Source organism: Dicentrarchus labrax, unplaced genomic scaffold, assembly GCF_905237075.1.
Source record: "Dicentrarchus labrax unplaced genomic scaffold, dlabrax2021, whole genome shotgun sequence".
Lineage (NCBI taxonomy): Eukaryota > Metazoa > Chordata > Actinopteri > Moronidae > Dicentrarchus > Dicentrarchus labrax.
This window is the reverse complement of record NW_026136711.1, coordinates 10,734,699-10,789,674: the sequence shown is the minus strand read 5'-3', so window position 1 is coordinate 10,789,674 and position 54,976 is coordinate 10,734,699. Positions and strand designations below refer to the sequence as shown.

The following is a 54,976-nucleotide window of genomic DNA, read 5'->3' as shown; positions in this document are numbered from 1 at the left end:
ATCCACCGCTTGCCTATTCGCCATAAGAAGTGAATAGAGACAGCATGCGAGACAACTGATCCTGCTGCAAAACTACAGAACTGCTCATCTTCCTTCCCTAAACCTAAATGTCGTATTAACCACAAAAGTCAAGACATCTGGGACTTGTCATTGTGTCAACTTACAAGTGAGACATTATTGTGTCACACCAGGAAGTCCTGACATCCAAAAGCATTTTAAAAGGACCTAATTCCTCAAACTGTAGCAGTAGGGAAGTGGGGACCCTTGATTCACTGACTAACATGAAAATAAAAAGGTAAGAAACCTCCTTTATCTTTTGCTTTGAGCATTCATGCCTCTTCAGTTAAATATAAAGGTCACAGATGTTTCCTGTATTCTCATATGCCTTTTCCCATGTTCAACTGCTGTTTATTAGCAACTGGATAAGTGTGTTATGCTTCCACATCCAAACAACTGCCAACACATCAGCTGTGTGTCTGAGCAACACATGCATGCTAATAATTTGTAGAGAACTGGCTTGCTGTGACTTTCACAGATCAGGGTCATTTCATTTTACAGAACAGAAGTCAGTGAGACTGATTTTGCTGTAGCCACGTTTATGTATTTAAATGATGTATTTACTCATTCTTGCACAGTGTATTATTGACATAGGCGTTGTTGTTTGGTCAGAGAAACTTCTATGGATGTAACAAATCAGTGTTCTGCCTGTTTAGGGGAAGCATGAGCAGGAAACAGTCAACAGTATAGTCTGCTGAGTCATGTGTAAGTGCAGCTATGAGTCTGCTAACTGGTTATACCCTAATTTCTTACCTCAGATAGTTTTGAAAATGTCTGACATCTCTAGGCTTCCAGAGATAAATGACATTCATCTATTGAACGTTAGGTCAATGTCCTAGCAATAAATATGTGTATTCTCACTTATTTCGGCTGATTTAAGGTTCAAGACGGGTTTGCATATTTTGTGAGATCACTAAAAGTGTGCAGCCCTAACAGTTGCCATTGCCCTCTCCCAAAGTTGAAAATATATACGTGTGTGTGTGTGTGTGTGTGTGTGTGTGTGTGTGTGTGTGTGTGTGTCTGTGTTTCTGTCACTTTTCTCAAGATTTTAGAACCTCTTTCGTTTCAGTTGTGCACTGCATTGTGTGGGAACAGTGCTTATGAATATAAAATTAAAAACTCCAACAAGTTTAGTGTGCGTGTCAGGAATATTAGAAGTATTCACTAAACACTAAAACACTGTTTGGAGTAGCTCACAAATGACTACAAATGACTTTGAATTTTTCACAATCCCTTAACAGCACTTAGAAAAACACACACTAAATGGTACCAAAAGGGATGTATCTGAAATTTGAGGTTTCAAATTTGACTTTGCCTCGTCATGGATCATGGCCATGACCAATGCTGCGAGGTCAGCTGGACACGCTATATAACATTTAATGTTCTCTTTAAAATCAAGGTTTTCTTAAAAATAAGGTTTAACATTTTTTAAATACTGTAAATGAATTGTTAAAATTACAATGAACTGTGACACCTGATGGAAAGCTGGAGCCCAATAAACTCTCACATTTTTATCTATTTTGTGCCAAAAGATATTTTCTATTAAATGTTACAGAGATTACAGAGTACAGAGATTATGACAAATGTTACACACAATGCATTACACAAATGTGTTAACATCTGTATACAATGAAAATGCACATGGTTGGTCAACAACGTGATATCATGGGATGGTGTACAAATAGCAGAAACCTTTTAAGGACATTTCACGGATATATCCAAGCATTTTAAACTTTTCACATGCCATTTAACATGCATTTTAGTTTTGGAAAGAATGAAGTCAGGTGGCCTTTGTGAGGTGATCTTCGTAGACATGGTAACAATAGTCAGGTGATGATGTGACGGGGTTGCAGTTTGGTTAGGTTTAGGCAACAAACCGCTTGTCCTCATGTTTGGGTTAAAATAAGTACTTTACTTAAAGGTCCAATATGTAACAATTACGGGGATCTATTAGCAGAAATGCAATAAAATATGTATAGGTATCTTTTCATTAGTATACGAGCACCTGAAAGTAAAAATTGTTGTGTTATTGTTTCCTTAGAATGAGCCATTTATGTAAAAAAAATCATTATATCATTACATCAGTCTGCCATATTGAACCGACATGTTTTTACAGTAGCCCATAACGGATAAACCAAAAGATAGATAGGGCCGTTCATGATTTTCGTGCGTTTCATGGCCACCATAGATTCTGCTTTGCGCTTGGAAGGGGAAGGTGAAGCGAGGGAGTTGCAATCTACGACTAGACCACAAGATGGCAGCAACTAGATGTTAACGCAAAATGACGCAACAGTAATAGTAACCATTTGGTGGCACTAGTTATGAACAATACCTGAAAAAATCTTCAAAATATTCCTGTGAATAGTTAAATTATTCTTGGGTACATAAAAAAAGATCATTAGTCCTAAAGTACTGCCATTGGTGATGTTAAAGCGATAGCTGCAGACATGCCAGCCTAATTAGTGCGATTATCACACAGCTGCACAGGCTGAAAGGATTTGAAGTGGTTTTATCAAAAGGATCATTTTCCCGGGGAATGCCTCATCCTGACAGCATGTGCACTGCCAGATGCATTTCGGTTTGGGATGTGCATGCGCTGTCCGCTCAGATAGGCTGCAGATTTGAAAGGGTGAACTCAGAGTGGACAGGAGGAGCGTAGTGGAAGCACAGCACTGAGTCCTTGCTCAGTGTATTATTGCACATGAGTAAAGCTGTGAAGTGATTAGATGCATTGTCTCTGACCTCACAACGGACCAGTTATTGGAAGTCTGGTGGCACATAATCACACCAGCTTGTCCCCAATTCATACTCTTAGCTGGCAGAGAATGGAGGATAAACCAAATTTAGGCCTAATAATCTTACCAAACAGGTTTGGCCACCGATGAGGGGCCAATTAACAGAATTAACGATTGATGAAATTCCCTTAGTTCAGCTAGGGATTTGCCTTTTCTTCCTAATAAAATAGGGGTAATATGGATTTAAGAAAACCATATTGTGACTTGAAGAGTCTCTGGTCAATATCTCTGTATGCAACAATGGATCACATGACTATGTGTGAAAGGGGTCGCACGTAGTGATAAATCCACAAAGAATTATCACCCGACTTTACAATTCCCCTCAACGCAATGGAGAGTTTCATCTCATTGCTCCACTGCTTTAATGTTTTGGTTCAGTCTCACCAATCGCTTTCAGACGCAGGAGGCGTTTTCAGTGGAAAAAGTGCAAAAACCGTGTGCAACTGTACAATACCGACTGAGCAGGAGCTAGCAAACACAGTGGATCTTAGAACAAAGACACATTTTCCACAGCAATACTTTTTAATATTATTAACATATTCAATCAGAGCAGTTAAAATCACTAACATATAATAGACAGCAGAACCCCTCTTTCATATTGCATAACCTCCCTGAAACATAAATGCATATTTCACCTTCATTCAAAGAACAATAACATATTCTCAGTAAAAGAATCTCTGGCTTCCCACTCACTCAATCATCATATTGTACTCCACTACAATACCTCATATTGCTCACTCACTCAGGATGGCTCAGAAAAATACCACTGGCCATGCGTATACACACCAGCATGTTATTTAGCCTGGTCCGCTTAAGTACTCCCTCCTCTCTTTGCCCTTGGGTGGGCTGGGGTCCTCAGTGCTCCCCCGGATCTGCCTGGCCTCTACAAGCGCCTCCAAAGTTCCCACCCTCTACCGGCCGTGACGTCACAGGTCCGGCTCCGAGAGCAGCCGATCTCTGCCCATCGCCAGGGTCAAGAACGCAGGGAGGACCAAGAGAGGAGGACCAGGGACCTTCTGCGCCACGGTACTCAACACACCTCTATTGTCCATGTCACGCCTCCCCGTGGTGGGCCTACTGTGAGCCACCCGCCCATGGAAGTTCTCAAGGTAAGCCCATCAACCCACTGGTCTACCTGTATGAGCGGCAGCCGGCATGTGAAGGGTGACAATGTTTTGTAGGCGAAGTGGTGGTGGATACTTGCTTCCAGATCCTTAATTCCATCTATTCCAAACTGGATTATATGTTTTTCCATTTCTTTAAATCACAAATTCAACATGATTATGGGCTCTGGCATCAGAAATTCTTATGTCTGTGTCAGCTCCTGAGACACTGTGTTAAGTCCGAAGGGGGGATTATCTCTGGACAGAATTCCTGTTTCCAGACATTTGGCATTCAACACATTTAATCCTATTTGCTCCACTACACTGACATGTTTTCATTCATTTCATTCCTGGTATGACAAATGTGAGAATATAAAGATGGGATAGAAAGAACACTTAACATATCCTGGAAATAACTGGGTTTAAAAATTCTCACATATCAATTTTACATAATTAACATCGATGTGTTTTGACCCCATTGAATCATTGCGGTTTGAGGGTGTTTACAGTAAGATGAGAACCAGGTATCAGTTTTCACCCCCTCAGGAATTTCAAAGTATTTGTCAAGTGTAGTGAGGAAATTCCCAACTGTCAGACTCTTGATACATAATTGTCTGTGTTGGGTTTATTGATTTTCTATGCATGTGATATCATAAAGTCCAATATGTTCTGCATTATAAGTTTGACGTTTCTGTCACTGGATGATAGAGACATTATTTTAAGGTCATGAATGATGTCAGTGATCAACTTGTGCAAAGTGGGTTTGACGTACGAGTGTGTTTATTGATAGCAGAAAAACATAATCCTTTAGCACTATACCACTTCAAGTCGTCTCAGCATGAAAATCAAATCCTGCCACAGAGTTACTTAGCATGTGTTGCTATTTTCACATGGTTTTGTGTCTATGCGCAAAACAGAAAATTACTTTATTGTTGTGCTTTTTTCTTGCTCGTAATACTTGCAGTGCTGTGAGATAATTTCGCTGACGTTTTGATGGGAATAGAAATATGTTCTCTCTCCTGCAAGTTGTTCTCAAAGATAATAAAGCAGGAAAACAATTACGGAAACAATTTAGATTAATTTTTTCTCATACTGTATCATTTTCATAGTCCAGACAACTATCTGAGTTTCCTGGGCAAACACTCTTTGACAGATTGAACCTAACCTGTCTGTGGATTATCAAAGACCCCCACAAAGCTGTGCAGACAAGGCAAAATTAGCTTAGAAGTACCAGGCAGAGCTGCTGGACCATGAAAGTGAAAACATAAAGCTCAGATGAGGTTGCCCAAAAGGGGAGGGGAACCCTTAATTAGCCAGGTTACCTCTGACCCCTGTGAGAATGAAGTGAAAAACCAGTTCAGGGATCAAGACAAAGGCAGGCAGAGTTTTATCACATACTCAACTCTTAAGTCAGCAGCAAATGTTCATAAGGTTGAATCTTGAGCTCACTTAAGACAAACTACTGTAACATACTTAACAATGACTGTATTTTCAAAAACCTTAACCAGGACCCTTGGGTGTACCACTCATTTGTGCATACACAAATGTATGTGTTTATGCATGCCCATGGACCATGCAGGCATTTTCATCAGAATGGCGGACAATTATTTCAGCGCCTAGCACGCCTACTGAGCCATGGATGCCATGAACGCAGCATTGTTGCTGGGTACTTTACTAAGCGGTGAGCTTTCTGGAGCTCTTAAGAAAAGACAGACATTCTCTTCAGCATGACAGCTAACAGTTAGCATACTGACAAGTTTTAGCCTATGACGCTTGCCTATGACTCATAGAATAGCAACAACCTTGACAACGACACATTGATTCATGTGCAGATGCTTTCTCGCTACATCATATCCACATTCTGTGTGAAAGTACTAATGATAACAGTTACAGAAAAAATGTATATCAGTTATATGTCACATTAAACACCCCCCTCTCCCAAAAAAAAGTGTGAAGGCCTTAACTGTGGTGAAAACTTTGACAATTCTTTTACACAACAGAATAATGTATTTCTGTATATTTTAAAATAGCTGTAGATATCTTTTTAACAAATTGAAAATGTGAAAGGGGGTCTCATAGTGACAAACCTACAGACAATTAACACCTGAATTTGCAGCTCCGCTTGGCTATATAGAGCTTTATAGTGTGTTTCATCTCATTGTTTAGCTGTCTGACTTGCAACTTGTTCAAACTACTGTTCAAACCAAAGCACTAGAGTTTACTGAGTGTAGGGACCAAAAATACAGCTGAGAGAAAATGTTGGATTTAGTTATGTGCAAGGGGGGGGGTTTTTTTTTTTTATTAATAATATTAAATAATAAAAATAATTATTAATTATTTTTTTTTTTTTTTTTAAAGGGGGGACCATTTTTTTTTTTTTGTTGTATTAAAATTTTTTTTTTATATATTTTTTAAAAAAAAAAAAAAATTTTTAAAAAATTTTTTTTTTTTTTTTTAAAATAAAACTTAAACACATCCTTTACACCTTTTCTTAATTCTATTTAAATAGTTAAATAGAGAAACGGTCTTGTTGTTAAAATCACTCAAATATAAAGATACAGTGTATTTCACAAATGTAATAAAACAAAGTGGGCTTTCTACATGCTGATGAGCTGTCACAATCAGGTTAGGTAGCCTATACTTTAAATACTAATATTTATTCGGAAAATAAATTTTTTGCTTGAAAAACAAAACCTCAATCACACATAAACAGGCAAAATCTGTGTAATAAAAATATTGATTTAACATTAGAAAATGTTATAAACATAAATTTGATATCAGTAAAAATGTTGTGCTTTTACATGATTGCGTAGCCTATATTTAAATATTAATATTTATTGGAATTAAATGTTGCTTCCCGACCCACGTTCTAATTTCCAGGCGCTATCCTGTGTTCTCTTGTGCTGTTACCTTGGATCACATCTTAAAATCTGCTCAGATTCAGATATTTCAATATAAATGTTGCTCTTCCCAAACACTACAAGCTGCACTATTTGCTAGGGATGCTTGATATTGGCTTTTCTGCTGATATCCGATATTCCGATATTGTCCAACTCTCAATTTCCAATACCAATATCACCTGATACCGATATATGCAGGCCTTTTACACCAAAACTGTTAGGTAACAACATAACATATCTCCTATTGTGGAATTAAAACATTATGCCTGATTTTATTGTGATGCCCCACTGGATGCATACATAAATGCAACATGGCTTTCCAAATGTAAACACTGTGCAAAATAAGAGAACGACTTCAACTTTCATTGTATTAATACTGGAAAGAGCGTCTAATCGCAAGCTAAGCGTTAGCTTTGGTTAATGTGTTTAATTGTATTATGCCTTAATGTAAATTCTAAGCCAATTGTTAGTTTGGTTAAGGAACAGCTCATAGCAGGGTCAAATATTTAAGGTGCATTGCACTTATTTTGTGTTAATATTAAAATCATTCAGCTTTAAATTGTTTGCTTGTTAGCCACGGTTAGCAACCAACCAGTCTAGTAGTTGTTGTTGTTGTTATACGTCATCTAGCGCGCGCCGGTAAACGTCCCATGCTGCGTTCATGCAGGCTCGGAAATGCTGAAGCCTACAGAACAAACATCCGTTCTAAAAACCCGATACCGATAATTCTCAACATTACATTTTTAAGTGAATACCGGCCGATATTATCGGACATCCCTACTATTAGTCATCAGTATTTTCATATTAAAGGCATACTATGCAGTTTTCCGGTTTAGACTCCAAAAGATGTCTACTGACCAGGTAACGTCTAAGTGAATGCCTGCTAGTGTCTTCCATTGAGGCAACTTCTTATGTCGCTGATGTATGTGACGTCGTGCTGTAAAGCAATTTGTGAGTCTTGCGAGATTTGGCGGGACGCCACCTTTCAGACTTGCATTGCCGGTTCTGCCAGCGGCGTCCCTCTCCTGCTTTGCTATCGGGATGATTCGCTATACTATGAGTTTGTTTACCATCGAAATAACTTAGAAGCTGTTATATTAAGGTAAAAATCTTGCATAGTGTGCCTTTAACAATGGTGAAAATGATTGAAATTTGAAAAGGGTCACTTTCAGTGATCATCTGACTGCAGTCCCCCTCAACAACTTTACTGTACTGGTTCACTCTAACCACTATAAACAATGCCGAAAGACACAGTTACACCCTGTTCACACTGCCTACCTAGGAAGTGCGTGGCGGCTGCCTCACTGAACTGCTGAGGCCTGCACGCCTGAGGTAACCTCTCTGAGAGAGTTTCTGCTGCTGACTTTCTTTCTATACTGAGTTTGCCTTTGATAAATACAGTATAATAAAGTCCTTGTTAACATAGGAATGGATTCTGTCCACATAAACATGGCTCAGGGAAAAAATAGGCAAGACCTTGACTCTGTAGTGAAGTGTCGCTGCAGCCTCAGTTGAGTTGCATGACTCACGCAGGCAGTGTGGCTGCTCTGAATTGTTAACATGGCCGCTGAAATAAAGAACAAGACATTCTGCTACGCACACACGCTGCAGACGCAGGCAGTGTGAACTGGGTCTTATGTTCTAACTATAACCAAGACACCAGAGATGTGGGATGAATGTTAGCTAAACTTTACTGAAGAACTGACCACCAACCAATCACTGTCAACATGGTGCATCTGGCCGAGTAATCTCATTATCATGATATCCCCTTCTTTGAAAAAAACACAAAAAAAAATGTAAACAATAGCACATCCTTTTCCTTACTTTTTAGGGGACTTTTTAAGCCACAAAAAATGTTTTGTAACCTTTTCACAAACATCTCTATGTCTTCGACTTCAGGCTTTAGTGACTAGCTGGTGAACTTAGAACTAACTTGAACATTTAGCATCCATAGAGCCAGATATTTGACTTGAAATATTATGAAATTTATTCATTGTTTACAGCTTATTGTGATGCTGCCCGTTCTCATCCTCCATACATTCTGATGGACATAACTTTTCTAGGATGTCTAGATCTATGATTACTGTCATCTGACTCCACCCAAATGTACAAACGTATTTGACTGTAAGCCAATCACAGTGACACACATCGTCTAAAGTGGACTGTAGAGCCAAACCTGCTTTTTCAGCAAGCATAAACAACAAGAACAACAAAACATTGTCTCCATATATAAAATAACAATACTACTGGTAATTGTAGTGTGTATGACTATTTTGAATATATAAACATTTAAAATTAAGAATATTTAAAAGAAAAAAGATACAATAAAAAATAAAGGGCGCAAATGGGAAGAGGGGATTAGTCAGGGGGCAAAGTTTTTAAGTAGTTAAAGTAATCTATGAAAGAATTCCATTTATGAAGAAATTGACAGCTGCCTTTCACTGAGAATCTTATCTTGTCTAACTTAAGAAGGGACATTACATCCCTAAGCCACAGAGAAAAAGATAGAGCCTCAGGAGATTTCCATACACGTAAAATATGGCGGCTTGCCTAAAGAGAGGTAAAGGCTTATATGTCTGAACAGAGACCACAAATATCACTATAGAGGGGCACATTTCAGATAAGATAGATAGATAGATAGATCTCTACAGCAGCTACAGCTACAGCACAACAGATAAGAAATACACATTAAATAAAAATAAAATAAAATAGAAAAATACAACATATAATAAAATTAGAAAAAATAGTTATATGTATATTATATACAGCTGTTTTATATACAGATGTGATTGATATGGTTCATAGGAGGTAGTAGCATGGTGTAAAAATAAATAATAAACAGTAGTATAGACTAGTGGAAATATAGGCTATAGACACAGGGTTATGAATATACCGTATAGATCTAATATTAATAATGTCTGTGTAAAAAATTATATATATATATATATATAAATATATTTATTATACATCCACTGATCTGTAAAATCTACCCCCAGCTCCTTCTCCCAAGCAACTCTAGTTTTGGCAACAGAATGACCATCAAAAGACATGAGTTGCTCATATAAGTTGGATATGAAGGATTTCTGATTTTGGGATCCCATGGCTGGTTAGTGGGGAGGGAAGGGTTGCATAGAAAGAAGACGGGAGGCACAGTGATGAACTGATTTCAGTGACATTCTTTACTGTTTTTATCGGCACCTTTGTAACACAGCACATGTACAGTAGTTAAGTAAAGCTGACAGACACCTTTGACTATCACAGCTATACAACAGATGACAGATAATGAATGCGTAGCTGCATATGTAACATCCTGTGGGAATGAGGGAGCTAGTGTCTTTCTGTATTATTTGTGTTTCTTATTATGTGCATACAGTATTTATTAGAGAAAGATTAGAGAAAAATTAAGAGGCAAGTCTTCTGACTCTCAAAACTGTGATCAAAGACAGTCAGTATTATTTGATGGCCCAGAAGAGTCCTGACTTTTAAAAATCATCAGATTCAACTCCACGTGCAGACCTCCGTGGTTTACACTGACCTTTTCCTCAAACTCCAGGCACATTGAGCTGAATAATGCTACATCTTTGTGCGGATTCTGAGGTCTCAAACTTAGCTGAAGCTGAGCTAAGAGAGCCTTTTGTTTATTAAACTCATCAGAGTATACCTAGTCCTCTGTTCTCAATTTCTAGTAGCCAATAGATTCTTTAAGATAAGGTTTTCAAAAAGTAGGACATGTCTGCACAAGTTTCAAAATCCACCACAAGAAGTTTGTTTGTTAGTTTTCTTGATCTAAAATGCATGTAATTTAATTGTTGATACTGCACTTCATCTGTAAAATACAATAGTGCTGGACTGTGTGACCTTTGCTGCTCGTTGGGAACATTATCTTGGTTAAACTGTTGCACTCTGATGTAGCAAGCTTAACTGATGTGTAGCCCTCGCCTGGCATGATAATGAGGCTCTGTGTGTTTATGTAGCTGCTAAATTAAGCTCCATTGTTGGTCACTTAAGCAAGTGCATGTTCCTAATCCCACACAGGCTGGACAATGTATCTCATTCTTGGAAGAGGATGTTACATTCTTGCTAATGTTACCCTGTAGCCACAGGGTAAGGAGCAGAAAAGACATTTCTTTGTCCCAAGCTCCTCCTCTTGATGAAGTTGCTTGTCTCTGCTGTAGCTGACATTTGCTATAGAGAATTGCTACTAAAGGCATTAGGCAAGAGAGCAAAATCTACTTCCTCGAGGCGATGGCAGAACTCAAGTAGTCGTTCAACTCAAAGTCCCTCTTATTATCACAGCCTCAATGTCACGTGTTGACAACAGCTCATGGATCAGCCTCCTAATTCCTCCTCTCTTCACTCTGCCCTATCCCCTGATCAAATGGAAGCGCCGGTTAATGCTGGAATCAAATTCACCCCCAGTTCACTGCTACATTGTTTGCCTCCATCCCAACACATTCTGTAACATCAACATTGTTGATAACGGAGACGACACAAAAAAAAGAGGATAGATCTCTCTGCTTGGGCTGGTGAGACTGATAAGGCCAGCAAGGTCAACGAAAGTCCCCCCCCCCTGAACCCCGCCTCCCATCTTAGGGATATCTATATGGAAGTATACTGACGACAAAATTATTTGAGCACTACTCAGTCTGCAAGTCAACCTTTGAGAGTGCACAGGCACGGATTTGTACTAGCAGAATTAGATGATGCAGGACAGTATGGTGAGCGTGACAGATGTTTTGAACATGCAAGAGGAATTGTGGGCCAACAATAGGGATTCTCACTCCTAATGATCATAGTTGCTTTTGTTCACTTTTGGAAGTCTGAATCCCCTGAGCACAAAGTCAAACTGAGAGCAGAGTGTTCAATGTGACCAGGAAGTGAAGGGTAATCTCTTTAGACCCTTCCTTCTACTTTCTACAAAATAAAAGCTGGGACAGTGGCATGTTTTTACCCACCAGACACGGGTCGCTGGTTGTAACTTGAGTTTTCTTATTTCTTCTTTTTCTATTGTATTAATAATTTTAAGTGAAAATTATTGGAACCATTATATAAAAAAACATTTATAATGCCCACAGAAATCCTACCACCCTGATATGGGGTGGTTGGTTCAACTGTGATCTGATCGGACTCCATGTAGGATTTTTGGCTGTGGCGCCATTGAGAATGATAGGATTTTCTGAATTTTTAAGGCACAAATCCGACAAACCGTATGAATAAATGAGGCAGTGCTCAGAAGCCAAAACAGCAGGAGAAAACTGTGAGTGTAGACTGAAATGAGCGTGTGCATGATCAGGATTGCGCGCTCAAATGATTCTGCTCTTACAAATCTGTGCCTATAGGTGATCTCAAATGTTGATTTGCAGATTGAGAAACCAGATTTGTTTTGTGCTCTCTCAAGTCTTTTGTCATCAATATACTTCCATATATCTATAACAACTAAGATCAGAGATTAAGGAACCCTATGTGACGTTAATGGATGCCACTAAGCTGCACTGCATGTTGAATCATTTAAATCACACCAAGGAAATCTGCCTGGTATCTGCAGGCAAGAGAGGAGATGCAAGGATAGACAGGGTCCCTGACCCACTTCTGCCACCTCTTCTTTCTCCTATTGGGCTTGGACCTACTTCCTTTTATGACTTCTTCTGGATTTCATGTTGCCATTTCTGTTTTGAAAAGTAGTAGATAGGACAAAATGTACTGAACTAAATCTGCAGATTTATCAAACTGTATCTGTCTTCACAACAATCTTTAAACTGGCAAAGAACACTTTTAACACACTCAGTGTAGCTTTACTAAACATTAGGTATTTGGCAGGCAGCTCATTTTTAATAAATTATTTATAATTAAACACAAGGTTGATTTTATGTTTTTACTTGAAGGTTGGCTTGACAATGATAGCAGTGTGGCAGTTCTCAATGAGTCAACCCCTCCCAACTTCAGTTTTATGAGTGAAGCCACACTGCATAAAAGGACATGCAGTTGCTATTTTGTTTACTAATTATTTCCAGTGCAAGCAGATGTCTACTACAGGCCTCATAAAGACAGTCAGTTCTGAAATTACAAATGTTACAATGACGTGGCCATTGTATTAAGGTAAAAAATAGTCTCTGGTAAAAAAAAAAAAAAAAAAGAAATAAAACAACTGAAAAACACCATAGAAAAATGCCACATTTATAGAAATGAATAGAAGAGAAATTTTGAAATACTGGATGCAGGTGGGGAAAAACAAATCTCAGGTCCATTATACTATAAAGACTTTGTATTTTTAATTTAGAACTGAGAAATGCAAGTCTTCCTTCTCTGCCAAAAACAATAAAAATGTGCATTGTCTTATTAACTAGTGTTTACAGGCTGACAAACCCTTCCGTGTCACTAGCCCCTGAACCTATATCTACAAAATCATGCGATGAATTTACCTTTCCCAAAAATTCAGACTACTAGACTCTGTCAGTACTGGTTGCCTTGATACTCTCCCTGCGGGCTTATTGTGTTTTGTGTGCAATCAGATCTTCTGCAAATAGTCAACACTTTTCCACTCTCAGGCTTTTTCCCTCAGGCCCATACAACTGCCTTCATCAAGCCCCTCTTAAAACTGAAAAACACAATTTGAAAAATGAACAGTTACAGGCCTGTATAATACTTCCCATTTTTAAGTAAAATCACAGAAAAGGATGTCTGTTTTTCAACCGCTTAGCACCCTCTTTGCCCTAAACAATTGTTTTGATGTTTTATAGTCAAGATTTTGGCCACATCACTGGAAAACTGGCACAGTTCTAAACTGGTTTGAATCCTATTTGAAGGACAGAGACTACTTTGTGTCGATCGGTGATTGAATATTTGAGCATACCAAAATGACATGCTGAATCCCCCAAGGCTGCATTTTTGGGCCTCTTTTGCTCAGCAGATACATGTTCGCAGAAGTTTTAGTTTCTGTTTACCACTGTTTAAAAAAAAAGAAGAAGTGCAGTGTCAGTTCAGGAAGTGTAATCTTAGTGCAGGTGCACGGCAGAAATATGCCTTCTGGTAGTTCCAAAGTTTGGAACATTAATTTTGTGTTGTTTCTGGTCCCTGTGGACAAAAGCAGTAGTGTTTCTATCGCCTAATTTCACTGATTTCAAGGAGAATCTGTCTGAATCTGACCCATTGGCAGGCATTAAGATTAACTATACAGACAATAACCAATCTTCTGCTGTGCTAGTATGTTTCATTGCACCAACTACATCCCCAGCCTCAGCTGTAATGGACTGTAAAAAAAGCTGTATTTTTATGTTTAATTTAACAGTGTCATTAAAACAGTTGTGAACTTAACTGTGTCTTTCCATTCTGTAGTTAAATGTGCATTAGTCTGAAAATGCACACACATCTTTGATTCCTGCAGCTTGTATGTGATTCAGCATAACTCACCTGCAGGATGAAGTTGAGTTGAATCAAAATAAAAAGTAAACTAGGCTAAGCTGGCATAGAGGGCAAGGTTTCGTCTGTGTACAAAAGGAGACTTAGTCCATCATTATATCACTTTTGTGGTCAACTCACTCAAGCAAAAATAGCTCCAGGATTAACATTTTTATAACAAGCCCTATTTCTACAATTAAACTACTTTTAAGTATTCTTGTTTCTAGTATTCAATGCAAATAATTAATTCCACACGAATTGGATGCAGATGAAACGTACGGGGTTGCTTTATTGCCAGGCTCATGTGACCTCCACTCACATTAGCGGATCTTAAATAAAAACTTGATATTAGCCAAAATTAATATTATCAGTTTTTGGGTAGCTTCGTGGGGACTTGAACTGGAGGGTAGCCGGTTCAGGTACAGCACGGACCACAGTATGGTGCATGGACTGCTAGTTGGAAAAGTGCAAGTTCAAATCCTGGGAACTGCCAGGGTGCCCTTGAGCAAGACACTAAACCCCGAACTGCTCGGGGCACCTGATTTTGTAGCAGCCCTATCACTCTCTCCCCAACAAGTGGGTGTGTGTATAGTAATAACAATGGAGTGAAAAAATGTAGCTAATAAATTTATTATTTATCTCTTTTTTTTTTTTTTTTTTTTTTTTTTTTTTTTTTTTTTTTTTTTTTTTTTTTTTTTTTTGGCCCTTTTTTTTTTTTTTTTTTTAAAATTTTTTTTTTTTTTTTTTTTTTTTTTTTTTTTTTTTTTTTTTTTTTTTTTTTTTTTTTTTTTTTTTTATTTTTTTTTTTTTTTTTTTTTTTTTTTTTTTTATTTTATTTTTTTTTTTTTTAAAAAATATTTTTTTTTTTTTTTTTTTTTTTTTTTTAATTTTTTTTTTTTTTTTTTTTTTCCTTTTTTTAAAAAAAATTGCACACTTTTATTTAAAAAATTCAAAGCATTTACTGTATTATTATCACTCCTTTATCTATTAGCTTACAGTAACAGTACTGATAAGTTGTTTGTTATATGATCACTTTAAACAGACTATTGCAATGCAATATGAAGAAAACACACAATGAATGCTTTCCTTTAAAGGAAACTGTATTCTTCCAACATGAACATACAGTTACAGTATATCTTGCCCCCTATTGTGCAGGCTCAGTGGAACCATAATAAGAACAAATATAGAAAATGTTACACCTTACCCAGTCAAAGACATTGTAATTAACATCATTCCAATTAGTGCAAAACATCACACTTTAGCTAAATGCAAACAACTTGTAAGAAAAACACTTAAAAGTACTTTAAACACTTGTATATGTTACTTCTGTGTTATTTATGATGCTGAGCTAACCGTCCATATGCGCTAATGTGACTGACCTATCCGGGTGAGTTTTCAGGTGCCTGATAAAATTTGATGTGGTGGATCCAGCATCCTTGATTCGGGTACTGCAGACTTTGCAGCCAGCGCTCCTTTTGTTGGTGCCGTCCTGTTTGAAGTTTGATAACCAAATGTAATCACAAATGGTACAGCAGCAGCTGCAGGTGTGCCGCCGGTCGCCATAGGCGTCATCCGAGGCACTAGTGCATGAGGCCGCGAGGCGCGCACCCAATGCGTAATATGGTTTCCATGGTTACAATGGTTACCATGAAAAAAGGAAGGAATCACATTATGCTCGTCAGATGTTTCAGAGTTTCCTTAATATTAATACGACAAAAAAAGAAAACATAATGATTGTTCACGAGTCCCAAAACACGAGTCCGAGTCGAGTCTGAAGTCTTTTGAGCACGAGTCCAAATCAAGTCTGAAGTCTCTCTCTGCATCAAGGATACAGGTCTCACATACAGTAATTGCCATTTCACACAACACAACTTTGAAATGAATGTGTATTGCTCGTATGTTATAGTTATTTATTTCATTGTTTATTTGTTAATTTGTCTTCCTCCAGGTGGTTAGATTCACCACCATCGGTTGCTGGATATCAAGCAGTTCAGATCAACTGAAAACAACCAGGGGATCTTGTTGGCAACAAGTTCCTGCCAACTAAAAAGAACCTAATCTGAACCGGTCTGCCTGTTAATCATTGTCTGTCTTTCATGAAAACTGAAATTGTGTGGGACGTCTATCATTGTTATTGCTGTCCCTGTATCGCACTGTTGTCACGAAAAGAGAGTTGAGCCGAAAGGCCGATCTTTGTTCCTACCCTCACATATGGTTATGAGAGATGGGTTGTGACCGAAAGAACAAGATCCCAGGTACAAGCGACCAAAATGGGTTTCCTCAGGAGGGTGGCCGGCGTCTCCCTTAGGGATAGGGTGAGAAGCTCGGACATCCGCGAGGGACTCAGAGTAGAGCCGCTTCTCCCTTGCGTCCAAAGGAGCCAGCTTAGATGGTTCGGGCAGCTGATGAGGATGCCTCCAGGGCACCTCCCGAGGAAGGTGTTCCTGGCATGTCCAGCTGGGAGGAAGCCACGGGGCAGACCGAGGACCAGGTGGAGAGACAATACTGGCCTGGGAACGCCTCAGGATCCCCCAGTCAGAGTTGGCCGATGTGGCCAGGGAATGGGAAGTTTGGGGTCCTCTGCTGAATTTGCTACCCCCGCGACCCGACCCCGGAGCGGATAAAGATGAATGACAAAACGTCTATCATTGTGTGCACACAAGCCATTTTGCACTTACACAAAAAAGTTTGAATTGTAGTACAACTGTCCTCGTTAATAGTCATTTAATTTGTCATTTCCCCCAACTAGGGGATACTTCTTTCAGTTCTAAGATCACAGTGTCTTGTATGAAAGCAATAACAATACAACATAATACTCTGGTATAATTGTAGTAAAAGTATTAAATAACATCCAGATTAAAATTAAAGGGTTGAACGATTTGTAGATTAACCAACTAAAGAACGTTTAAAGAACAATTAAGTCAATTATCAAGCACAAAACATTATTTGGTTAAATTTTTCCAGGAAAAGCAAAGAAATGAGAAGGGACACTGAGATAAACTGACAGCAAGGAATTTGTGAATATGCCTTTTTCTGTCTAGTAGACAAATCGGGTGCTAAAATAACCCTCTGAATTGCTGAAAGCTAATGTATTTAGCTAGCTGCAGGCATTCTGTTAGCGTTTCTGCCCTTGGTTGGATACTGTGACGTCAACTGTTTTCCCCTCTGGTGGGCGTGGTGTGACACACTGCACTGTGTCTCTGTATGAATCTCTCACTAGAGGCCTGGTTTATATGGTCTGGTTATTTGTTGCATATTGTTTCATATATTATTTCTCTATCACTCCACTGTGCACTTGTGTTATTGACCGTTTTGCTTATGATGTGATATGAAAGATCTCAGTAGTCAGTAGCTCTACTGTAACCATCTCCTTAAATTTTAGCACACAGTAAATGTTTAGCATCCTCCTTTGACAAAATGCCCCCAAGTGTGGCTGGTTGCCAAGGAAGTAAGAAACAGAGCGGAGCTGGTTGCAAGATATGAATGGATCTGTTTCTTTTCAGGGGTCAAGGAGTGACGACTTTCTGTGAAAATGTTACTGGTCCTCAAGGCATAAGTCTAAAACATGGACCCATGTGCTCTCCTTGAGAAGGTAATAAACCTCTGTCTCACAAAGAGACTATAAATAAAGTGAGAGCTCAGCTTGCTGTAGGGATAAATTAAATACATCCCTTGTTAATAGTTCCGTCTCAAAGGTTTGGCTGAAGGAAAAGGCCACAAAGAAACGCTCTACTATGAGTTTACAAACAATGCTTTCTCTGTTTTATCGTATAAGGCTCCGTGCAGCCAGGGGGCTCATCCCCTGTGTTTGTGTTCACCTCTCCAGCTTCTAGTGAGTTTCCAATAATCCAGACAAAGACGTGATGCTCTGTGTTCCAGCAGCATTACACGAGATGCAGCAGCAGACGTTTGAATTAATTAGCTGCACGACTGATAGTGCTTCTTCACACGTGAGGGCCCTGATAAGCAGCCTAATTCCTTTGATAAATGTTCTGGCGATAGTTTACTATTCAACATTATGATTAAAGAAGCATAAAATCAGCCTTCAGTTCAGTGCATTAACCTTCCCTACTCTGTGTGCTTTGCTTGTAATATCAGATTCACATCATCATCAACAGTGACAAAATGTAAGTTGAAGTAGTGTTTAAATGTTTTGCTCCAAGAAGAGCTGAAGCATTGATTATTATGTACTGTCAGTTAATAATTGGCAGCACTGTGGCAATATATTCAACAGCCCAAAATGATTTTATGAGTATTAATTACAGCCTAAACAGCTGCAATTATTGTGATGGTGGCAGCAAAGAATACACACAACTTATCCAATGATGTTGTGAGACTTGCAACAAATATGTCATTATGACCAAAATAAACATTTCAAATGAACACAAATGATATGTGGTGGTTTGGAAACAGACATAGTTTCCATTATCCTGAAAGGCAACACAGTCACAGACAAAATTAGCTTTTACATTTTTCTGTAACATTAAACATTTGTGAAGCTTTGAATATTGTTTGGAGTAAACATAATCTTTTTTCCCAAATCCACTGGACTGACTGTATTTCTGTATGGAGAAAAAAAACAATACATTTTTGTTTTCATCAGACTTTTTTCCTGATTTTTTGCTGAAAACATTGATCTGATTTAATTTTTAAGCGTTAAGCCAAAACTTTCAAAAACAACTGGATCAGTAGACTTCCCTAGCCCCTTCAAACATCTCTGTTTTTATTTTAATCTGTTTTAGGCTTTTTTGCTGAAACAAGTATTATCTATGAAAGAAAATAGCCTGAAGTCATCAGAAAAGGAAGCATACACTTTAGAAGAAAGAATGATGGACTTTGAGAAGATCCACCTTAAAGAGATCAACCAGACCAGCCCTCCACGGTAGGTGCTATAGTCGACCTCAGGAGGAGAGGAAGAGATAGGAGCCATACTGGTCCATCTCACACTTGGAGGACCAGTGTGTCTATTTGACAACATGGTTGTACCATCTCTGAAGTGTGTAGGAGAAACAACGGTCTCTGCAAAACTCACAAAAAAACGCCCTATCTACTGCTACTACACTCTTTGGTTTGTCCATTCTGGGCTACTGAAACATGATGAACTCCATGGAAGCAATCTGTAGCTTAAAATGGCTCATTCCAATATTTAGGCAATTACACACTGATGAAAACATAGCTATGAAAATGATATTCCATTTCTGGAACACTTTTAAGGCTGGCTAATATCTGTTCTATATGAAAAGAGATCCAGGTTGGCCAAACAAGGAGGAAAGAGACAGTTGTGCCCACATCTTTACAGAGACATGCTCCGTCAACATCCCAGATCAAGCACTGATCGGGTGTTCTAAACCCGCAGAGCGCCGGACAAGAGGCTGTGTTTACATCGAGGATGCCTGGTGCTCGAACGCAGTCAAAGTGGATGGACACTATTTCTTTTAATGGGAAAATGCAACCATAATATCATCACTGTCTTGTTTCTGCTGTTTCAATTCCCCCAGACGCAAATTAAAGAAATGCACAGCAAAAATATTTTGCATGTATATAAATTACCATATATATTATTTTTTACTATACATGTAATTTCAATAAATACATTTAAAACATTTGACAAATACATTGAACCATGAGGACTGAAACTAAATGTCCAAACATTAAATGATTGGTTTAGTTTATGCTTGGTTTAACCCTTTTTACTCCGAAATGTGATTAGATATTTTAATTTGACTTAATAAACCCACTGACTTTTACAATTTCTCAAGGACCTGTTCCAAGTTAAAGGATTGTACAGTAGAAGCAATCGTACAGTATAAGGTACAAACAGAAAAAAAAGAATTCAATGCTCATGTGGGATTTTTTTCCCCCTAAGAAATGTAAACATTTACTTGTACTTAACAAATGGCAAGCATATTCAGTAAAGCCACACATATAATGATACAATGAATATAGTGTTACAGTGCATTTTAAGAAGGTGCGTGATCTAAGTGTACCAAAAAACACTTCATCTGTCTGGATAAATCCTGGCAACAGAAAATTGATTTCCTAGCTAATTCTCCTTTGCTTCTTAAGCTTTTAATAAAGAAACTCAATAAAAACTTTGGATGATGGGGCCTTTTTTATCTTTTGCCCCTTGCTCTTTGCCATGTTCAGACACATGGAGCTAGAAGCTTGTGTAATTATTGGCAACGTAGAACCATCTACTACTACATGCATTATTATATCTGAATATTAGTAGGTGTTGTTCCACGCAGTTCTCTTATGTTCTGTTCTCTTTGCCTAACGCCAGTGAACCTCTTTGCATTTGGCCATTCAGCTCATTATATTCTTCCAAGGTTACTTAATTGAAGGTATCATATTGTGTATTAGCTTCTAGAAAGTTGGCCAACCAAAGTTCTTTTTGGGAATAAAGTTTGCTGTGATTTACTCAGGACAAATCTTTGCCCTTCATTGTGTTACACTGCTTTTGAAGGAAACCATATAATTTGGTGGATCATCATCCCACCATGTTTCCACCATTGCACTTCTGGCCATAACATTTTTTAAAAGTCAATCACCACAGCCTCTGGGCCCCTTGCAGTCCATTGACTACATGGTGCCATGATCAACTGATTCACTAAAATAAAGCCTATAAAAGCTTTTCATAGGCTTTTTTGGGGGCCTGGGAAGAGACTAACTCCCTTTCTACCCATCTCTATTAATATCAGGGTTTATATTAAATGCTTTCTAATTCAAAAAGAGCTGACCAAGGCTAGACATAGCTGGATAGTCAAATTTAATAGGTTTATTGGAACCCTTCAGCCTGAAAAAACATTTCCCCTAACTCAAGCTGTTCACCTTCTTTCGCCTGCAAACGTGACTGCATAACAATTGACAGTTGAATATAATTAACCTCTAAAAATCCTGAAAAATGGGTGGGGTTGGTAAACACACCATACATTTGGGTTTTCATATGGCTAGTTTTTAGTAAAACAGTGGTGTCAATTGTTTTCCTGGTGCTCAGAACAAATAATGTTTTATACTAGATGAGCAGAACTAAAGATTAAACGTTAGTTGGCCTTAAGCATTCTTCAGTTCGCAGACTACTGGCCAACCAGTTAAAAGACTCCTTTGTGAGCTGGAGGTGGTGACGTCAAATGGGCTCTATAAAGACATAAATTCATAGTTTAGCTGGAACAACACAGCAGTAGGAGGATGAGTCTCTGTGTCCTCCTCCATTTCTTAACTTGCATAACTAATGAGCCTTAAGCCCTGGATAAATTAAGCAGGGACTGGTGACTGCTCTCAGATTTGCACATGCTAGCTTGCTGTTCACAGTGTAGGCTAACAAGATAAAGGGATTATATACTGTTTGTAGATTATTTTGATCAATTACCGCTCAAATAACATGTTGGAGATGCTTGAATACAGCCACTATCAGGTGAGAGGGGTTCTTCTGTTTTTTTGTCTTCATCATTGTTCCAAAAGAACAAAATAGAGGTACTGAAATAATCTGAGGATGAACCTCATTTTAGATTTCTTTCTTGAGGTCAAAATAGTATTTATGTTGACAGGATGCACTGTGTCATTATCAAACCTAGACTGTTCTAACCATTAATGCTACAGGAACTAAGCACAAATTTACAAAAGCTAATGAATGTAAACTAGTTTTTAGGTTGCTGCATGAGTTTTTGAGGTGCTGCATGAACTTTTAACTTTCATCATTCATGTGACTCAAGGGCACTGCTCCGCTTGATTCCTCCTGTAGAGAGTTTTCTCGAGTAAATAAAATGGGTCAGTGGCAGGGTGACTGATGCTCAAAATAATCTGCACTGCATATTTGACATGGGTCCTTCATTTCCTGTGTAATTTCAATATTTCAGTTGTAATGTAAGGAGAAAGAGTTGTGTTTAAACACATTTCTGCAACTTAGCATAAACAAAATAAGTAATCCAAAGCAAACCTGCAATCAGCCTAGAAAAGTGTTTTCAGGTCCATTTATTGGCATAATCCAATTGAGATTAGTAATTTAACTCCAACACAGCAGTACAATTTGATTCCCTTTGGTTACCTTGTAAACAAAGATCATGATTTGCACTTAAAATAGAAGGATCAAACACTAAACTTAAAGGTTTTACTTATTAGAATTACACTGCCATAGCAAATTTCCTCCTGGGGATGAATAAAGCATCGGATTCAGATTCATCACATTCAGACAGCGTTTACAATCACAATACAAACTGCTAGTCTAAGTTTCCTTACAATATCATGGCTTGGCCTACTTCTAAAATCACTGTTTTTGGCCCTTTTTTATGAACTAGCCATTGTTTGTGACCTGTAATCCTTGTTCTCTAATCTACAATACAAAAAGCTTATATATATTGAAATATACTAGACTTGGTAAAAGATGAATCCACAGTCCCAGGTTCTAATGTTTTTACGTCTTGCTCATGCAGGTGCAATCCCACCTGGAGAATCCCACCAAGTACCACATCCAGCAGGCTCAGAGGCAGCAGGTGAGGCAGTATCTGTCCACTACCCTGGGTGGTAAAGCCGGCAGCCAGTGCCCCAGCCAGCCCCCCGAGCACGGCATGCCACCCGGACCCGGCAGCAGTGCCCCCAACAGTCCCATGGCCCTGCTCACCCTCAGCTCCAACTGTGAGAAAGAGGTACACATGCTCATTACCAAACAACTTTTAATCTCATCACATTTTGATACCCTGATAAACTGTAATTATTTAATCAAATGTGGTTTCATGTCATGCAGATGGATGATGTCATTGATGATATTATTAGCTTGGAGTCAAGTTACAATGAAGATGTTCTTGGACTTATGGACCCAGGACTTCAAATTAACAACCAGGTAATACCCCCTTCTTTAAAAGGATATACTACATATTGCATATATGACTGTAAAAGGATGCATTTGCACTCACTATATGTTTATAAAGAATTATTACTCTTGATACCTGTGTCTTTGAATTAAATTTATATGAAAGACAGTTGTGTGCATTTGAATGACATTTCTTTAATACTCTGTAGCTCCCTGTGTCTGGTAACCTCCTCGATGTGTACCACAACCCAGGACTTCCACTCCCTGGCCTTGGCATCAGCAACTCCTGTTCACCCAACATTAAGAGGGAATACACAGGTAAAATACACATTAAAACATCTTTTTCATAAATATCCCAGATTATCAGTGTTTATTCTTTTTACTGTTCATTCACTGTACTTAGGTATGGATTGAATGGCAACGTGAGTGCTGTAAATTCAAACTTGGAAATCATTTGACAGTCGATTTAGTACACTTTTCTGTGACTAATGACTCTTAGCAAGTTGTCTTGGCAAAATGAACTTTACTTCATCTTGTAGTCAAATCTGGTTAAAATACACACTGAGAAAATGTTGTAAGTTCTGTTTGCCTAATATCTGATATAGTATTTGTGCAATTATACTGCAAACTCTTGTTTATTATGACTTAATCCTAATCAAGGAGAAAATCAGCTCCCCTCCTTTAGTATGTAGGAGGTGAGAGCATGACTGTAGGTCAAATGTTAATATTGTGTGCAATTTGGAAATGCACAAGTTACTATTAAGTCAATTATTTGCCAAATAAATACTCTAGCTCCTGGCATGAAGCAAGTACTGGACAAGCCGGGATCCTGTGGCCAGTATGAAAGCTATCAAAGGCCAGAGGGCTTTCCAGTAGGTAAGCAAAGCAAAATAAAGTGAAAAAGATGATGTTTTGTAAACTATAAAAGCTGTTTTCAATCATATTTTCTGAAACTTTATATAAAACATTTTGTGTATGACTAAATCGCACACAATATGGATGTGATTATAGGTTTATTTCATACTGTAGTCCACAAAACATGTAAATTATTTCTTATACACAAATGTGCTAGCAGACAAAGTAATTTTTATTGATTTACTGTACAGTATGTGCAATACTAATGTGTAATTCTATTCATTTTATGGACTCAATGCCTTATTAACCATTTCTTTGAATTATGTCACTTTCTCAATGACACTCATGTTTCTCTTTGCTCCACAGAGGCTGAAGTTCGTGCTCTTGCTAAAGAGAGACAGAAGAAAGACAACCACAACTTAAGTGAGTTTATCAAAATAGATTTAGTTTTTCATTTTCAGTGTAGTTCTGTCTGAGAGACCAGGCATCTTAACAGGTTTAAGATGTATTTGACATTGTTATATAAAATGTATTTATTTGTTTACTTTACATTTTTGACTTTTCTTTCTATTGGCTTGGTATTTCTTTTCAGTTGTATTTATATTGTTCAGAATAATTGAACAAAAAAGGGAAAAGAACACTGTGATTTTATTTTTAATTTGTTAAGCAAAAATGTATATGTTTGTCAAATCTGAATCTATGTTCATTAATTATATGACCTGTTATTAAACCTTCAAACACTGGTTTACTAGGCTGCAGTACTTATTATATATTTTATTTGACAAACATTTTAGTTGAACGAAGACGGAGATTCAACATCAATGATCGCATCAAGGAGCTGGGAACCTTGATACCAAAGTCAAATGATCCGTAAGTGTTTTTGTGTGCATTTATGCTCATGAATGCATGTGCTAGATTTCTATCTGTCTCCGTCTGTCGGTCTGTCTGTCTGTCTGTCTGTCTGTCTGTCTATTCATTAACTTTGTCTCCTATTCACACGTCCAAGTGTCCTTAGTGTAATGGCTTATTTGCGCAGAGGGGTTGGTCTGGTGTTCTGGTCAGCTGGTCAGCTGACTCTGACTGTAGACCTTTGTCTCTTGTATACCCCAGAGACATGCGCTGGAATAAGGGCACCATTCTGAAAGCCTCAGTGGACTATATCAGGAGGCTACAGCGGGAGCAGCAGAGAGCCAAGGAGCTTGAGTGCAGACAGAGGAAGCTGGAGCACGCAAACCGCCATCTAATGCTTCGTATACAGGTAGGTCATTTGTCTTTGGTGGAACAAACCATCAAATAGTACAGTAAACTGAGCCCAGAAAGACAGTACTTCCCAAATACAGTATTTTATTCCTCTGTTCATCCACTGGAGGCCAACAGTAGCAGTTGCAGTGTTTGTTAGTTGTATATAGTTTCATTTCAAACATGAATGGTTCCCAGATAATGAATCCTAATAATTGACTCCTAACTCTGACTTTTTTTCTAGCGCTACCATGAGGTTGACATTTGTGGTTTTGAGTTAAAAATCTCAAAAACTATTGGACAGATTGACATGAACTTCATGTCCCCCACAAGATGAATTTTAATAACATTGACGAACCACTGACTCCCATCAGCCTCAGCTTAGCATTGTGTTTAGTGCTAATTAGCAATGTTAGTATGCTAAAACACTAATATGGTGAACAGGACAAATATTATACCTGCTAAATATTAACATGTTAGCATTGTCAAGGTGAGCATGTTAGCATGCTGACTTTGGAATTAGCTCAGAGGACTCACGGCATTCAGTTTATTCAATCACAGATGTGTTGTCTACATCACATTTCTGTTATTTGTCCAATCATCTAGGAGTTGGAGATCCAGGCCCGCGCTCATGGTATTACAGTGGTGTCATCCCCATCTGTCTGTACATCAGATTTGATAGCGCGAGCCATTAAACAGGAGCCTGTCCTCGGCGACTGCCCCTCAGATGTCTACCATAGCTCAACTCCTGACATGTCCCCTCCGACCACACTAGACCTCAACAACGGCACCATCACCTTCGACCAGATTCCTGCAGACGCTGGGGACCCTGGCCATTATGGAAACTCCAGGACCTGTAAAATGAAGGAATTGGTAAGGGACAACACCCTGTCGCCAATTTCCCCAAGTGATCCTCTGCTGTCCTCGATGTCCCCAGATGGCTCCAACAACATTAGCAGCCACCACAGTTCCTGCTCTAGTATGGAGGAGAAGGAGCAAGGCTGTTAGCATTGTCCAATGCCATGAGCCATACTGACACTTCGTATCTGTAGCATCCCAATGAGGCACCTCAACTTAAAGTGACTCCATATTTTTATTTTTACTTTTTGCCAATTTATTGCTGAACTCTAATGTTCAAATACTGTTTGTTAATTTAACTGAGATATTTCAGTCCCTCCACTGTACACAGCATTTTTACATTCTTCTAATCGTAATGCCGTATAGGACAGTTCAGAATCACTTGACATTATAGAGGGTGACTGACAAATATGACAATCTGCTGTTATTATAGCCTGGTCAACTTAATAACTTTACTATTTTTAGACTGTTTATTTTTGTCTTTATTTAAACTAGGGTTTCTCATATGTGTCCCAAATATACCATGCTCTGTATTGAACTGTACTGAGATATGTGAAAATGTTTTGGTCGGTTAAAATGTTAGTAAAGTGCAAAAGTTTACTGTAATGTTCAAACTTGCCAGGAAAAAAAAGATTCACTTCTTGTAGACAGAATATTAGACTGCTGACTCAGAGTCAATCTAACAGTGTTTAACTTCTGAAGGTTACATTGCAAGAAAATGCACAAAATATAAATTGGTATTTAAATATTAAAGGATCAAGAGGTGCATATTATTGCATATTAGTAATTGTTTCTAGACATATTTAACATGTATTATTACCCCAAGCTCTTGTATTCTGAGGAAAAAACAAACATTGTCAAGATGAGAAGTATTATTATTGTTATTATTATTAGCATCATTTATTTATTTTATTTTTTTATCCACTAAGAGCACAGACATCATAACTTAACTTAATTTGTACTTCATATATTATTTTTAATGCATAAAGACAGATAACACGTTTAAACTGTGGGTTAGGTTACTAAAAAAGAAAGAAAGAAAGGAAATATGGTCATGTTTTGGGTCTGCAGATGACAAAAGTCACCTGATACATTTACCTGGTCCAAAAACTGATTGACTGACTATTATTCCTGATACCTGACATGAAACATCTTAGTACTTTGTTTATAATAAATGTAAAAAAAATAAAACAGATAAATAAATGAACTCAAAAGTGGTTTACATGCTAACAAGGGCTTACAGCAGCCTTTGCCCAAAATGTATTAATTGCTTTGTAGGCACTGATCAACCAATTATTTCATCTTTGTCCTGCATAACTCAGAGCTGAGTAGACGTATACTGAGGGGGGTCTTCTTTTTTATGTCTGTACAGAACTGGCTAAAACTATATGAGACATTTTTGTTCATATCATTAAACTTCACTTTTAAACACTGTAAAATAATATTAAAATGTATTCTCAAAATATACATATTACACCCACATTTTTTCAAGACAAGGCATAATGTGCTCAGTGTTAATTCCAATTTTCATAATCTGACAGTGAAGGAAAAATGAAACGAATCATGATGGTTTTAGCTTCTTATTATTCAGCCTAAGAAAATGCAACACACACTTAAGTAATAGGGTTTAAATAACTTTCTTCATAGGTTTGTTTAATGGCCTTTCTCAGTGGTTAACACTGTCACCTTTTAGAGGAGTTAGCACTGTGATAGACTGGCAACCTGACTGGGGTGTATCTTTCAGTGCATGCTGGGACAGACTCCATACCACAGGAGAAGCAGGTACAGTGAATGGATGGATGATAGTAGAGTATGATCTCTACAGGGAGGTAAAGGTAATATCTTGAATATATATACGTATATACATATATTGAAGTCTTCCTTCTTTCTGATGCATGCAAATGTTTGTAATAGCATTAAAGAAATATATGATATGCCTGCAACTATAAAAAAACTATAAAAAACTTAATTCAACATTCAATACTAAAATATAAGGAGTTAGGTACTGTAGCTGCAGCAGAAAGGTGAGTCAATTCCAAGTAGATGTAGCAGGTCAAAGTAAAAAAACCTAAGCATTTGGCAGGTTTCCCCAATTAATTTCCCCAAGAGGGTAATTATAAGAAGGGATGATAGGGAATGGTTCACAAAGAGAAGTACTCCACTTGGAATGCAGATTGAGGCCCTAACTGTCTGAGTTGCTTGTAATAACTGTGGGAAAGAGCAATGATGGTTTATCAAAAGTAATAAAAAATTAATTATTTATTAATTAATAATTTGATTGACAATAAATGCTAGGCCAGGTGAAAAAAGTTACACTGTAGCTACCAGTGTCAACTATGTTACACATACAATTAAGCTAGCATTAAGGAGTATATAAATATATAATGTATACTGTAATATGTGTTCTAAAAATGGATGTAGGGCTTGATATAATTTTAAATGGCAAGTTATATAAAAATTCACCATATGTACAGCTGTAATGAATGGGAGACATAGCTCCCCATCATTTTAGGGATCGGTGAAAACAGCTAGAATTAAAATCAATTCAATCTTACAGCTATTATCATGTTTTTTTCAGGAGTTGCAGAGGGCTGTTTTTTGGCAGACAAGCTCTGATAAACCCAGTTTATTTGTTTATTATTTTTTATTAGTTTATTATTGTTCAAAAGCTAGAATAATATACATGCCATTGGAAATAAAGTTAATAAAAGTTTGTTACATATTTCAAAACAAAAATGTGTTAAACTGTTATCTAATTTGTTTTACGACATTTATAGACAATGCAGGCAGTATCTGGTGTCAATAAATGATTAAGAACAATAGCAGCGCCAATACGATTAGGCCTACCCAGCATTTAGCCTTTATTGCCGTATTGTGAAAATACAGTAGGTGCATGCTTTCAAGTTTTTTTCCCTAGTAATTTGAACAATGAAAAGCTACAATACATATACTTCCCTACAAAATGTAAACATTAAATTGAGCTCACAGGTCACAGTTGCTGCCTGAGGAGACGCTCAGCTCATTGCACCATTTTTCATAAGCTCTCTGCAGGATCTCACAAGATGTGTCATTCAAAATTTCTGCAATGAAAAAAAGGATAGCAAAAAGAACACGCTTTATTTTCCATATATTACATCTGAATGAGTCTGAATAACATAAAACAGACTCAGTAGACAGTACTTCTTTCATATTTAGGCAACTAAGAGTGCTAATTACTCAACACAGTGGTAAATCTGCAATAGTCTAATAAATTCCACTTGCGTTTGAAAAACACCAAACTTGGCTCGGATCAAAATCATTTTCTCAATTGCCTCTCAATTGGCTTTTGTGAGCTTGGCAAAACCAAACAAAGGCTCACCAGAGAACACAAGTCTGAACAGCAGACAAGAGTTTTTGTGGCTATGAGAAGAACATCATTACTTGCTACTGAGCATACTTTAAGCTGTGTTAATGTTGTTTTTAAGTACAGTCTCATTCTAGTGATTCTTACCTGCTTTCCCAAGACCAACAGGTAGAGGCATTCTGACCAGGCCTCCAGAATGCTTCAGCCTGTCCTGCAGAGACCTCTGTATTAGCTCCTTGGTACATGCCTCATGCCAGACAGGCAGCTCCAAGCCCACCATGCAACTGATGATCCTTTGCTTTTCTTCTTCTGTCAATAGGCCACTTTCTTTGGACACATAGACCATGTAAGACATATCAATGTTCACTGCCTCACCATGCAGAAGGGATGGGAGAACTTTCTGTATGAAAAAAGAAAAAAGTGAGATAATGTGAGGATGTGACTATTTGTCACCAAAATGGACAGAACATAACCACATAATATCTCACTTATGAACTAACATACAATACTGTTGTACTAGTGTACAATAGCATGTATCAACAAAGGATGATTTAAATAGTGATGTAAATAGTAAGAAGTGCTTAGCTATAGCTGCCATGAGGGATCATTTACCATCTCTAATGCTGGGCTGATAAGGTGGCCAAAGTCCACAAGTCTGTTTAGATTATCTTCCCAAAGGTTTGGGGCAAGCTCCTCCAGCATGGTTGTGATGGCTATACGTGTTGATTGAGATGCAGCCTGTAAGCAGCTGAGCCCATATACACTGTTATCAGCCTGGAATTTAGTGTCCAACAGCATACGGCCATGTTTCTCAAGAAGCTCAAAGAGGCCTCTGTGTTTCATCAAGGCCATCTGCAAAGAAAAATATGTATAAAACTTACATGAGAAACGCAAACATAAAAAAATACATCATCTCTCTGGGCCAATAAATGTAACAGGTTACTACTTCCCTTTGAAACTTCCCTTTGGTGACTCCTGAACAAGTCTATGTACTTTGAATAGCAGGCGTGAAACTGTTGTGCCTAACATACCACTGCTTTTCCAGAATAGCCAGTACTGTATGCAAGATTTGTCTCTCACATTAAATATTATGGGCCTTATAACATCCAGTGCAAGCAGCACTTTGTTTTATGACTGTATTTTGCTGTCCTAAAAAATTTGCTTTGCTCATCTGTGTGGTATTTTCACCACATGCACTGATTTATATTCACACAGCTCATTGTGCTGCTGCACATTTAAGAACCAAAATAGCAGGAGCACCTGGAGACGGCCAGAAAGTCTGTGCGCCCAAGACTCACCGCTCTGCACTTGTTTGATTAAAATCAGGACCTTTATATTCATAAAAATGTTTATACTGTTATGAAGCCATCATGGTATTATCTGGTGATCTCCAGTATGTATCAGCTTTAAGGTAAATTTCCCCTTTAATGTATAATACCTTTAACATCTCTGCCAGCCCATTAGCGATGTGTCGTCGAGGAATGGTTTGTATGAAGGACAGATCAAGGAAGACAGCGGTGGGTGGAATGTAGGCACCCAGCTTGTTCTTGCAGTTTGCAAAGTTAACCCCCGTCTTTGCCCCCACGCTGGCATCGATGTACGAGAGCAGTGTGGTCGGGACCCTGATGTAAGGGGTGCGTCGTCTGTAGAGTGAGGCAGCCAGGCCCACTATGTCCAGGCACACCCCTCCACCTATGGCAATAATGGGCTCTGTGCGGCGGTCAAGGGAGAAGCTGTTGACCTCTTCTAGGATCTTCAAGGCCATTTCCATGGATTTATTCTCCTCAGTGGTGGGTAGAGCCATGATCTTGTACAGGACATTGTTGGCCTCCAAATAGTGAGTTAGCCTGGGCCCATAGATTTTGTAGACTTCTTGGTCAATGACTACAAAGCGTTTGATTGAATTGTTCGATTTTTTAAAGTCATCCACCTGCTGCGGGTCGCTGAGGTGACCCAGCAGGAGTGTGTCATTGATCGGGTCCAGCAAGTCCTGAGTCTCAGTCACCTTGTAGGTAAAGACGATGGGGCTGACCACTGTCCAAGTGGCGCCCTTTTCTGTGATGCTCTCATAGCTGCCACACAAAACACATAAAGACATATTTAATATAATGGCAATTATAGATGTTGTTTTCAAGTGTTTTTTCTGTTTTTCTAAAACTAATCAATTCTAATACAACAGTACTCAACACACTAACATACTTTGCGTAAAAGATGTACAAACAATGACAGAAACATTGTTTCTAATTTCTGAAGACAAAACAGTGCCTTATGTATTTGGGATCAAAAAGGACTTTTGGAGTGAAACAACAGAACACAGGTAGCTAAATCAACACTCAAATCAACATATTGAATATAAAAACTTATACTGCATAAAAAAAACTTGGAATAAAGAATGAATTTAATAAATCTTTTAAAAGTGCCTGTCAAACTGCAGCCAAATAGAATTGTCCATTGATTTCAGCAACCTATCCTCCATTTTGGCCAAACCTCACCAAGTCGTAAAGATAAAAAAACAACATCTGATTTCAACAGGACTCTTGTCTCTTCAGCATCAGTTTCTCAAATGGTTTCTCTGTTAGACAGAGGCCCCATCTGCAGTTTCAAGGACCACATTTAGCTAGTGGATATCTTACCACCACTAAGAGATTAAACGTCTCCAAAACGCCTTGTCCCTGTTTTGGCTAGAAGCATAATAAACAAGTTATTATCAGACCACTCTCTTCCTGAGTGAGCAAACATGGGAAAAGACTACAACATTCCTCTCCAAAACTCACAGAATAAAAAAATGATCAGATTAACAATGCTCTGTGTGGTATTTCTCAACATTAAGGTCTGTGCTAATCACCTATCTGACCAATTAACTTTGTTATTAACTGAGGTCAAGACAGGGCTTTGCCTAATTTGTAATTTCCACTGTCACATGGAGAGGATAGAAATGAGGTGGTACTGCAATCCTAATGTCCACTTTTATTTAACTTAACCTTAAAAACAATCCCAAGCAATTAAACATTAGTTCAGATATACAAAAAAACACACAACCGTCAGGTCAAAGTCAAAGCTATTTCCTCTGTTTCACGTTAAACAGATTGCTGCCTTCCCCCAAGCCTGCTATGTGTCTTTAAACGCTCTCTAAAGGTGTTTGATTTATAGCAGCATTTTTTTTTTACGTCTATTATTTCCCTGAAGCCTAGCAGTTTTCCAGCAGTTGCTCAATTAGCAAAGTATAGGCTCATGAATAACTTCAGGCAAAATTCCAATCAAAATACTGGTTCTGGAATCCACAGAAGAATCTATTCTCACACCTCTTGATAGCTTGTTTATTAATGTGATGATTAATGATCATATTGTTCAGCAACATATCCCAAAAGTCTTAGCCACGCAGGAAAAAGACGCAAATTAGCCATAATCAGCCTTATATTTGCACAAATTAAAGTGTTAAACTTTTACTATCCAGTCAGTAGATTTACTGATTTTGCTCAAATACAGTAAGGACATAAATGCCCAGAATCATGTCTGAAAGTTTGACTTTTTGGTGAACAGCGTATTCAAGATGGTGCACCTGCTCAAAGTTGGTTGGGATTGTGCTCGCTGTGTCACTCACCAAATCAATTTATTTCTCACTCTCAGCTAAAAATCTCCCAGCCAAACCTGAAAAGGCCTAAGCCAAGAAGCAAAACATGTATGTGCATGTTGACCAGAAACCATGCCAAGAATGCCAGCACGCATCAAACAATCAGTGCCACCACAAATATCTGCTGCTCTGTTTGCTTCTCGACTCATTCATGCTTGGACCTCTGGCTGGTACCCGGGATCTTAGCAAGGATTCAGAGGGATAAACGGTCATTTTAGCATCTATTGTTAAAATTTTAAATTTAGATCTGTGCGTACTACTTTGGCACCAAAGCAAACAACTCAAACTGCACCAAAATTGACTTGTGACGATATATTTTGCTCTTCTACTCCTGCTAGCAGGAGACATAACCTACAGTTTAAGCCAGGTCCACACATGCCCTTAGCCTTTTGCAAAGTCAAAACAGCATTTTGACACTACTACTAGGGTTTGGCGACAGTAGGCTAACAGGTTCTGCCCATTGTTCCAAAACCGTATATGTCTTTATAATCTGGGCTTGAAAATGTTGGACAAAAGGCAAATAATGTATCATCATTGCAACATTTTAGGTAAATACAAGATTTCTGCAAACTTGGAACTTGCTACGTGATCACTTGAAATTTGCTGAAAACTTCATGACTTTTAATAGAAAGTTAAAGGTCCAGTGTGTAACATTTAGATCTACTCCCAGAAATATAATATAATATCTATAGGTTTGTTTTCATTGGTGTATATTCACCTGAAAATTAGAATAGTTTTTTTCACCTCAGTCTTATGCTTGGACTGGGAGGGTGACACAAGGGCGTTGCAAACAGCAAATACACTGCTAGATATCTAAATCCTACATAATGTTCTTTTAATTCAGCACAAATCTATATTCATGTTGACTTTTTAAATATACTATTTTAGAAACTATAGATTATAAACTGTATTTTGTTTACAATCTTGTTACCTCACTGTTTCAATCTTATTTTCATAAAAGCCCTTCTAGGGGCCGGTGTTTTATGTTAGCATCCGCTATAAATACTTGCATCAGTTGTCTATATACTTTATCTATCTCTATCAAACAAACCATACATAAATAATTAACCACTGACAACTTTGATCAGACATTGACAGCATGTGCTGTATTGTTTGTTCAAATGTTAAATTGCTTACTGCATGTATATCTCTTGCACTTGTGGAAACTATGTCAAGTGCAGAGCCTCTTTAGGTTACAGGTCAGGGGGGGATGGTTGGCATCACACTCCATGGGACATTGACACTGAAGACTGCAGTTCTAATCTTATCTCCCACCAGCAGCCAAACTTTAACCCCCCCCAAAAAAAAAACACCCTGCAGCATTCAAAGACTGAGAGAGGACTGTAAGTGATAAAAAAGAAAAGAAACTCATGGGCAAATTACAAAAAAGACTGTCAGAAAAAATAATAATGTAAAAAGATAATTTATGAAAATCCTTCCTTCCTTAATCACTTTAAAATTGTAATGCAAAATACTAAAATCTCTATTTGATATCATAAATGTATAGATGTATCATATGAAAAACATTTAAATCTAAACACCTCAATGAGAATGTAACATCCTTTTTGCCTAGTGATTTGGAGCCTTTGCCTCAGTTTTCTGCCATTCTGTCATTTACAATTTGAATTCAGAGCTTTTGTCTCTCATTTTTTCCTATATCAATCCAAACAAAACTGTTTTGCATACAGTAAATGTGGCTGGCTTATTTTTGTTTATGGAACACAGACAAGTAAATAAGTCAGGATTCAAAATGCCTGATGTTAGATGCAACCCGATTTTGTAAATGTCAGACTATGTGATCATGTGTCAGACATCATCAATATGGAACAGCATTTTTCAAAACTTAACAAATAAAATCTACTTAGAAGAGAGAAAGAAATAGAGGGAACAAATGCATGAGAAATCTAAACAAATATATAAAATAAATGCAAGCAAGAGATCGACTGAGTAAAGAACACTGTTATACTCACATTTTTGCAGCAGAGACACAGTCAACTGTGTCCTTGTTGACCTTTCCCAGTTTGCGCTTCCAGGTACCTTTGACCTGTACTAAGCTAAACTCAGTTTTCTTTTCTTTGATGTCGTTGTCCTCCAGCTGAACCTTTCCCATTTTAGCAGTTGTGGCTGTGAGGTACAGTAGAAGTGAAAGTGGAGCTAGTTACAGTTTGGATAATGAGAAGCCTACTCATCCAGTTTAAATACAGTACAGTAGGCTATAGTATTTGGGGATGCCCCTGAGACAAGGGAGGAGCATTTTCCGCTTCACATGTCATAACATGTGTTATTCACTTACACAAGTTTTTGTGTAACTGTGAGGTAACACCTGTTCTATGGAAAAATTGCATGCATCAATGCATTGTATAGCTATATGAATGCCAATCATTCAATGAAGATAAATGTGGGTATGGTTTAGAGAATGAATTTCTATTTCAAACTACATTTACATAGAGGAAATCTGAACTAGAAATGAATCAGTATTTGCAGAATAGCATTTGCATGCTGTTGCTGTTTGGTAAAAGTATTTCTGGTTTTGTATGAATGAAGATAAATAGCATAGTTGCAACCTTGACAGACTTTACAACAGGCGAAGATGTTTTTTTAAGCCCAAGGAATCATGGAGATTTTGCAACCCACAGTGGAATTAGAACACATGCATTTGTTGATAAAATATTGTGTTAATATTTAAATACAATTAATTTGGCTTATTCACATCATTTCATTTGCTTTGTGATATAGAGTGATGAAAGTTTGCAGAGGAAATTACATTTCTAGATTACAAGATTTGTCTCTTGGAAATTTGCAGGACAAACACAAGCAGCCAAAGATGACCGGTCACAATTTAAATACAGAAAATCTCCAGACTACTCAAAACTGAATTTATGGTTTAGTTTAAACTCAGTTGCTGTCTTGTAAAAATTACCTAAATGCCATACTGTATCTGAGGGTTAACTTGAACTTCTTCACTCATGGAAGAATGTTTTAATTAAAACTACCCTGAGGGGACTTCTTGAAAAAATCCAGTTGATATATGTACATTCTGTTCAGTCAGTGTTGCTCATCAGCCTGCAAGGTGTGGATCGTTGAGACCTTAAATAAAGTGCATTTCCTTGCTTTTAAAACAGTCAAATATGTAACGTACAATATTATTTCACAGCATGTCTTGCAAATTAAACAGTGAGTGGAACATAATATCTAAATAATACTTTGCTTGCAGAACATAACACGCGAATGCCATCACCTCATGTGATTTAGAAATTCATTTTCATTTGTTCCTTTTTTTCTCCTGTCTTCTTTGTCTCAGCCGCTCTCTTCAGTGCACTTCTTCTCTGAATCTCTGAAGGATCTTTTTGTGTTACATCCTGAGAGGGCAAAACATTTAAGAAAAGAACAAAAAGTAAATACAAATTTTATGACAAGTGAAGAAGAAATACAAAAACAATCTTAACAATACTGCACTACTTATGTAAACCCAGCAAACGCAGAGGAGCACTGTTCAGTTTGTTTATGGTCAACACAGGTCATCAACGAGGTAAGTGAAAACAGTCAAACTTTTATTCGTAAAACTTTTAACTGTATGAATAATATCCTTCTTGCTAACAAATCTGAGAATTTATCTCAATAGGGCTAAAATAGGGCATTAAGTCCATATTATCCATCATTTATTGTGCTTCAAACTTACACGTTTTTTTTCATAACTCTCTCTTTAAAGGACATCTTATCTCCACTGCATTCCCATGCTTTCCCCCCAGGGATCTCCAGTACTTGTAAAAATTTGTGAATATGGGGCCCACTTGTCTCCTATGATTAACAGGTTGAGGGTGTGGTACTGGCCTGAGGGCTCCATACGAAAACATAGAATTGTAATTATACAAAACAAAAGGACTAATTTTAAGCAACTCTAACGATAAAATTACTGTTAAACATCTGCATAACCCTAACTTGTAGTTGTAGAATAAAAGTATAAATTCAGCTTAACACACACAGACAAGCCATCACACCTCTGGGCAATTTAAAAAAATCAGTTCTAACCTGCATGTGAAACACCCTCCCAGCTGCCCTTCAAACTAGGATTATTCTTGCTATTAAGCAACTAACACCCTGAAACTCTGTATTTAACAAAATCCTTTTTTTGTGTTCAGTACTTTTAATTACTGTTGATATAACAAATATTGATATAGAGGTTGAATATTCCATTTCTGCCAGTAGATCCTCCCATATGTTACACACTGGACCTTTAAATTTAACATGATATAACCTCTTATATATCAATATATGGGGAGCATAGAGACGCTACAAGACAACAGTTATTACGATCTTAGGGAGGTTGGTTAGAAATCACTTTAAATTACAAAGTTTTAAGCTAGACGCAGCTGGTGCACCAGTGCTCAGTGCAAGCATGCAGCATGGCCTTCAATCAACTGTTACATAAAAATACAGATAAAAAGAGAAGCCACACATTAAAACCACTCCCTTTGACCCAGTATGGTGAGACTGGTAAGGAGAACAAGGCCACCAAATGTTTAATGCCATTGTCTATTTCTTATCATACCCAGTCTCTCCCCACCCACCACAAAATGTTCTAAAACATTCTATGTCTCCTGGTCAAACCTTAACTAATAATGTTTTTTTAAACTGATTAAATGTGTGTTATGTGAAAGGAGTTGGCTGCTGGGTTTTCCATCCTGCTGTTTTAAGCCAAAAAGCTCTGACTAACCGACTAAAAGCTACCTGCCCAGCATCAAACAGCAGAAAGGCAAAGTTAGCAACTCGCTGGTGAACATTAAGCAACGTAAGAGCCATATTTTTCACAGCAGTTCGTTCAAATTTGTCATACAGAAACATGACTTCACAAGTATACTGGATATGCAATTAAGCGACTGTTTGCTAACGTGTGACAAAATGTAGTTTACAGCTTGTCCTTCAGCTTTATAGTGACCAATAAATCAGTCAATCAATAGGTTATATTCTACTGATTGAACAGTTAGCCGCTCTTGAGGCCAATATTCAGATATCAAGCCCATGTCATGTGTACCAAAAGTCCGATCAAGTTCATCACTTATATTCATCACATTTAGTTTCAGTACGCTTTTTTAGTTAGTTAGTTGTAACACTGCAAAGGTAAGCAAATACGGTTTTGCTTGGTATTCATTTTATGTTTAAGCAGTAATTATTTTTTTAGGTTAAAATGAGTTAATTTGAGCCACAGTGTAATAATATTCAGTGAATTCAGTGCAGTGCAAACATGGGCCGTGAAGCCCACACCATATTGTAGAAATTTCTACACGTGTGTGTATGCCATTGTTATCTATATAACTAAATCTATATTGGCTTTCTTTAAGATGATCAATTTATTATTTGTTACAGTCCATGCCTCATAAACCTCATACTTTTTTCTCTGTGTGTGTACTTAAAATTCAACCAATTGTCATGAAGGAATGGTTTAACATTTTTTTCTTATTCACAGGATGATTCTGTGGAAAGGAGAGAAGCTGCTCTCCGTGGCTTAATGGTGTATCTCCAGAGAAAAGGAAGAGGATCTCTTCAAAAAGCAGTTGAAAGGTAAATGAGACATTTAAAGGTCCAGTTTGTAACATTTAGAAGGAATAGAAGAGGTAGAATACGATGTCCACTGTAGTTTTTCCTATAATCCTTGGATGACTGAGCTGTATTCAGTTAGTAGCAATCTGCAGTTTTGACGCTACATGCCCCTAAATCCTACACACTGGTCAGACACACTATACTTTGTGTTACTCTCGTTTTAAATATGATAACTAAAGACAGTGACATTGATTCTGACCTATTTATGCCAAGATGTTAGTGTTGACATTACCAATGAAGTGATGAAGATTGTTGCAACCAGAGGTGCCACAGCATCGGAGCCAGCCAGCGCAATGATAGTGACTGAGCAGAACAGAAGTCCTGGAAGACTTGGATGTACCCAGAGCCTGTGCAATGCTAATGGGCCTGACATAAGCTACCCAAAAGAACTGAAAAACCAGTGTATTCCTTGAGCTGGATGGTCTGAAAGCTAGTTCGAAGCAAATGTAATGTAATATCTGGTGTGAAATAACCGAAACTGTTGTAAAGGGGTTTTGTTCCTACTTAACCTGGCACAGAGTTTTGGTTAAAAGTTTTTTGGGATGAGGATTTTTAGGGGCCGAGTCAGCGACCGCTGGAGGTCCCTATTGTAATTGCTCGAGTTCCCTATTATTATTTTTAGCGCCTGAGACTGCGTTTTTGCCCTCCTGAACATATACGAAAAGTCAATTTTATTTGGCAAAGTTATAGTAATAAAGTAAATTATTAAAGTAATAACTTCTGCATAGTTTGTCGCAAATTCAAAAACCTTATATCCACGCGTTTGGTATATGGAGCTGAATCTCCCCACATAAGCCCCGCCCACTTTCAAATTATTTGCTAGAGCGCGAAATGTCCAAAAACTACTTTTTGGTGTTCTTCCTACACGCTTTGTCCGATTCGAACAAATTTTTTCACGTAGCACCTGGGGACCGTCCTAATAAAAAAGTAGTCTAAAGAATTTTGATATTTGAAAAAATATATATATTTTTATAAATTTAATTTAATTTACATTGGTATGTCCGATTGACACCAAACTTGGGTCCCTAGTTCCCCATGTCTTCCTTAGGCATCGTGCACAATTCCAGGCCATCACCACAAGGTGGCGCTCTTTAAAATAAAGAAGTTTATATCTCTGCAACGGTATGTGTGATAAATTAAACTTGGTATGAAGGTTGCCCATGTCTCCCATTAGGCTCACTAATAAATGTGTCAACAATCCGCCACTAGGTGGCGCTCTGGTGGCATTGTAAATCACTGTTGGGAGACCTGGTAGTTATGAGTATGAAATTCACAGGGCATGTGTAGAGTGGTGCCTGAAGTTCACATACCAAAAATCGTGTTTGTCAAGTTTGTAGCGCCCCCTACAGGATAAGTAAAAAGCAGCCCCGGCGCCACGTTTCACCGATATGTACGAAACTCGGTAGGCACGTGTAACATGTCGAGACGTACAAAAAAGCCTCTTGGACCCATACCCCAAACCCCACAGGAAGTCGGCCATTTTGATTTAGATTTTCACTTTCGGCGAACTTTTTGCATTGTATTTGAACAAACTCCTCCAAGGGAATTCATTGGATCTGCTTAAAAATGTGTCAGTACAGTCAAAAAATGGTGCTGTTCAAAAGTTGTGCTATTTACAACATTCCGTCAAATGGCGTGTCGGTGGCGTTGCATCAAAGTCAGCCATTTTGATTTTCATGTTCATTTTCTGTGATTTTTCGTGTTGTATTTGAACGAACTCCTCCTAGGTAATTCATCTGATCTTCTTCCAAATTGGTCATTACAATCAAAGTATGTTGCTGATTAAAAGTTGTGCTATTTGTGCACGTACATTAAAGGGCGTGTCTGTGGCGTGCTGTCAAATTTGGCCAGGTTGAATCGTATGTCAAGCATTTATGTCATTTCCGCCATTTCGCAGTGATTTTCAAAGTTTTTTTGTGTTGTAGTTCAACAAACTCCTACTAGGGGATTTATCGGATTAACGTCAAAATTGGTCAGTAAAGTTAAAAAAACATTGCTGATCAAAAGTTGTGCTATTTGTGACTGTACGTTTAACCGCATGCCCGTGACGACGTATCGAATTCCACCGATTGGCCATCAAACAGTGCTCATATCTTCAGTGTACAGTCCCACCCTGAGCACGTCCTCATAACTTCAGCGTACGTGGTCCAATCTCAATGAAACTTCACGTGTTTGATAACAGTCCCGCCCTGAACATATCTAAATGACAATATTCAGACATAGTGATCGCGCCACCTACTGGGAACAGGAAGTAAGCGATGCGTGGCTATTTTCAGCTGATTTACATGAAATTTTCATGTTGTGGTCCGCACGTGTTATGACGGCACGTGACGCGGCCGCAGCACGCCCCGAGTTGCGTGGAGTGCGAGGTCCCGCCCAACGCTGCTTGCAGCTTTAATTTTTATTTTTTTTTGTCCAAGTATTGTTGGTCATTTTGTGGACATAATTTGTTAAAAAACATTTGGACATGAGTTGGGACTGATTTTAGAAGAAGGTTTTATAAAAACTAGAATTGCCAATTGTAATTTATTCTGACTTAAGTAGTAGAGGACAAAACAAATCGTGTTGGTTACTTAACTAATTCAGTTACTGTAAAAGTCTCATGAGATGAACCCAATTATGGCTGAGCTGGAATTACTTACTAATAATTACTTAATTTTTGTTGGGTCAGTGTATTCTTGAATTCAGTCTGCAGTAATATGCCAATATACTAGGAAAAATAACACATAAATACTTCCTGCAAAAAAGTTTTTGGGCAAAATCAATTTAGACCATTCACCTGCAGTTGCAGAAACTAGTCTCGTCAAACATATATTTTCCCAAACTACAAACATCATGAATGCCTTCAAAAGTTACATTTTACACTTAACTCAAATTGTCTCAGTTTGCAGCAATTATTGCAAACCTTATGGGTTTTTTTGCAGTATTTGCAAATATTTATATGACATACCTCAGTCTCAAGACCAAATATGACTGTCATCCCAAGACCTTCATCTATCTGAGAAACATGAGCATATTTTAGAAATAACTCTGAATGCCCAGATACATAACAAACTGAACATAAAATAACAGTCTAAATTGGTAAAGTCTGTGAAAAGAGTAGAAATGTATTGTATACCCCCCCCGGCTGTAAATGTCCCTGACTGTCAAAGTCTTGTGATGCTTAAATTGTTTCAGGTTTCCTCTTGCACATACCCTGAGTCTGGGAATGTCCTCAGGTATGTGTGAATGCATGTACTGTATGCATTAATGAGCGTGGTTATAAACTAGGCTACAGTACAACGCTGCAGAGGCCTTCAACTGGCACGTTTATAATTTTATGCTTAAACAGTTAGTGTGGTGCTTATAATAGTCACATTTCTTAAGAATAGTTAAATAAAGGACAAATCAGACTTTTCAAGCACCACTAGCTCAAACTAAATCAAAACCCCCACACAAATCTTTCTGATGCCCAATCTCAGTAACCTAGTTTGATAATACTCCCACTCTCCACGTGAGGTCTCTGATTCCCTTTCTACAAGTTATGAAAACCAGTCGTTACAAACACGAAACCAGCTCGTTCCATAACGTGTTGGTTGAATAACGAATGTTGCACAAGCTACCCGCCACTCCCCACAATTTGCATATTTTCTGTGATATAACAGAAACTTCACCACCACGTCTGCAGGTCCCACCGCTGCGGCTGCCACCTGACAAATCGTCCCGCCCATAAGCGCTCACCATGCCGACCGAAAAAGGTAAGATGGCTGTTTGTTATTTGCGGTGTGGCGGGGTCAGACTAAATATAATCAGCGCGTACCATAACTTTAGGAACCGAACTCCGCTGGAGCCCGGTGCGTCTGTGCGCCTCCTTCATCAGACCAAATGTATGTGACCGCAGGCAGGGGCAGCCTGCACGCAGCCTGTTGTTTAGTTCGTATTCTTTAGAAAACGTTTTCATGTCCAAACACGTATGTAGCCTACATAATAATCATTGATGAAATAACTGGATACTTTACAGTTGCAGCCCTACTGCCTGGAGACGACGCTGAAGTTGGCTTCCGATTCGCCAGCCTCCGATTGGGCACTTAAGGGGAAAGTTAAGGGGAAATTAACTTATTGTGCAGTGCGACTGTTTGTCCACTGATTGTCTGTTTTTTGTGACACTTCTTGATGTGAAAACGTTTTAGACATTTTAGGTAAGACATCAGCTTTGCCTGACACCTACGATTGTATCTGTGAAACTTTTATTTTATTTGTGAAAACGCTAAAGGGGAGATATCACCGTTTTTGTTTTACACCAAGACCTCATTAGACCAGGTCCAGATCAAAAACCAATGTACCTAGACCTCTCAAATCTGGACTGGATTGATGTACAGACCCTGAAGATTCATAAAAACACAGTCTCTGATTTGTGAAACCTTTATTCTATTTGTGAAAATGCAATAAAGACACATTTCACACTTTTTTTCAGCACATAGACCACTTTGGACAAGGTCCAGATCCAAAACCACTGTACCTAGACCTCTCAAATCTTTTTACATGGAGAAGTTGTTGAAAAGGCACAGAGTCAGTAAAAAAGTCAGCAATTTTCGTTCTTTTAAGTTTTTATGGCCTCACCTCTGTTTTTGTAACGTCTAGGTGCCTCTTTGTTTTCTGCTTCTCTGCTTTCCTTTGCAGGTTCCAGGTCGTGGGTTGTCATCTTAATATTTTTAAACTATGGACAATCGGGTAGGGTCAGTATCATGTCTGTAGGTAGGTAGTTGGTCAGGTGATGAGGAAAGGGAGGAACACAAAGAGGACAACTGGTGGCCGGGAGAACAAGAACAGGGTCTGAAATGATGGCAGATGTTAGTAAAGCCAACAAACTATTTTAATCAATCAGGTATTCATAATTGTGATAATTACTGTAATTGTATTGTTCAAATGATAAATAATAGCACTAATAGCAAAAGTGATTCTAACACAGGCAACAATAAAGTTTATGGAAGAGGTCTGCAAACTGACGGTGATGGAAGCTGTGGCAAAAGTGGACCATGGCCAGATGGAGGAAAGCTAAGTGAAAACCAGGACTTTTATAGGATGTTTCCCAATTAAGCAATCGATGAAGATGTGTTTAATGTTTCTCAAGAGATAAACATAACCTTTTTACTTTTTTACTGTTTTGTAGTGAGAAAGAAGACATTTTCATGTCCATTCAAAATGAGATGGAGAGACGGGGTTTGACATGAAAGAAAAGATGTTCAAAAAGTGTTTGTCCCTTTATTTTCAATAAAGGTTTCACAAATCAGAGACTGTGTTTTTATGAATCTTCAGGGTCTGTACATCAATCCAGTCCAGATTTGAGAGGTCTAGGTGCAGTGGTTTTTGATCTGGACCTGGTCTAATGAGGTCTTGGTGTAAAACAAAAATGGTGAAATCTCCCCTTTGACATTTTCACAAATAAAAGTTTCACAGATACAATCGTAGGTGTCAGGCAAAGCTGATGTCTTACCTAAACTGTCTAAAACGTTTTCACATCAAGAAGTGTCACAAAAAACAGACAATCAGTGGACAAACAGTCGCACTGCACAATAAGTTAATTTCCCCTTAACTTTCCCCTTAAGTGCCCAATCGGAGGCTGGCGAATCGAAAGCCAACTTCAGCGTCGTTGGAGCAGCAAAGAGTTGTGCAGACAGTACTGAACTAACATTACACTGTTCACTCAGTTCCTGACACCCCAGTGGAAGTCCTTGTGGATGTCCTTACAAAAGCCAAGGAGATAGCTGCTGCAAGTAGTAATGTTCCAGAAGAGTTGATGAGTCACTTGCAGAAGGCTGTGGACATAGCCAGTGGCCTGGATGACTACCTGGAGAAAATGACCACACAGGAAAGTGAACCTCTGGCAGAGCTTTATGAGTACGTCTGAGCTTCCTACACATGATGATCTGTAGCTTAAAATACTTATTGTGTGATGTCAGTTTGTTAAGATTTCAATTAATTCTTAATTGTAGAAAAACAATTTCCCATGACTGGGACCAAGTGCACAAGAAGGGTGAAACCATGTTCCGGCTGCCCAAGGAGTGCATCACTGGACATGTAGAAGGTTTGACATTTTCATGCGTACATAGCCACTATGTTCACTGGTTAACCATGTTGTGATAAGTTGCTCTCGGATGTGTCTTTGGCAGGCCAGACCCTAAAGATGCTGATCCACATGAGTCAAGCTAAGAGGGTGCTAGAGATCGGGATGTTCACCGGCTATGGTGCGCTGTCTATGGCTGAAGGGCTTCCTGTGGATGGATGCTTAATTGCCTGCGAGTTAGAGCCGTACCTCAAAGACTTTGCCCAGCCAATTTTTGCAAAGTCTCCACATGGCAAGAAGATTATTGTCAAGACTGGATCCGCCATGGAGACCCTTAAGGTGAGAGAAACCTTTCAATATCGAAAGATCGTCAGAGAAGAATGGACCATCATTTAAAAATGCTTGAGAAGAAGTGTTTTGCAAACTAATTATACTTTCGCATAGCACTTTCCCTTTCAACATTTACAATTGTAGCTACTGTGTGTTCTGCCAGGTGCTTTGCACAATCAGAGCAGGCAAAGGTTAACACTGACTCTTCTTTTTTTGTCCAGTTTCCTAATAACTCTGTCCCTTCCAGGAATTGGCTGCTGCAGGTGAACAGTTCGACATGGTCTTCATTGATGCTGACAAGACCAATTACATCAACTACTACAACTTCATTCTGGACAACAATCTGCTGAGATTGCGAGGGGTCATATGTGTAGATAACTCACTGTTCAAAGCCAAGGTTTATCTTAAAGACACCACTGATAACAACGGACTGGCACTTAGACAATTCAATCAGTTTGTCTCCAACGATCCACGCGTGGAGCAGGTACGTTTCAGAACTTTATATGCTACTACTGTATGTGTTTAACAGGTATTCCTTTTTGATTTTAACAGTGTCCTCTTTGTTTTAAAGATTATTATCCCTCTTAGAGATGGCATCAGTGTTATCCGCAGGGTATCTCTGGCCTCCGAGTGCTCACTGACACAGGTACTGTTTAGATAACCCCAATGTTCAGGCCTCAATGAGCCAGTACTGATATAGACTCAGACAGCTGTCATCATAGTAAGAGCATCATTTTCACTGATCATGTCTGCCAATCTTGTTTATTTGTGTTAGAGTAAAATAACAGATGATGAAGTTTTCCGTGGGGTCAGTGGGCGCCCCATCCTGGATCGGATGCGTCTTGATGGAAAGGTGGCCTATGTGACAGGTGCTGGGCAGGGCATAGGGCGAGCATTTGCTCATGCCCTGGGTGAGGCTGGTGCAAAGGTGGCCGTGGTAGACCTGGACCAGGATAAAGCGGAGGTGGTGGCTAAGGAACTCTTTCTCAAAGGTGAGGGCTGTTAACACAACAAATGAAGACTTGAGAATGATGTGCATATCCAGTGGCGGACTGTATGAGGGGCAGGGGTGAAAAAAATTAACAGGTCACCAGCAGCAAGGTCCAAAGATTATAATTGTTTTATTATGTGATTCAGATTTAAAGAAGTACACCTCATATAAGACATAGGGAACGTTTAACTATTTAACCATTTAAAGGCAGGCCAACTAATTCTCTAGCATGTTGGACAGCCTATGTGGCACCATACAGGCCACTGCATCATGTTTTCTTGCACTCTGGGCTACTGTAGAGGGTACTTTATCATGTATTATCTATCATAGGAGCATCCAAGAGGGTACTTCTGTGGTGTTTTTTTCAAACATGGTGGAACCATTTTCCCCCTTTACTCTACCAGTGTGCATACCCCCAGCCTCTTCCCACCATTTCTTTAACTCATGTGAACTCAGTAACTCAGTTCAAATAGGCAAAATGGCAGCTTTACAACAAATAGAAACTTAGTTTTTGACAATAGTTGCCACATTTTGTACAGGATGGTCAGTTGAACATATATTCTCTTGGACTCAGTCCCCAAATCCCATTACGCTACACATTTTCAGTTTACTTTCATACAGTTGTGCTAGTTTGTACTGCACATTTACTTCTTGATTTGAGAAACTAGTGGCAAGAAAAGTTTCAACAAAAAACTTTAAATGAGTTTAAATCAAATGTTAAGTTGTCTCATTTTGTCTCTGAAGGCTTGAGGTATAATATGTACTTTCTGTATTTCCTGTTTCTCTAGCTACAGTAAATGTGCAAAAATACATATACAGTATAATATGACCACTTGTAGCATCTTTGAATGTGCAACATACACACCCAAATGTAAACTAATGATTAAATGATTAAACTTCTCTCTGGAGCTCCTCCATGTCTGCTTTTAATCTCTCCATTTGGCATTGAGAGTTGGGCTGTGAGGAGAAGGGGAGGAAGGGAGACTTATATACATTTGTGCTGTACAGCTATGTGTGGGAGTGTAAATCACATTAAATAGGTTTTATCGGACAGAAAGTCGTCATATCTGATTGCTCATAAGAAAAATATTCAGCTGCAGTTTTCTTGTTTTTTCCAAGAAACTTAAGGTGAACCTGCACATTTGAAACAGGATTAGCTTTTCTCCTCTGCAACTTTTACTTCAGTTAAACTGTTAGAGACTATAGAGATGCATCCACACCTGCATAAAGTAAACAGAGCCGTACTAGTTTTATTATGACTGCACATTCACTTCTTGATTTAAGAAGCAAACAATACAAAATCAAATGTTTATGTCAAAGGTTAACATTGACATAGTATACTATACTGTCATTCTTCTGTAATAGAAGTGTACGCCTTTTTTAAACATTTGTCACAAACCTTAAATTGGACAAAATATTTATCACAAAATAAGAAAGCAACATCAATTTCACGTTGAAGTAACACAACAGCTGCAGATCTAATTGAAGCAATAACAAAATCAAAGAGTGTATGTTTAATCATTAAATTATTAGCGTAGATTTGTATATATTGCACGTTCAAAGATGCCACAAGTGGTCATAATATATATGTATTGTTGAATATTTACTGTAGCTACAGAGACAGATGTAGACACATATTCATTAGATGGCAAGTGCAATGTTGTTTTATTATAATTTTTTTTTTTATATTGAACTTAAGCCTGTCACTTAATGTGTTAAATTTGAAAGCTTTTGACACAAAACAGGGGTAGGCAGGCTTTTTTTTTTTTTACTGTGTGAGTCAATGACATACTCATTAATGTCCTTGTCGTTGATTAATGGCCTCCCCAGTGCTCAATAATCTTCAACCACTAAGTGAAGAGATTCAAACTGGGTATGTGCGCATAAAACTTTTGCCAAATGTCAGATATTGACAGTGTGGTCAGTTTTGGGTTTTTGGCCAGCAGATGGCAGCATACTAAAGCATAAGATAGACTGTCAGCTTATACACGTTCCTCTGAATCCCTGTATTTGTGATTTTCCCTCTGTTCTTACAGAATGAAGCCTCCTATACAAAAGGAAGCAACATTTGGTTTGTGTTTTTCATAACTTGTGTTCTTCATGTTTTAATTTTTGGCTTCCATGTTCTTCGATACAGGTATCAATGCCATACCGATCACAGCTGACATAAGCAAATCAGAGGATGTCCAGAGGATGATTGACATCATTGTCTCCAAATGGGGGGCGATCCACATTGCCTGTAACAATGCCGGCATCAATATGAACTCAGCCAGTGAAGACACCAGTCTAGAAGAGTGGGACCAAACCTTTAACGTCAACCTAAGGGGGACTTTCGTCTGCTGTCAGGTGTGTGTGTGTGTGTGTGTGTGTGTGTGTGTGTGTGTGTGTGTGTGTGTGTGTGTGTGTGTGTGTGTGTGTGTGTGTGTGTGTGTGTGTGTGTGTGTGTGTCCACCACAGTAATTGGTTATTCACTCCACCATATAGCACTGTGGCGTATTAATGTATTGTGCAATTTTCAGACAAACACAAATACATTTATAAACATAAATATTATATTAAATTTGAATGAAGGTTTGATTTATGTTTATGGTTTAGCTGAAAAATAAAAGAGAAAGAATTTCAGTCAAGTCACATACTGCTATGACATTAAATGGAAAGAAATTCTGCTCCAAACCATATAAACGCTCCAATGTTGCTTTGACAAACATTACAGTAAAAAATACAATGTATGATTTTAAAAAAGCTTCTGATTCTCTAAACAATGAAATTACCTTAATATGGAGGTATCATGTGTTAATCTTTGAGAAAGTGAGTTTTTTTTCCTTTAACAAACAAGCATCATATGAAGCAGAGACAGAATCAGGGAGACTTTAAATGAATGTGTGATAAATCAACTTTGTAATGGGAAAAGGAGCAATTAAATTATGAGTTAAGAAAAACAGCCCCGATAATCCAGTAGGTTTTTAAATGATAGTAGGAGGATTTTCTCAAACCATAAAGGAACACTTAATCCTTTTTTTTTTTTTTTTTTATTCAAAAGATTCAAAATCATCAAATTTAGAGATACATGTTGGAATGAAATACAGTGACAATTAAGCAGACAGCAGGTGCAAATGATGCACAGAGCTACAATGGTGAAACCTGAGAGCAATCTTTTGTAATGTGTGCAATATTGAAATAAAAAAAATTAATTTGTTTACCAATTCCAAATATTTCCATAATTCTGTCATCAATTTGCTAGAGAAACTATGCTCACAGAACCAAATTGATTCGCCATGTATTGCTTCAGTAATTTATTTCTGTCAAAACTAGTTAGAGTGTGACCTAATTACTGATGGTCCAACCAGCTTTAGCTACTCTGTAGTTACTAAAATTAGTTCTAAATTATCCAGCTGGTGTCTGACATCTATATCTATATATATATATATATATATATATGCCCTACCACCCCTTATGTGCAGCTTTAAAATCCACTCCACACACAACTGTTTAACCACTATTTCTGTTTCCAAGGATAAACTACATGTTTTTGTGTTGATCCGTGCTCAGGTTTTTGGTAGCATATCAGTGCCATAATAAGGTGTTTAATGTGTCTCTTTCCCCTGAATCCTTGCCTTAGGCGGCAGGTCGAGTGATGTTGAAGCAAGGATACGGCAAGATTATCAACACAGCCTCCATGGCCAGTCTAATAGGTGAGTGATGATTCTATTCCCCCCACCTTCTCTCTGGAGCCCCTCCATGTCTGCTTTTAATCTCTCCATTTGGCGTGGAGAGTTGGGTCGAGAGGGGGAGGGGGAGAAAGGGAGAGTTAAATACATTTGTGCTGTACAGCTATGTGCAGGAGTGCACATCACATTAAATAGTTTTTATCGTCGGACAGAAAGTCGTCATATCGGACTTTAGATCATAAGAAAAAAATTCTGCTGCGGGTTTCCTGTTTATGATAAACTTAGGATGAACCTGCACATTTAAAACAGGATTAGCCTTTCTCCTCTGCAACTTTTACCCCAGTTAAACTGTTCTATAGAGATGCATCCACCCCTGCATACAGTAAGCAGAGCAGGAAAGTGTTGTGATTGCGTCTCGCTGAGGCGGTTTTGCATCATAATAAACATCCCCTCTCTGCGGAGCTGTCTGGAGGATGTGGAAGGCAACCTGAGGTCCAACTTGGGAAGGGAGGGTTCCTGTGCAACGGCAAAACCCCAGCCCGTGCCAGCAGCCTTGTTTGAACAGCGGAAGACACTTTCAGAGTTTAGCGAGAGCCTAGTAAAAGCCTTGTAATTCAGAGCACCGGTGTAATGTTCCTCCTCCAACAGGTTCCTCCAGAGGAACAGCAACACTTCATCAGCAGTATAGTCAAATCGCCAGTAAACCGCTGTGCCATATGGGCCCCAGTCCCGACTGCAGGGGCAATCTGTAAAACAGGAGCATGCTGGTAAATAGAGGCCGACATAAAAAAAATGATCAATTACACACATTACGTACAGTCCTTCAGGAATTTACTTTATTGGTCTGGACATCTGTTATAATATTGTCATAATGTGTAATCAGATGGGACCTGTTCTAGCCAAGTGGAAGCCCAAAAAGCAGCCGTAAATGCCCAATTAAAATGCACAATGACAGCTTTTTGTCCATCTGCTGAATAGAATGCGTGTGCGCCCACTAACACCCTCACCACACACACACGCACACGCACACCCAACAATCAACCACCATTTTTTTCTGAATAATGGTCCAGAAGCTCAAAGACTCCCAGACAGGATATATCCAACTTGATATGGTCACACTCAGTTTTTTTGGATGCATAATGACCTTACTGAGGGATTTGCGACTCTCGCACTCGCACCTGCAGATCTCAGCTGCATTGTAATGCACCTTACAGCAGCCACGCCATTCTGGTGAAAGAGTGCATCATTTGAACTCAGAAGAATTCAAAATGTAAAGGCGTGCCTGATAAAGAGCATGTTTTCTCCCACTTGAAATGGGCAATAAGTAGCAGGGAGAATGTTAAAGAGGGCTTTGGAGGATGCTCTCCTTCTACCTCCTTTTCTCTTCTCTGGGGATTACTGCTCTTTAAGACGGCGAAAACATCAATGCAGGTTTATTTAAAGGATGAAGGCATTTTCTGAATGGTATTTTGGGGCCGTATCATCAGGTCTTGAGCGAGGATTAGTGCTGTTAGGCATTTTGAGCTGTGTTTCCTGTCCTGATAAGTCGGATTTCACCTTCAATCTGCGTGTAAGCCCTGGGCTCCGCTCCTCCTTGCCTGCTCCTCTGAGGTCCTAGCCTACCCTTATCCAGCCCTGCCCAACCCAATCTTACTTTCCACTGCTATCTCGCCATACTCCACACACAATCCCACAAACTCAGCTACGGTGTCGTAGTCCCACCCTTTACATCTTATTTTGTTTGCAGTTTCCAACTTTTACCTCTATCCTGCACATTTTTCTCCTTTTTTATCCGAGCAAACGTATGCGGGATGCTCCGGCCTTTCCTCCCCAGGACCGGTCCCTGCCTCTCTGCAGCTGGCTGGTATTTATCATCCCGGTCTCACACTGAAGCCATTTGGCAGTCAGATCGGCGGGTGATGAGGTTAACTACTAAAGTTGTATGTAACTTGGAGCCTTCCTTGTGATGATTAATCAACCAGCAGAAAATGAGCCCCTGTCCCGGCATCCCATGCAGTGTGCAGCATCTGTGATGGTCAAGGCAAACAAATGGCTCCCTGTCTTTGTTGCTGAGGACAGAGCATAACTGGACATTATAAGCAATTAATTTTACATGGCTTCATCCGCAGAGTCCCCCAGCAGCTAATGGAAGAGCTGTTATGTAGTATCCACAAGAAACCGCATGAGCTGCAATATAGAATGTATATGTTGTCAGCTTTTGTGAGAAAGGAACCATTGCTAGCCTCTTTTTTTCTTCCTTTGTTAAAGAAATTACCCATAAAAATGAAATATTTTCTTAATAATTACCTGAGAAGTGCATACCATTATTAATGGTGCAGTAAATGTTCTCTTTATGAAACGATGTGTGGTGTCCATTTAGGGTAACTGATTTTCTCTCTGTCCTCTACCCTGCAGTCCCCCATCCTCAGAAGCAACTCTCCTACAACACGTCCAAGGCCGGAGTGGTCAAACTGACTCAGACTCTGGGCACTGAATGGATTGACAGAGGAGTGCATGTAAACTGCATCTCACCGTAAGTGCTGTCTGTTCTCGGCCTTTTTCGCCTACCGTTTTTGTGCCAGAATGTTCTTGTCCACCTTTGAGTGTCGTAAAGGATTGAGCTGCAAAAGGAAGTGGTGATTAGTGTGTTTGCTTTCATATGAAGAGCCCCATTTGAGAATGATGCACTAATTTAAGTCCTCAAACAATACATCAGTGCTTAATTAGATGACGTCTTGAGGGATGAATCAACCAAACACTTGCTCTAATTGTTCTATTCAATTAGGGAATCAAATTTGCAACCTCACTCCAAGTGTGGGCGCAACAATAGCTCCTTGTTTGTATCTATTTGTCTGTGAAGCTGAGCAGGGGGGAAGAAAAGAGGAGAACACAGGAAGGGCTGTGTGTGTGCGCGGGGGGTGTGTGTATGTGTGTGTTAAGTGGAGCATCCCTTAGCCCCAGCCATCCCTGAACAAATCCGTCCGGTGGCACCGGGCAAGCCAGGCCCAGTCACAGCCCCAGAACAAAGCCCTCACACACGCGCCTCGCTCAGCTTTATTTATCGGCAGCTTGTTTGCTAATTTTAATTTGCAAAGAAGCAATTCTCTCTCCCCCCTCGCTAACTGGGTGTCTCAATGGGCCGCTGATTTCTTTGAAGTGACAGTCGGTAAATATGCATAAAAAAGGGACACAATTAGCGCTCACGAGGTTGACTGGAGCCTGATTCCATTGGCAACTTTAGCCGCAGCGGTGATAAGCTGCATTATCTAGAAAATTGGCTGAGGGAAAACAGTACCTCTGATTGCCAGCAAAGGTTCCAGATAACAGGGCAGCTGAAGAGAAATATAATTGAGGTGGAATATGTTAACCAAGGTGTCACACGCTCCTTGGAAGTGCTAATTTATCCAACGTTGGAATTCCATATCAAGGCACCAGGATACATCGAACAATGATTCAGGCCTCACGGCTTTTAGTCACTGTCACGTCAATTGTGTAGAAAGTCAGAAGTCGTCTCATATTAGGCCCAGGCGGGTGTGTTGACATATTTATTCAAATGTAAGTTCTGTGATATTTTACTGTAGAAGGTGTTGTGACTGAGTAATGGTGTTTCAGAGCTATCACACGCCAGTGCAGTCAAAAAAACAAAAGCAGCACACCTTTTCTTAAAAATACCAGCTAAATACTTCCTCATTTCAATCAGGAATGTGAGGGAGTTGCTTATAATAGGTTCTTATCCAAAAGCTTTGAGCAAATTATGCCAGATGTCCCTTCAAGCCTGTGGGCTCTTCCTGAGATGTGCCAGTCATTTAAGTGCCACCGGTCTCACAGTAAATATCATCAGAGATGCCATGCCATGCCATGCCCTTTCTTCAAAGGATAATTGGGTTTATTTTTGTCACCAAAGTGGTGGCTCTGAAACAACACTGTCACTCCTGGCTCTGAACTGTGATGCCTTCTGATTTCATTGTGCTTTTTTTTCTTTACCCCTCTCTTTCTCTCTCACTTTCTCTGTCTCTCTTTTCAGGGGGATTGTTGACACCCCTCTCATCCACTCGGAGAGTCTGAGGCCTCTGGTGCAGCGCTGGCTGTCAGATATCCCTGCTGGTAGACTGGCTAAAGTGACAGACCTGCAAGCTGCAGTGGTCTACTTGGCATCTGACGCCTCCGACTACATGACAGGGCATAACTTAGTCATAGAGGGTGGGCAAAGTCTGTGGTAGAGGGGGTAGATGAAGAGATGAAAACTTTTTTTTTTCCTCTTTTCCTCCTCTACTCTCCTGGGATTAGTCTGCAAAATTGGTGGCATTCACATTATCTCCTTTTGACACATTCACAGCAGTGTTAGTTTAAATCTTAGTGGATGTTTAACTTTTGGTCAGTTAACATCTGTTATGTGGTGTGATGAGATGACTGTGTCCTGTATAGGTTCAGTTGGCTGTTGTGTGTTATGAGTTTGGCACACTAAAATCTTTAGTAGATGAAAAATACCGTATCACAATAAATACTAAAAAGAGGTATATAGCAGATGCTAGTCTTCTTGTCATACAATGGACATTCGCTAACATGTCTGAAAAAATATCTGTGATGTCCAAGAATGTAAAAGAAAACTGTTGCTACTGTATGCCTTCTTACATCATCATCGTCATCATTTTGTCACAGTTTCAGCTATATGTTGTCTTGATGTTCATACGTACATTGAATGCTGTTTAAACAATCATTTTGATAAATGACTGTAGAAGAAACTGATCTTTTTTTTATTGTATGTGTTGCAAAAAGGCAGAGCATACTTGAAAAGTTGTGTTTATTTTATAGTACTGTTTCATACAAATGCAGTTCAAGGTGCTTTACAGGATAATAAAAGGAATGATGATGATGAACAAAGGTGTGGCTTCTTTCCATGGGAAAATGAAAAGTGCATGACTGACTATATGTGGGAATTTCTAAGCTGCATGTTTTACACTGTACTAAAAGAAAAAGGTTTTATTTATTATTATTTATTAGGTTTGCATTTTCTTACAAAATACACAGGAAGCGCCTAATGCAGAGAATAATTGCTTCAGTGATGACCGCCAGTTTACATTCACACCAGAATAGGAAGCCAGTGAGTTGCATTGTGCACCTTGACTTACCACTTCCTCTGGTCCAAGACTCTTGTGTACCATATTCAGGCTTACAGTGTCCCAGTCCACCTCTTTCCAGCTCTTTCTTGCCAAATGGTCCCCAGAAGTGGTGCTTGTGAACGCCATCTTAATTGCTCCATTAACTGTTTGTGTGCTGAAAAACAATACTTAAAGGAGAGGTTAGCTGAGGACGTGACCCCGGCCACTGCAATTATATGAAAAGTAGCGACCAATTAGCACTCTC

The 54,976-nt window shown here is 38.7% G+C and overlaps 3 protein-coding genes across 8 annotated transcripts; 2 read left to right on the top strand and 1 right to left on the bottom strand.

Annotated features, from left to right (window-relative positions):
• Positions 1 to 248: 248 nt before the first annotated feature.
• mitfa (melanocyte inducing transcription factor a) lies at positions 249 to 26,877 on the top strand. 4 transcript variants are annotated; one of them, XM_051414136.1, is made up of 10 exons: positions 249 to 295; positions 3,712 to 3,961; positions 22,680 to 22,892; positions 22,991 to 23,086; positions 23,266 to 23,374; positions 23,849 to 23,932; positions 24,278 to 24,334; positions 24,706 to 24,781; positions 25,022 to 25,169; positions 25,757 to 26,877. In XM_051414136.1, the coding sequence occupies exons 1-10, from the start codon at positions 282 to 284 to the stop codon at positions 26,156 to 26,158; spliced, it is 1,449 nt and encodes a 482-aa protein (XP_051270096.1). In that variant the 5' UTR covers positions 249 to 281; the 3' UTR covers positions 26,159 to 26,877. The 4 variants fall into 4 exon arrangements, with proteins under 4 accessions (XP_051270096.1, XP_051270097.1, XP_051270099.1 ...); XM_051414137.1 differs by lacking the exon at positions 23,849 to 23,932; XM_051414138.1 differs by lacking the exons at positions 249 to 295; positions 3,712 to 3,961 and adding an exon at positions 21,231 to 21,664.
• Positions 26,878 to 28,840: 1,963 nt separating this feature from the next.
• On the bottom strand, positions 28,841 to 35,170 carry eevs (2-epi-5-epi-valiolone synthase). The gene is made up of 5 exons (XM_051414140.1): positions 34,953 to 35,170; positions 30,790 to 31,423; positions 29,964 to 30,203; positions 29,499 to 29,751; positions 28,841 to 29,088 (listed from the first exon to the last, which is right to left on the bottom strand). Exons 1-5 carry the CDS (start codon positions 35,090 to 35,092, stop codon positions 28,991 to 28,993), a joined length of 1,365 nt encoding a protein of 454 aa, XP_051270100.1. The 5' UTR covers positions 35,093 to 35,170; the 3' UTR covers positions 28,841 to 28,990.
• Positions 35,171 to 42,198: 7,028 nt separating this feature from the next.
• Positions 42,199 to 54,493, top strand: zgc:113054 (uncharacterized protein LOC541322 homolog). 3 transcript variants are annotated; one of them, XM_051414134.1, is made up of 11 exons: positions 42,199 to 42,317; positions 44,268 to 44,457; positions 44,553 to 44,644; positions 44,730 to 44,962; positions 45,201 to 45,437; positions 45,525 to 45,599; positions 45,729 to 45,945; positions 48,082 to 48,290; positions 49,564 to 49,636; positions 52,028 to 52,145; positions 53,637 to 54,493. In XM_051414134.1, the coding sequence occupies exons 1-11, from the start codon at positions 42,302 to 42,304 to the stop codon at positions 53,830 to 53,832; spliced, it is 1,656 nt and encodes a 551-aa protein (XP_051270094.1). In that variant the 5' UTR covers positions 42,199 to 42,301; the 3' UTR covers positions 53,833 to 54,493. The 3 variants fall into 3 exon arrangements, with proteins under 3 accessions (XP_051270094.1, XP_051270092.1, XP_051270095.1); XM_051414132.1 differs by lacking the exon at positions 42,199 to 42,317 and adding an exon at positions 42,323 to 42,446; XM_051414135.1 differs by lacking the exon at positions 42,199 to 42,317 and adding an exon at positions 42,440 to 42,530.
• Positions 54,494 to 54,976: the final 483 nt, after the last annotated feature.

What these genes read in the sequence shown, in the direction of transcription:
- mitfa (XM_051414136.1), top strand. An exon ending in ATACCAAAGTCAAATGATCC is followed by an intron (nt 24,782 to 25,021) that starts GTAAGTGTTTTT and finishes TGTATACCCCAG; the next exon opens with AGACATGCGCTGGAATAAGG. An exon ending in ATCTAATGCTTCGTATACAG is followed by an intron (nt 25,170 to 25,756) that starts GTAGGTCATTTG and finishes CCAATCATCTAG; the next exon opens with GAGTTGGAGATCCAGGCCCG.
- eevs (XM_051414140.1), bottom strand. Translation starts at nt 35,092, where the DNA reads ATGGGAAAGGTTCAGCTGGAGGACAACGACATCAAAGAAAAGAAAACT. An exon ending in TGTGTCTCTGCTGCAAAAAT is followed by an intron (nt 31,424 to 34,952) that starts GTGAGTATAACA and finishes TTTGTGTGGCAG; the next exon opens with CTATGAGAGCATCACAGAAA. An exon ending in TCAGCCCAGCATTAGAGATG is followed by an intron (nt 29,752 to 29,963) that starts GTAAATGATCCC and finishes TTTTTCATACAG; the next exon opens with AAAGTTCTCCCATCCCTTCT.
- zgc:113054 (XM_051414132.1), top strand. Translation starts at nt 42,323, where the DNA reads ATGGCTGTTTGTTATTTGCGGTGTGGCGGGGTCAGACTAAATATAATC. An exon ending in CATCACTGGACATGTAGAAG is followed by an intron (nt 44,645 to 44,729) that starts GTTTGACATTTT and finishes TGTCTTTGGCAG; the next exon opens with GCCAGACCCTAAAGATGCTG. An exon ending in CTCCATGGCCAGTCTAATAG is followed by an intron (nt 49,637 to 52,027) that starts GTGAGTGATGAT and finishes TCTACCCTGCAG; the next exon opens with TCCCCCATCCTCAGAAGCAA.